At 36.3% G+C, this 72,089-nt stretch overlaps 2 protein-coding genes and 1 pseudogene across 3 annotated transcripts in view; 1 reads left to right on the top strand and 2 right to left on the bottom strand.

The window, feature by feature from the left end:
* Positions 1 to 9,443: 9,443 nt before the first annotated feature.
* LOC132284598 (auxin response factor 9-like) lies at positions 9,444 to 14,193 on the top strand. Its single transcript, XM_059786710.1, has 14 exons — positions 9,444 to 9,930; positions 10,036 to 10,151; positions 10,315 to 10,410; positions 10,731 to 10,787; positions 10,888 to 11,040; positions 11,148 to 11,232; positions 11,434 to 11,524; positions 11,666 to 11,830; positions 11,943 to 12,056; positions 12,142 to 12,214; positions 12,292 to 12,445; positions 12,586 to 13,226; positions 13,361 to 13,548; positions 13,658 to 14,193. Exons 1-14 carry the CDS (start codon positions 9,888 to 9,890, stop codon positions 13,794 to 13,796), a joined length of 2,115 nt encoding a protein of 704 aa, XP_059642693.1. The 5' UTR covers positions 9,444 to 9,887; the 3' UTR covers positions 13,797 to 14,193.
* A 462-nt stretch (positions 14,194 to 14,655) lies between these two features.
* Positions 14,656 to 33,915, bottom strand: LOC132281242 (cellulose synthase-like protein G3; annotated as a pseudogene).
* Positions 33,916 to 62,846: 28,931 nt separating this feature from the next.
* The window catches only part of LOC132285313 (cellulose synthase-like protein G3), a 10,158-nt gene continuing 915 nt past the window's right edge, over positions 62,847 to 72,089 (bottom strand). Inside the window, exons 2-6 of one of the 2 annotated variants that reach the window (XM_059787480.1) lie at positions 70,499 to 70,648; positions 65,409 to 65,534; positions 64,874 to 65,323; positions 64,148 to 64,495; positions 62,847 to 63,475 (exon numbers count right to left, since the gene is read on the bottom strand). In XM_059787480.1, coding sequence (XP_059643463.1) covers positions 62,924 to 63,475; positions 64,148 to 64,495; positions 64,874 to 65,323; positions 65,409 to 65,534; positions 70,499 to 70,648 — 1,626 coding nt within the window. In that variant the 3' untranslated portion in view covers positions 62,847 to 62,923. The remainder of the gene's footprint in view (positions 63,476 to 64,147; positions 64,496 to 64,873; positions 65,324 to 65,408; positions 65,535 to 70,498; positions 70,649 to 72,089) is intronic. The other variant, XM_059787481.1, reaches the window with a different exon arrangement.

Raw genomic sequence — 72,089 nt, forward strand, 5'->3', positions numbered from 1 at the left:
GCACCTTGAGGACTAGTAACCCGAGATCACTTGCTTTGTCATTGAGACCGTATATCCTTATCTTTCCGTAACTACTTGATTTCGCATTCAATTTCAAGTTGTTTAATATGGATTATTTATAACTTGTGATGTTGTGTTTGACATTTCAATTAGGTGTAGTATACATGTGCTTAGTATACTTGCGTGCCTTGCTTTTCAATACAAGTTAATAGCACTAAATTGTCATAACTTGTTGTTTCCGTAGTTTAGATTTCAAGTTGTTAACTTTGATAATCTGTGCCTTGATGCGTTATATTATAAGTTCTAATGTTAGTTAAAATTGTATTGATATTGTAATTTAGGTATTAATTGTTTAATGTAGCTTACGATGATTCCTTAAACTCATTTGGAACATAGACGTTAGATGGCATGAATTGCTTTGGTTGTTTGCGCATTTTAGGTTACAAGTTGATAACTTTGAATACCTATGTCTTATTGCGTTACACTATATGCTTCTATGTTGTTAAATTGCATGAATGATGTGGTTTGTGCTAGAAATGCTCTAAGGTAGCTTAGGATGCTCCCTGAGTCTCACCTTTGACATAGACGTTAGGTGGCATGACCGTATGAATTAATTTATAGCAACTTAATAAGTTTGTAAAATGCTAGATCTATGCATACTCATCTCCTACGAGTAGCTTTATGTTACTTACCCACGTAGTAGGAATATTTTTCAAGTACATGATTCAAGATTTGGGGCTTTACATTTGCTTTGGGATGTCTTGTAGACTTAAAGTATCTATTTCATGAAAATGTTAGCATGAAATGTTATTTTTGATTCAAAATGTCAAAACTTGTATATTTGGTTCTAAATATGTAATGAACACCTAAGTGCGCCATTTGGATTGTTTTTGACATGTATGTAATGAGGCCATAGGCCAAGGACATTATATTTGTATTCTAAGTACTTTTATTTCTAAGTGACTTTATTGAAAAATAAAAAAATGGCATGTCTTACCTTCACTACATTTGCATGGGTGGTGGGAAGTGGACTTTAGAGTCTCTTCATTTATGTATGAAGTGTGGACAAGGGTCAAACGGTCCTTTAAAACCATTTGATAATTTTTAGTTTCAAATTTCTTTTCTAAAAGCCATTTTAAGCAAAATTTGAGGTTTAATAGGCGATATTCTGTATTTAACGACCATTGTGGCCGTAGGGCATTGAAACGCGTGTAAATATGTATATTACGTTTGCGTGAATGCTCACCTTGCACAAAATATCACATTTGTAGGAAATGGATGCTTGTTGGTCTCAAGTGTTTCATTTAAGGCATTTTCTTTGCATTTTGAGGTTCGGATAGGTCGTATTTTGCATCAGGCATTTTCAGGAGCCGCGGATCATTCCTGCGCGCTTAAAATCACTAAATACGTTTGCGTGCATGATTGTTTTAGCACACAATACCATTTAGGGTCAAATGAATACTTGGTGCAAAGTTTTTTTGTTTTTTTTTGACCTAATCTGATATTGGGGCATTTTGGGAATTTCTTTTGAAAAATAAATTCCGGTCTTGACATGATCACATAAAAAATGTGATTTTAGGGGGTTTTTTTCACAACATTTTTTCAAAAAATGTCGTCTCGGTCTCGAAAACCCCGCGTCAAATCTAATTTTCTGTGTGCACATGCATTTTTTGAAAAAGTCTGTTATAAGGGCATTTTGGAAAATTCACGTCAAAAATAAAATTTTCTTTTGATATGGTCAGCTTGGAAAAATTATTTTGAGGGGGGTTTCTTCTTTGTATTTTTCTAAAAAACGTCATTTAGTGTCTCAAAACGGCACACGATTTCAGCATTTTGCCCAGGTCACTATTTATTACTATTAAAATACTATTCACGGCCGCGGCGACGTCAAAACTTTGTTTTGACTTTTCTCTTCCATTGGGACTCCGAATCAAGTGATTCTTGAGTCTAACTTTATTAATTTTTTGCTGTCTTTACAATGGTGAGCTCGGTAGCACCCATATCTTGCTGAAAATTACTATTTTGCCTTTAGGGCTAAACTTGTTCGGTTTTCTTTCTTCTTCTTTTTTTTTTTTTTTTTTTTTTTTTTTTTAAATTGTTTCCGCTATACTTTCTTATGAGTTCCGTGACTTCATGGAAAGTCACGGATGTGTCTTGGGAATGATGTACATTTTCAGATACGCTGCTCTATGTAAAAAGACTATTTTTCTCTTGGGGGCTTCTTTTAATTTTTTTCTGATCTTTTATTCCGCGTCGATTCTCGTGGGGTTCCGTGGCCTTATAAAAGGTCACTTTGGCATCCTAAGGATGTTATATATCTCTAGAGACCTTATTTCTATTTTCACTCCCACATTTTAAATCCGTTATTAGGTCAAATTTCAGTTTATCACAGGACGTACAGGCTTGAAAAATCAGGACCGTTACATTTTCACTCCTGCCCTCGCAAGTAAAGAAAAGAGGATTCATGATTATATCATGTAATGAATGTATGAGAAAGGGAAAAGTGAAAACTTTTATTTTTATTAACTCACAAACACATTTTTAACATTTAACATCTCAAGAAGTTATTTTTAAAGTTTGGAAATTGATTTGATCTGCACAAGCTGAATTTTAACTCATTGTTCAAGTTCACTGAATACGGAGAGTCCATCAACATTTAACATCTCTCAAAAAGCTATTTTTAAAGTTTGGGAATTGATTTGCTGAATATGGAGAGTTCATCATCACTATTAAAAAATAATAATATAAAAAAGTGAAGCAGAATAACAAAGAGCTTGCACTATATATAAAATTGTGCAAGTACATAATATTTTGCTACCATCCAAAGATGGAGAACTTGGAGAATTACGTGTTTGTATAAAATACTTTCAATATTTGTACATAATGCAATAATGAAATTTTAATTTCATAAGCATGAGGAAATGATTTTGAACTGTTATGAGATCCATAATATTAATAATAACTTTAAATACAGAAATTTGTATTATATTTTCTATTTTAAAAGAAATACAAGCCACTAAATTGATATATTTAGTTTAAGTTCTTAAAGATTTAGTGAAAATTGTTTTTTACATGAAAGAATTATATAAAGATTTTAAAATAGTAAGTTTTTTAAAACTAAATAGGTATTTTAGTTCTTTATGTATAATAAATGTTATATGCGGTTGTCTATTATTTAAGAAATAAGAAATCAACTAAGAAAAAAAAGACATAAGAAATCATTGTGAACTTGATAATTTGCAAATTGAGTTTGAAGATTTGAAAGATTAAAATGCGAATTAGGGGAGGATTTGTCCTTGTAACACTAATTCGAGTGTTGACGCGAAAGTAGCACCCTTGTATGTAAGAGAATTATGCGACTTATATCCTAACTCGTATTGAATGACTTAATAGTGTTGCTACATTCGAGAGTGAAAACTTTCACATAGTATTTGTGTCTTTTCTTGATTGTATTTTGATGCAATTTCATCATACTTATTTTAAAATTAAGTAATGATATTTACACCGATGAGTTAGACAGAATTGTTACGCCTACTAAATTTGATTAGTCATTTAATGATTAAATAAGAAAGTAAAGATTCCATTTTCTTATATTTAATAGCTATTAACGAATTAAATATAATAGGCCTACTAATTATACACTTTAAAATTTAATTACTTTAATGGTAAAATGTCGCCGCTACAATAGTATAAATTTTATCAATTAAAGTGGTGAAATATAAAGTACAAAATGACCTGTCTTGATAAGTGATTGACATGACATTTTTGTGATTCGTTGAATTCATGTTCAGTAGAATTTTCGATTTAAACAGAGAATTTAGTGCTTTGTTTGATAAAAATGAAGAAAAATAGGTGGAGAAAAAATAAAATGGAAGAATCATACTTTCCTCGTTTGGTATAAAGAAGACGGTGAAAGAAAAAGGAAAAAAAAGAATAAATGAATAATCATTCTTTATAAATTTTTATCTCTATGAATATGAAGGGAAGATGTAAAAAAAAAAGACAAAAGTATTATTATAAAAGTTTTTAAATTACAAATTTTTCCTAAATTTTTTCTTATATTTTATCTTGACAAACAAAATAAGTAATATCTCATTCTCTTCTTTTTTATTCAAAGAAGCAAAAGGCTTTCTTTTGGTCCAACCCGTATTTTTTAATTTTTTATTTAGGATGACAGTGAGGTTTGAACTTGAAATTTTTGACTCTAATATCATGTTAATAACCATTTATTTTAAAGATTTAAGTTATTAGAGATGGTGTAACTTTAATAATTAAATCCTTTAATAATATTTCTTCTCTCATTTTCATCTAATTTTCTTCTTTTCTGCCAAACAAAACGTAAGTCCGAAATTAATTTAATAGATGAAAACCAAATCAATAAACAACTAACACTAGGATCGAATTGTGTATTTTGTTTGTTTTGTATTAGTCAACATTCATTTACATTGCTCTAAACTAATAATATTTGATTAATAGGAAGCAATTGACAACACGAAAGCTAGGGTAGACTCCACTAGCAACTTATAAATTTCCTTTTAGCCCATGACTGTCTTCACATGGACTCCAACCCACAGTCCTTGAGTTTCTTTAATGGTTATATGGTACTCGATCACCTCACATTAACTAATCTTTAATTGCTTTTGTTTATGGAGTATTATTAGTACTAGTATATATATTAATAGGGGTACCCCACATTAGCAATACCACAAACTAGGTGGGTAGATAGGAATTAAGGAGAGTGGCTCAACTTCAATTTATGGGGTCCTTCATTTTTGGTGCTGGGCAAGGCAGCCAGGCAGCACCAGCCAAATTGGTCTCCACATGGGGGTGTGCATTCAAAATCATTAGTCCTACCGATACTACTCTCTCTCTTTAAAACTCCCGGATCCCATGTAGTACTGTATTGAATGGTTCACAATACAGACCCGTTTACACGATCATACATGTATGTGCTGTGAGACATTGAATGCGATATCCGACACGAAAAAAATCCCGTCCATACTATTTCTATTCAGACATGTATTATTATGTGGGCTTAAAGGGTAGAAGCATCCCCTGTTTCAGGGGGCTGGTGGGGGAGCCAATGACATGTTCTATGGAGACTCTGTAGATTGATTTAAAGAGTTCTTGTCTTGGGACCTGAGGTTTGGACCAGCCCATTCATTTCCTTACTTCAACATGTCAATTTTGATGCAACACATATTTGGTGATTGATCCTATTATGTATGTATAGGATAATGTCACAGATCAATTTTAAAAGAAGTAATTTTGTTACACTTTTTTTTTTAAGGTAATTAAGTAATTTTGTTACTATTTTCAAATTATTATTAATTAGTTATAATAAAGTAAATATGTTCTTTCATTGATTCCGATGCCATTTTTTCACTAAATAAAGAAATAGTTTAACAAATCTTTCTATTATAAAGTCTAAAAAGGATTTAACACCTACTTGTAGAATGCTTATCCATAATATTAAAGGTAATTATTAAGAAATGGAATGATGCTATAAAGAAAATACGTGAAAATCGCGTAAACTCACCTCATATAACCCTTTTTCTCTCAAAGAAAAGATAAATGATTCGAGTTGTACGAGTCAGCATAATGTTATCCTATAAATGTTTATTGGTTAGCCAATTTAATATTTTTGTTTTAAAAACTAAAAAGTGTTTATCCAGTAAATATAGATTATATATGATCACTTTGACAAGCTCGTTAACTAAAGAATATAGTATGTTATTCATCGAAAAAAGATAAGAAAAAATGTAGTGTATTCTGGGATTGTTGTGGTTGTATTAATCAATTGTTATTAATATGATCATTATGTTAATTAATGGATAAATTAAATCATCAACCTCTCTACTATGACGATTTCTGATTTCTGTCAGCAGTTAGTATTTAAATAACTTTATTTTGGTGAGTTTTTTAGTTAACCCATGGGAACATGAAGTTGTTAAGTGAGGGAGGTGAGGCTTGAAAGAGAGAGAGAGAGAGTGCATATAAGTTGTTAGGTTTTGTCATTCATCCCTGTGAAATGTTGGGTGTGGAAGATACATGTACGTTTATAGAGGACGAGAGGTTTTTTTTTTTTTCTTAGGTTAATCCAGTTGTCTGAAGCTTTGTCCCCTTTAGGTTTTTTACCACATAAACGTAATACTAATAAATTATTTACACTTAATCTCATATTTAACGAGGCAGAATTGTTAAATGTGTAGGAGACGCAAAATTCCACATTCGTCGACTCAAATAAGATTAGAAATCAAACAAATCCACTCTTGTTCTTCCTAAAGAAACCTAAAATACTCTGAGGTATGCATCGATTCCACATTTTACTCAATCTAACTTGTTTCCCTATACTCAACAGACCTCCTTTAAACTTGTGACCGGTGGGTAGGTAAATTTTGGATTGCTTAAATTAGAATTTAAACTTGTAATTTTAATGCAGTAATTTCAAAATAAAAATCATTGAAGTAATTCTCGTGTGTTAAAAATATTCTTACAAATTAAGAAAAGAATATTGTAGAATTTGGTGAATATCCAATACACATAGTTTTATCACGACACGTGAAGAGTTTGTTTTTTCAATTTACCCGGGAAATTTTTTTTTTTTGGTTAGATGAAGAAGTTGATCTAGGAAATCCAATGAGCTAAGTTTGGTGCATATGAATAATGAAATGAAAAAAATAAAAAAAATGAAATGAATCAGTGTGAGACACATTGATCTAGGTTAGGTTAGGTATGTGAACGGAAGGACCAGTCCCTTTACTTACCTGAATTGGGCAGGTACCCGAGTGTCCAACCCTGTCAGTTAAGGACATGGCAATGGATGGCTATCCATACAAATTTATATATACATTGTCGATGTGGACGTGTCATCATTATTGTGTCAGTCGACTTGTACTGAGATCTGAGCTGCACAACGTGATACGACAGCGTTTTCTCACGGGCTTGCCCTTCAGAATGTTGCCCGGCCAACATCAACTGATTTTATAGTCCGTGGATAAAACAGACAGTGACTCACCTTACACGTGGTTTTGTATCATCACCATCTCGCCCTTTTGTATTATCACCCTCCAATGATGTTACGTATGTGTGTCAAATTTCTATCCAGTTACATTTTTATCTAAAAAAAAATATTAGAAAAAATTATAAAAAAATAAACTTTAAGGAGATTTTATTACTTAGAGAATACTTTTTAAATTAATAAATTTTGATTAAAATTTGATATGAATATGAAAAAATACTTTTTATTTGTTTAAATTATTCTTGATTAAATCTCCATGTTCCTGCACTTTTGTTGCCCACAACAAAGTGGTATCAAAATTAAAGGTTTTTGTTGGAAAGTTTGGTGTTTATTCGAAGGAAATTCACAAACACAAGAGTTTTAACGTGTTACAATGATTTTAGTTGCAGATAAAGTTAAGCAGTCTTGGAGGTTTGACAATCGAGTAAAATACAATGGGGACAATTAGAGTTGTGCAATATGAAAGCTGCACTTTTGGATTGAATCTCTGCAGTGTTCCAACAAATGGACTTAATGTTTGATCTTTGTTAGAAGTAGTATTACGGGTGTGTGCAAGTTTGCTTCAACTTTCAAATAAAAAAAATAATATAGTCCTTTATCTTTATAATACACCATTACACCAAGAATGTAACATTATTACTTCAAGTGAGCATTGTATTCTTAAAGTAATGTTTTTATGTATTACTAACGTGATATTATTTTTGGGACAAAGTGAGTATATATTTTTATATAATAAATGTAATATGTGTTGGATTCCCAATGTAATACGTGTTGCATGTAGTGCGGAGTCTTAACATTCATCAATGATATTAGGAAGAGAGAGAGAGAGAGAGGTCGAAGAAGGGAGTATAGTGAGAAAGAAAGACACCGTGAAGAGAAAAGAGAAGAATAGAGTGGAGGGTGAGTAGAAGGAAGAGAGGGAGCTGTGAAATATAGGTTGAATGGCCATTACAGTCGTGTATTTTAAAAATATAATAAAATAATAATTTAACTGAGAACATGATGAAACGAAATTTATGCAATAGTCAAATAAGCGTAAATACTTTAAATTGAGTTCGTAAGATATTAATTTGTTTGTATTTTTATTTATTTTTACTAAATTAAGTTAAGCTCAAATAACATTAATTTAAGGTTTGTTAAGAAATCCAAATCAAAACTAAAAGAAAAATAACGAGAAACAATTTTAAGAAATTGAATGTGACAGTGGGCATGACAGAAGAAAATGGAAAAAACGAAAAAAACGAAAAAAATGTAACCAATAAAGATCCAAACACGTCCTGTCATGTGGAACCCACCATACTACAGTGGCAGTCTTCGCAATTACGACGTCAACTTTGGCCATAAAAAAAACACCATAAAATTCCACAAAAATAGACTTAAAAAACCAACAAGAAGAAAAATTTTAAAAAGGAAAATTCTCTGCCGGGTTTACTCGAGCCAACCTGTTGCCTGCCGCGGAGCAGACAACCAATGGGACGGCAACTAACGGTAACGGCAATTTGCCCCAATCAAGACGCCGTCCGTCACTCTTTGCTCCCAATAAATATTAGTAACTTTTTAAAATTTAAAGAATAATTTAATGGTAAAGACCTTTTACTTCACAAGGAAAGATTTTAAGGAGGGATTGTAAGGAGATGTCAATGGATTCCATTCGAATCGACTCGACTAAATTTATATTTAATTTGTTTAATTTGTAATTTTTTTTTGAATTGGATGAATTATTATATTAAATGTTTCAATTTATATCATAATTAGTTCGAATTCGAATAAAATTTAGAATCAGATTAAAATTATATACTAACATGTATAAAGTTTGACGGGTGAAACATTAGCATAATTGAATTTTTTTTTGGCATATGAAACTAAATGAATTTAATGATAAATAATTAATATATATAAATTTAATAGTAAATAACTAATATATATATATATATATATATATATATATATATATATATAATCGAATTACTATAATTTATAGTCAATTTGTTAAAATGTTGGATTAAGATCATTATCAAATTCATTATTAAATTTTTTTATCTAATTTATATTCGGCTAATCAAATTACATTATGATCGAATTCGGATCAAAATATGATTTTGTAAGGGACTATAAATTATGTGGTGCTTTAAGATATCCACAAGGCCCTTTTCAATAAATACTTTTTTTTATCAATATATGCTTCATCTTTGGAGAAAAAAAATAAACACCTATAATATATAATATTAATTTTCGAAATTCAGACTCCTATTTCCTGGGAAAAAATTCCGTCCATCGTTAGGTGACGCCCGTTCCATCACAACCTTTTCCTTCGAGACGCCGTCAGCACAAACCATCTATCTCTGGTTAAGAAATTTAACCATGGTTAATTAGGTAAGTGTTATGGGACTGCACACTATACTACAGAGAAAGGAGACAAGTAGAGAGAGACCATAGTTAAAAAGGGAGCTGTTTTCGGGATTCTGTAACGGCGTTCTCTCATTTCCCGGACTTTAGAGAGAGAAACAAGAGAGAGAGAGTGGGAGGGACTCATTGCGTGTTTAGAGAGAGAGAGAGTGGGAGGCAAAAGACTGGTTTTCCGACCTTGAAGTGGGTATTGTAACGCTTGCGTAGCGGTTTCGCGGTTTCCGATTCCGTTGGTGTGAAATTGAAGAGTCCGGAGGTTTTTTTTTTTTTTTTTTTTTTTTTCTTGTGAATCGTTTCAACGGTTAATTGGGTGGATATTCATTGTTTGTATCATTAATATCATTGTGAATATGCAAGTTTATGTATATAAATGCGGTGAAATTGGTGTGCTGAAAGAGGAATCTGAGCTTTGATTGATGATTTAAAGGTTGTGTTTCTTTCAAATTCAACGTGTGCTTTAATGATGCTGAACCAAGGGTCAATTTCGCAGTCTAATTTATCAGGTCAACACAAAGTGACCCATTTAATTTCACTCCATTTTTGTTATGATTTACATGTTTTTTTTAGCTGTTTTATGGAATTTGTGACGTGGGTTTGCTGAGAAACAGGTAATGGAGGGGATGATCTGTATATGGAGCTATGGAAGGCATGTGCTGGTCCATTGGTGGACATGCCAAGGAATGGAGAGAAAGTTTTGTATTTTCCACAAGGTCACATGGAACAAGTAAGTTGACTGTTTCTCCAAATTTAGATCGCTCTTTTATGATAATCACACCTTCTATAAATGGTGATCTTTTTTTCTTTTTCTTTTTCTTTTATTTTTATTATTATTATTTTTTAAATTATAGTTTTGGGTTTGAAATTTTACTTCTTTTGGGGCACTGTAGTTAGAGGCATCAACAAATCAGGAACTGGGTCAGAGGATTCCACTGTTCAATCTTCCCTCCAAGATCCTTTGTCGTGTTGTGAACATTCTGCTTCTGGTATGCTCTACTTAGTCATTTCCTGATTTAGTTTCCATTTGGTAGCTAAGAAAGTTCAAGAAATTGTATATTTTTTTTATGGGTTTTGTTTGTTTGGCTAAATGTTCCTTTTAGGCTCCCTTTTAGGTAATTTTTTGGTCCTAAATCCCTAATTTATGACAATCTCATAAAATTGAATTGTGATAATTGTTAAGATTAATTTTCTTTTATTTTTTATTTTCCATCAGTAGTTACCAGTATTTATGATGAGATTATATTGTAGAATTATGGAGTGATTGATGTTGCAAGAGTTTCTTATCACGATGTTCTTCTGTTTGTAGGCTGAACAAGACACTGATGAAGTTTATGCTCAAATTACATTATTGCCTGAGTCAGATGTATGAATTCATTGATTATCTTTCTCGTTTTCACATCTATTGCCCAGCAATCTTAATTTTATTTTGTTTAATTTTTAATCATGTGAAACTATATATGTAGCAATCTGAACCAACAAGTCCTGATTCATGTCATCCTGAACCTCCAAGACCGAAGGTTCACTCATTCTACAAGGTTTTGACTGCCTCCGATACAAGCACCCATGGTGGGTTTTCCGTCCTCAGGAAGCATGCTAATGAATGCCTCCCTCAGCTGGTAATTTGTCTGTCTTGATGGACGGGTGTTGACAATTTTAAACTTGATTACAATATGTCCATTTTATTGATTGAGTCTTTGTTCGGAACATGTAATTCTTTGTTCAGGATATGACTCAACCGATACCTACTCAGGAATTGATAGCCAAAGATCTTCATGGTTTTGAATGGCGATTTAAGCATATCTTTCGAGGTACTGTTTTAAAATTTTTACTATTTTTCTAGTCCTTGTGCTGCAGCTATGATTTAGGAAGTGATGATGCATGTCTCTTTCTCCAAAATTTTAAGACCACAAACACGAAGTACTCCTTGCAGAATCAGATATTTTGTTGCTTGAGGATTAAATTTAAACTCTTTTATACCTGAGGCGTCATTTTTCTGATTGAATGAACAGGCCAACCACGGAGGCATTTGCTTACCACAGGATGGAGTACATTTGTTACTTCTAAAAGATTAGTTGCTGGGGATTCTTTTGTATTTCTGAGGTGATTGTATTCTTTATTGTTTGTCTAAATTTATCATGTTTTCAGATGTACAATCTCATATGCTCTGTCAATTACAAGTTACAACTACGATAAAATTTCAATTTTTACGTACACCATAGCTTATAAGAATTGGTTGCCTAGGGGGGAAAATGGAGAATTACGTGTTGGAGTCAGACGGGTCTCTCAGCACCAGAGCTCCATGCCATCGTCAGTGATTTCAAGTCAGAGCATGCACCTAGGAGTGCTTGCAACTGCCTCTCATGCCGTTGCGACCCAAACTCTATTTGTTGTCTGCTACAAGCCAAGGTATGAGACATAACTTCTGTCTAATGAAGCGGAGATGATGCTTGTGTTGAAGAGACCACATTGAATTACTTAACTTGTGTTTGCATTTATTTGTTATGATAATATTCATCAGGACGACTCAGTTCATCATCGGTTTGAACAAATATCTGGAAGCTGTTAATAATGAGATTTCAATTGGCATGAGATTCAAGATGAGATTTGAGGGGGAGGATCCTCCCGAGAGAAGGTTGTAGAATTTCCACTTACAGGTTAGATTACTCATTTGCTGTAGAATTACTAATATAGATTAGCATTCTGTTTTGATTGATCAGGTTTTCAGGCACAATAGTTGGGGCTGAAGGTATTTCCCCCCAGTGGAAAGATTCCAAATGGAGATCACTGAAGGTTTCATTTGACTTGCCTAATTCCTATAAATTTACAATTCTAGATTCAAAATTTTGACATTTTCATCTTTTGTCTAGGTTCAATGGGACGAACCTGCATCCATCATGAGACCCGAGTGGGTTTCCCCTTGGGAGATAGAACCTTCTGTTGCGTCAGTCCCTGCAAGCTTAGTTCAACCAGTGATTGTAAAGAATAAAAGGCCCCGACCACCAAGTGAAATCCCACTTCATGGTGAGTGACTTTTGCTAGTTCATTCTTCATTACGTCTGTACAGGATGTAAAATGTTCATTGTACTGTAAATTTTCTTTTATCCTTTTTTTTCCACCCTAAATAATTTTTCTCCCCCATCTTCTGGCATTGTGCGTCATAGAAACTGCATCAGCTGTCTGGAATCCTTCTCATGATGCTACCCTATTAAGGGTTACTCCTGAAGGGCAAATGAGTGAAAATAATCTCACTTGGCATCCTATGCAAACAGAAATCTGTGGCACTCCTAAAAATAGTAGCAGCAACCGTATATCAAGGACACATTTGGAGGGAAGCTGGCTATCATCGCCCTGTGCAAATGTTTCTCAGAATCTCTTTGTGGATGAATCAGAAGAAAGGAAAAGTTCTGCAGCTTGGTTGGTTCTTTCAGGTTGTACAACATCTCGCTCTGCAGAGCAGAGCAATGACCCCACACCAGCCCCAATTGATGGGAAGAATTCCGAGACTGTTGCAAGTTGTAGATTGTTTGGTGTTGATCTGAAAATTCCCTCAATGAGTGCCCTTCTTGATGAGAAGGCACCTGTACAACCAGTCGTGTACAGACATGCGTCCAATGGCACCATTGACAGACGTGCGTCCAATGGCACCATTGACAGACATGTACAGAGTGCAAGGCTGGCTGCTGATTCAGACCAGAATTCTGACCTTTCAAAGGCTTCCAGAGAACCGAAGCAAAGACAGTTGCAGGTATCACCGAAGGAGGTTCAAAGCAAACAGAGTTGCTCTACCAGAAGTTGTACTAAGGTAGTATATGATAAATTGGGCAGCTGAAGTTAAATTTGCTTTTCTTAACAATAAATTTTACTTCATTGAGACTTTATTTCCTTTTCACACAGTTTCGAAGTACTAAGTTTGTGTTTGGTGTGCATGTCGAGAAGGTTCAAATGCAGGGGGTTGCAGTGGGCCGAGCGGTGGACTTGACCACATTGAAGGGGTACGACGAGCTTATAGATGAATTGGAAGATATGTTCGAAATCAAAGGGCAGCTTTGGCCTCGGAATATATGGGAAATTGTTTTCACAGACGATGAAGGGGATAGGATGCTCATGGGTGATGATCCATGGCAGTAAGTATTCTCACACAATCTGTCATCTAAAACAAATTAATCCAATTTTTACTTTGAGAAGCATTTTGAACATCCCAGTACACTAGGTCATTAAGTTGCACTCTCACAGGGAATTCTGTAACATGGTGAGAAGAATCTTCATTTGTTCAAGCCAAGATGTGAAGAAAATGAGTGCAGGAAGCAAACTTCCTACATCTTCGGCAGACGTGGATGGGATTGTTGTTAACCTGGACTCTGCTGAAACCTGAACAAAAAAGATTTCCCATTTCTTCTGTTTTCCTTTTCTGTTGTTGTTGTTATTCTTTGGAAGGGATTAGGGGGTTTGGGTAGTTGGATTAGGGTTTTTGAATTGGGTTGTGATCTCATCTAGGATGTTTGCCTTGGGATGTAGTAGGCAAGGACACAGAGTTGGATTGGCAGCTCAGTTTTGAGAGCTTATTAACTGGTGTTTGAATAACGGATAGACTAGTAGTAGTAGTGTTAAGGAAATTAGTGAATGGGTAGAATTAGAATCTGTGTATATTAAAAAGGTATTTCTGGTGGCTGTGGTTGGAGTAGTTTTTGTTTCCTGTGTATGTATTTGTGCTTTGGAAATTTAGACTTTCTTTAGTCTGTAATGAGTGGAAATTTGTGAGCCTTGCTTTAGTTACATGTACTTGAATGCCTCAATGCTATTGTAATACTTGTTTTGGACAACTGCTGCTCTTTACACAAAAACAAAGAAGTACGAAAGAAAAGTTTAGAAAAATTATTAGTTTGGGGCTTGGACCAGCACAACGAAGACATCCCAAAGGATATGCAAGAGTTGGGCTCATATAGTTTTTTGTCCCACGTGCACTGAGAAAAACTTTTTTACGTTTGTTGCACCGTGTAACAGATACATCCAAATGTTTATTGTCATGCCTGTATTACATAGACGGTCTGAATGCGCTCGTTGTACGGTGCAGGTGTTTATCCACATGAACTCGATTATGGAGATAATTTCATGGGGTCCAATTCCTTACTCCAAAAGGTGAGATGAGAGTTTTTGCCATTAGGCTATAGGGCACGGACTATACTTTATATGTATTTTATACATGTAGAAAAATACAAACCAAAGCCTCTTGACATCATATCCTTGGAGTGATAGAAAATGTTTTGCAAAGAAGCCATGACAGAAATATTGAAATGATGGTAATCTTGGTAGGCATCCTTCCTTCATCAAACCTGAAGACCATGGCTTCATAAACTGGCCAGCAATTCAACACCACAAAACCAGCTATAAACATTTGCACAAACAATCCATCCAACTCTCCTCCCCTCATGAAAACTTCCGAAAACCCCATTAGGAATGCCACTAAATTGATTGTTGCTGCCATTGCCAACGGCACGAACATCGGCGACGAGACCCCGAACTCAAATCTCCCTTCATCATACCTCTTGCTTTGTTGGTCGTCGACTACTTTGCTGGTCACATTGAATCCATGTGTGACAATACCCAAGGTCTTTGTTAAGTATTCGATTGTTCCAAATAAGAAAGATGAGAGTCCCCTTATCATCCACATCCTCTGATCACTCCACCACCTTAGTGTGCTACTTTGTGCTAGAATAAACTCCAGGTAGTCTTGTCCATAAGCCCCCAAAAATAGAAACAAATACAAGAAAAACCATTGGTCTGAGACCTGTGATACATTTAATTTCATAGTTTTTAATCAAAAGAAAATTATAACACACACTGTCAATGTGATTTATTGGATAATCATTTTTTTCCCCTCTTAGGTTCATTTAGGTGTGCCTAATTTTTGGGCTATTAGTGATCGAACTCGGATCTTCTTCTGTGTGCCATTTAGACCACTTATGCAAAAAATTCACATTGTTTATGCGACAATTTTACACCGTTTATGTAACAACTATATTACATTATTTATGTGATCAAAACAACTTTTTGATGTACATGTTGCACTGCGACGTAGTGCGTTGCACTAGTAATCTACACCAGCAGAGGACCATGGCACAAGATCCCCTCCGAATTATTCTGGTTAGGTTTAGTCGTACTTTACTATTGATGCCTTTGTTTTGAGCTTCACCAAACATACATATATATATATATATATGTATGTAAGTAAATTTCATTACACACAACAATTCAATTAGTGAGTGCAGTTACATACCTTGGGGAAGATGACGAGTCCATTGAGGAGAGCTAGCTGAGGGAGGAAAGCATATATAGTGATTGGAATGCACCAAATGGGCGAGAGAACATAGTGTGTATAACAAAGACTCATTAGAGGTCCCATAGCATGAGCACCAAAGATCATAGGACTGTATTTGGAGAAGGCCACCTCAAGGAGGCCAAATTTCCACCTCTTGTTCTGGTTCAGTGCATCATTGAGGGAAATCGGTGCATCGCCCCAAAATGCTGCTCTTTCAGGTTGACAGAACACTGCCTTCCATCCCTCACACATTAGCCGATACCCCGTATAGAAGTCCTCCACTAGAGAGCCATACCTAAAGCCCATCTGCACATTCTACAACCAGTTATATATGTTTTCATCAACAAAGCGTGTGCCTTTCTGACCTAGAGGTCACTAGGTTCAAAATCGAAAACAACCTCTTCATGCAAAGGTAAGACTGCATACATTGATGTACCCTCTGCATACACGTGGACTAGCCTATATATATATATATACCCTCCCTAGTATCTTTGATTTATACAATTGACATTGGGTAATGATGCTCTTATTGTATATGTGTACACATACTACGTACAGGCACATCTGACCCTCCACAGATTTTGCAATAGAGGAGTCTAGTGCACTTTAGACTAGCCCTATATATATATGTACCCTTCCTAGCATTTTTTATTAACGTGACCAACGACACCTGGTAATGACGCCTTTTCTATATATGTACACATTTGAAACATTAGAACAATAACGAGCTAGCTAAATTACCTTGGAACCCCAATTGGTGTGGTTCTCATAACTGCAATCTGCTACATGGTGTGCCAATGCCAAGATTTCATGGGCATGAATGGGCTTGTTGACAATATGGTCCGGGAACAATTCCGGGATTTCTGGAGTGACAAGTGAGGTAGATGTAGGGCCTCCAAAGAAAGCTCCGCGAGAGAAGAAGCATCCTGTTCCAGCATAATCCGGGCCTGCCAGCCCATCCATCCCGGGCGGATTGATGTGCATTGCACGCTTATACTCACAGGCATAGATGTCAGCCTTGTTCAGTCCATGAAACCTCTGAGGAAACTGCATGTACCCTAATGTGGTCCGAATCGTAGGGTCACAGAAGTAACACAGCACCCTATGAGGCGTTAGGGGGTCGTTGGAGTACATATCACAATCCTAATTCAGTATAATAGGTGCATTGGTCATGATTCCCGATACCCGAAGCTTCAAATTAATTATAAAACACAATAATTATACAAGACATTCAAAAAATAAAATAAAAAAAAAAAAAAATTTGAGGTGTGACATTGAGTTTGCTTACCAGGACATTAAGGGCACCAGCCTTAAAATTATGTGGAGACATCTGGTTTTTCTCTCTTGATATGTATACAAGATTTGGCATCAAATGGCTTGTGATGTCTCTGTCTTTGCCATTTTCCAACAGAACCTACTTGCATAGTAGTCATTAGTTGCAACAACCAAATTGTGTCTTGTTACAAAATTTGTGTCTGAAAAGACAACTTTATGCAGGTTAGATGTGTTTTTAGTGATTTGCATGCTAAAAGGCTTGTTTTGGAACATTTGACAAGAAGGGATATAGGAAAAATTGGATTGGATTGGAGTTGTGAACCTGAATTACAGTGGGATGATGTTGACGAGTGAAACCCTCGGACCATTTCTTGAAAGATTCGTGTTCCTGTTCGCCATTGATGTGCTCATCCCCAACCTTTCCTCTGTCAACAACATTCTGTACTTTTACCTTCATGCTTTCATACATCATCTGTAATATGATCAAGATATATCCGTAGTTGATTAACGTGGGATATATCAAAAGCATAATAGGATCAGAATCTTAGGTAAATTATGTGAAACTGATCGAGTTTGGGCATTTGATCTGGTGGAGTACGTGAGTGTCATAAGCAAGTTTGTGTTTCTGTTCATTTTGACTCAGATAATATCACTTGCAAGACCAAGTTATCTTATTGACTAAATATCTATTGTAGTGCATATGTTTCATCTTGGTGAATAAAGTCCAAAATCTATTATTATTATTATTATATTTATTTCTCTTCTGTGGACACGTGTATCACACGCACCATTTAAGATAGGAGTGTGGTTCAGAAGTGATAGGACTTACTTTATGAATCTTTATACTTACGCCCCTATGCCCTTGGGGCATGCAAACTAATAACTTACGGCACTAAAATTTCATTGTATTCTACGTATAACTAATTAGTCTTGCTCTTTATCCCTTGCAACCTTTCTCATTTCTCTTCTCAATCTCTACTTTCTGTCTCACAAACCATTCTCTCTTGATTGCTCGATTTTCTTGTTTGCTGATTTACGCAACGAAAAAAAATTAAGAAAGAGATCGTTGTGTAGATTAATGATAAGAACTGAGAGAAAATCTTCTATCTCTAGTCTTCTTCTAAAATTCTCTTAATTATGGACAAATTCGGGAGTCGAGTGGAAGTACAAGAGTTACTACCTACTCCAACTCATGTAGAATGCATCTACACAGTTGAGAGGTTGGACGTCACTAGCTTTTTCAGAACTCAAAGGCCTAATTCTACAAGTGCTTCTAAAACGCGCTTGTAAATGACAGACCAATGGATTGTTGATTTGGAGTTTTCAAAATTTCACTTTGATGGTGAAGAATATGATATATTTATACATATATTTATGGGCCTATGGCAGCGATTGAAAAGGAAAAAGAGAAACATGCCGAACACTAAAGGTACCTATTAATTATTTACCCAAAAAAAAAAATAAAAGGTACCTATCAGTGGCATATGGACCTGTGGAGGGAAAAAAACTCTCTCCAATAAAAAGCGCACACATCATCACTACACATATCTACATTCGAAGGACATATAAGGCCCATCATCCTCAAACCCAAATTGAGGGTATTTATAACCCAAGACCGTTGTTATTTGTCCTCCAACCTCCATCAAGGCCGAATCAAGAGGTCATCAGCCCAACTTGTTAATATTTAACATCCGGTCCGTTACTCAAGCCCAGCCGGATCAAAATATGTTCAGCCCAGTTATTCAAGAATGCACAAGTCCTACCAGTTGAAGGATTTACCGTAGAAGGAAAATTCTGAGATAGGAAGTTCTGTACAAGGCAAGTTCTATGTATGGAAAATTAGACAATGGAAAGAACTCTATTAGTAAAGAATGTTTATATAGAAAGAATTGGAGGGCAAGCAACGCGAGTCTTACCATAATTTTACAATCTTTTGTATATAAATAGAGGCTAAGTCCTCCAATAAAGGGATCAAGTAATTCTATGCTTCGAGATATATTGTTCTTGTTTATTTTACTATTGATTGAGTGAGTTGTTTTATTTTTCTTAATCATTATTGGTTGAGCGAAATTTTGCACCTACACTTTGGCGCCGTCTGTGGGAATCGTATAAAAATATACTCCCACTTGTTCTTCAAATCAAATCCTTAGTCGTATCTGGAATGTCAAACGGAGAGTCAGCAATGAATCAACAGATATAATTGATGCAAAAGATGCGAGAGGAGTTCTTGCACCAATTTGAGACACTCCGGCAAGCAAACGATACAAGTTTCGCCCAGATAGCTGCGCTTCAGTAGCAGACTCATACGCTGCACACGGTAATGGCCAGGCTAACGCCACAACCACCACCAGGTGATACTACAGCACCACCCCCCACCCAGAATTTACCTCCAGTTCACTAGCCTTCGGCCAACGGGACACCACCCAACGGGGCTCGACCTAATGAGGTTCAGCAAAAGCAAGGGACGAGGTCCGAGGCGGTTGCTTCGGATAATCTCCCGTGTCGCACACAGGACGAATAGGCCGAGTCCAGCCATAGGCTTACGGTATGGTCCAATGGCGTTCCAGATGGCGCACGCGTATAAGATGCCTTTGACGAAAAGAAGCTATTAAGAGTTCAGACACCAGCCGAGATGGCTAGAGAGCACAAGAACTCCTTGGTCAAGACCCCCTTTACTGACGATGTGTAACTTGTGGAGAGATCAAAGAAGTTCACTATGCCATCCTTCACCCAGTTCGATGGGGTAGGAGACCCCTCTCGGCATCTCGATCATTATGCGCAAAAAATGGCACTGGACGATCATAACGATCCGTGGATGTGTAAGGTTTTTCCTACCAGTTTAACCGGAGCAGCGTTAGAATGGTTCAGGAATAGGCCACACAAGTCCATCCCTGATTATGAGACCTTGTGCACTATGTTCTTAGCCCAGTATTGCGGAAATAAGAAGCAGAAGAAAAGTATCGCCAGCCTTTTCACCATAAGGCAAAGGAAGGGAGAAACTCTGCAAGATTTTTTATCCAGGTTTAACATGGAGGCCTCGGAGATAGCAGATTGCCACCCTGCCACGGCAATCGAAACATTTAAGTTGGCAATGATCCAGGGAACCAAGTTTCACACATCCTTGGTCAAATATTCCCCCCCGGATATGCAGACTTTGAACGCTAGGGCACAAATCTACATTCGGTTGGAGGAAAACGTAGCCCACCGTGAACAGCACGCTACCCTTGTCACAGTGGAAAACAAGTCTCGAGAGAAAGCTGCGAGCACAAGGATGCAGAAGGTTCCTCATACCGCCACACAAGTCACCCAAGCGTCTGAGAAAAGGCGAAGGATAGAGGACAGGCTTACCCCTCTCCGTACTACCTTAGCGCGCCTATTCCAAGAGAATAAGACGAGGTTCGCAACTCCTCAGCCCATGAAACAACCCTTGGAGCAGAGGGACAAAAGCAAACATTGTGCCTACCATAGAGACTATGGGCATACCACCAATGACTGCAGGTCCCTTCAGCGACAGGTAGAAAGCATGATAGCGAGAGGAGAGTTGGTGGAGTATCTCGCTATGAAGGAGTACGTAAAACCTCGGGAGGTTAACCCTCGACGGGTGGAGGGCGGTCAGGTAAAGGTTATCCATGCTATACACGGAAGGTCAGAGGATGATGAAGAGTCTGAAGAGTTGTACAGATCCAGGCTGAGAGAGGCTCATAAGTTACGAAGATTGTCTTCGGTAAACACGGTTGCACCAGGCAGCATCAACATTGGATTCGGTAACAATGATCTGTCTAGAGTCCAGCGCCCGCATGAGGACCCCTTGGTCATTAGCCTCCTGGTAGCGAATTATATGATCAGGAGGGTGCTGATAGATCCGGGAAGTAGCGCCAACATCATTACAAAAACAGCTTTTGATCAGTTGGGGGTTTCACCATCGTCCATCAGGCCAATTTCCATCCCCCTAATGGGATTTGATGGTGCTAAGGTGAATCCGCTTGGGGTGATCGATCTATCCGTTACTGCAGCAAAGAGGACTCTGAAGGAGAACTTTGTCGTGACGGAGATTCATCCATCTTATAACCTCATTATGGGGAGAGGTTGGATCCATCGTATGAACGGAGTCCCTTCTATCCTTCATCAAGTAATGAGGTGTTTATCCCCAGATGGCAGGGAAGTCATCGACCTCTGGGGAGACCAGGTGGCTGCAAAAGAATGTTACATGCTAACGCTACATGAAGCAAAGAAGACGTCGAAATCACCTCCGTTAGAGGCGAATCCCGAAGACGCAATCAAATAGCAGTTACAGTATCCTCTGCCCAAGTATCTCAAGGCAGAGGAAGAAGCCGAGGCTGAAGCACCTACCGAGGAATCCCTCGAAGCTATAGAGGTAGTCCTCGGAGACCCTCAGAAAGTCACCTACATTGGCTCATCTTGCATAGCCGAAGAGAAGGAAGCATTGATCAGGGTCATTCGGTGCAATTCGGATATCTTTGCTTGGGATCACTCGGACATGGTAGGGATCGATCCTACTGTCTCGTGCCATAGTTTGAGGGTTAACCCAGAATTCAGGCCGGTCAAGCAGAGGCACCGACGGTTTGCACCTGAACGGAATCGCATAATAGCCGAGGAAGTAAATAAACTATTACAAGCAGGATTCATTCGAGAGGTACAATACCCACAATGGCTCTCAAATGAGTAGTCATTCCAAAGAAGAATGGGAAATGGATGGTATGTGTAGATTATACCAACCTTAACAAGGCTTGCCCAAAAGATAGCTTCCCTCTGCCCAAGATTGATCAAATGGTGGATGCTACGACAGGTTATGAGAGGCTCACATTCCTCGATGCATACTCCGGCTATAATCAGATTCCCATGAATCCTGAAGATGAGGAGAAAACCGCTTTCATCACAGAGACGGGCACTTACTGCTACAGAGTGATGCCCTTCGGTCTAAAGAATTCCGGAGCCACCTACCAGTGACTTGTCAATAAAATCTTCAATAATCTACTGGGGAATACAGTTGAAGCCTATATCGATGACATGGTGGTCAAAAGTATACGGACAGAGGACCACCCGAAGCACCTCCAGGAGGTCTTTGATACTCTCAAAAGGTACAATATGAAGCTGAACCCCACCAAGTGCTCTTTCGCCGTCTCGTCAGGACAGTTCCTCGGACACATTGTAAATAAAAGAGGAATAGAAGTAAGCCCAGCTCAGGCAAAGGCACTCATACAGAACCAAGAGCCAAAAACTCGCAGGGAAGTGCAGGTTTTAACTGGTCGAATTGCGGCTCTCAGCCGGTTCATATCCCGATTATCTGATAAGTATAAACCTTTCTTTGATGCTATTCGATCCAAAAACAAAGATATATGGGGACCTCAGCAGCAGGAAGCTCTCAATCAATTGAAAAGCTACATGACAAAACCCCCAATCCTTTTTGCTCCAACGCCCGGAGACACTCTCATCCTGTACTTGGCAGTATCAGCTGTAGCAATAAGCGCAGTGTTGATTAAAGAAGGAGGCAAGGTTCAACACCCAATCTTTTACACAAGCAAAACGATGACGGATGCCGAGACACGGTATAGCAAGACGGAAAAGGTAATCCTGGCGTTAATTTATGCCAAGAGGAAACTTCGACATTACTTCGAATCTCACAGCATAGTGGTACTTACAAATCACCCTATACGAGCTATCCTAGCTAAACCAGATTTGTCTGGTCGAATTACAAAATGGGCTATTGAACTTAGCTCTTTTGACATCACCTATGCACCGAAGGTATCTCACAAGGGGTAGTCAGTAGCGGATTTCCTACTAGAGTATGAAGATCAACCTGAGGAACTGACACTTCAAGAGCCGTACTGGGAGTTACGGGTTGATGGTTGTGATACCCCCGGATTTCCGGATGCGGGTTGGCCAGGCCCACACCCGATTACCCGAGGATATCAAAACAATTAGCAATTTAATGAACACAGAATACAATATAGAAAACAAGAATGAATAAAATTTTGCTGAAAAGAACCTAGAATGATAATCCAATAATTGAAAACCTCAGAATAAATAATTTCATTGATAATTAAAACTATTTTGATACAACTGATCCACCACGAATGGAAATCGTTCTCCAATTTATACAACTCGGGAATCCATCTAGTGGACCCCTAAAATATCCAATGGTACTCAAAAGACTGGAACAAAACCCAAGTCTTAACATGAAATAAAATCCTACGCCATCAGTAGAGTGAATAACTGTATCTGCTCAGCACGATCAAGCTCTACAGCCCAGAACTGACGAACACCTGAAAAAAATAATAAAAGAGTGGGTCAGGCCCACTAGCAAGTTCTAATCTAACTGCAATCCATACAGTGACCCGATACGCAGATACACCATAGATACCTCACAATATCTATCTAGTCCATATATATATATATATCCACACTATGGGACATTCACTGAACTACAGTAGGGATCTCAACCTGAATAGAAGGCAACATGTGAATACGCACCCAAAGGTGGGCATGAGTACCTAGACCTAACAGGGTACACCCAACCTACTATAACCAGCTACACATCCACTGCATATACGCACCCTAACCAACAAGTTTGAGACTCAAGCTCAACTCGTGGTACCATAAACATATATATCTAAACTCCGTTCCTAACCATTCACAAGAAATCCAATAAGTCATTCGGCGTATTCAACCGTACCGACTTATATATATATAAGGAGGATTTATTTAACAACCCGTTCCCTTATTCCAAAATAGGTAGGACTGAGTATTTTAAATCAGTCTGTCCCTAGTATGCCACCGTCCCATACCGGTGCATACAATCCACAAAGTCCATATAATTGATAGAACCAGTCATACTGTTCACCAATTAAAATCTATAAGGTAGGAATTAGCATTTTGAGCTAAACCATACCTAGTATGCCACCGTCCCATACCGGTACATACCATCCTCCATATCCATGTAAATTACAACATTCAAATGATAAGCAAGTAATTTACAATGCAAAACCAAACCCAGATAATTGACAGAATTTTAATGTGAGAATTCAGCAATTATAATCCAATATATGATTCCAAATAATTGACCGAATTAAGTATAAGAATTCAGCAATTATGTTCCAATACATAATTCCAGGTAAATTACAAGGCATAAATAATAAGCACGTAATTTATAGTCCAAAACCAACCATCCACATCGTTGCAGAATAGTATTTAGTATTTCAACAACTTAAAACCAAAACCATGTAAATTACAGACTACGAATGATAGTACAACAATTTAAAATCCAAAACCAATATCCAATTAATTACAGAAGATTTTTAAATGTTTCAGCAATTTAAATCCAAACAATTAACCATATAGTTGCAGGGGATGATTTAATAAATCAACAACTAACATCCAGAGCCTGCATAGATTACATCTAACACATCAATGACCCTATAATATATTTAAGACTATTTTATAAATATATTACATCCCACTGGAATGCCTAAAAATAAGCTTAAGCATTTAAAATTTCATCCATCCACCAACCGTATACAATTGTACATAAGTGTTATACAGTTTGATCCGTTAATTTAGAATTAACCTTAAATTAATTTAGGGTCTCAATAACACCAAAAATTAACTATTTAATCCCCCGTGAAGTCTTATTAAATTTCTAAAATTTAATCAAGCCATTTAGTTCCTTTCTCTGTTAGTAGCATACACCGTGGTATATTTTTACACTGCTTCATCCTTTGTCTTAAAGACTTAAACCATGCAACATTAAGTTTAATAACACTTAAAATTAACTACTTAGATCCTCTGTTAAGTCCCTACAGTTCATTAGCATCACTCAGAAGCTCAAACAGTGTTCAAAACACCAAACAGAGCCCTAAAACCACTTTCTGGACGTAAAAACAAATTGGAGCCGGCTCTTGGAATGGAAGAGCCGGCTCTTCCCCTATTGGAGCCGGCTCCAATCCCCTAGGAGCCGACTCTTGCTGAAGGGGAGCCGGCTCTTGACTTTCTAGAGCCGGCTCTCTCCCTCTTGAGAGCCTCCAGTTCATTTCTGCTCCGTTTTTTACCTATCTGCTCGTTCTCTGGTCAGTCCCTACCCTTCTGTTTATTTCTTAAACTGATCTTAAGGGTTTATTATCACTCTATTAACATCTCCAAGGTTTGATTACAGTAATTTAAAACAATTACAAAGCTTAAGGTTGCTATTGAACTTACCAAGCTTTTAGTATCAAAACTGAAACTATATGCAGAAACAGAAACGGAACAGATTGCACACGTATTTAAAATAGAATAGTAACATCCCTATGAGTTCTGTATAACCCTAGTAGAGTTCCTATATTGTGTCTACAAGAGTTGCAGTCAAATACAGAAACTAAGGCTACGATGGAAACCATATGCTTAAAGTATAGAAAACTGAAACACCACTTGCATACACTGTAATAGATATTGATTTCAACACATACAGACCAACAATATAACACGTAATAAACATATCAATTCCAGTTTCTGCTTGATTATACCCTAGAGATTATCTAGGTGCACAGAACACGGCCCAAAGGGAAAGAGGAAGATAGAACTTGCCTGAATAGGTTTGCAAACAAACCCTTGTTGCCGTTGGTCTCAGTTTTTCCGACATCCACTGAAACTTGTCTAACCTCCTAGAACCTCTGCTCCTTCCTTCTCCTTGGTTAAACCTTGGAACCCCAGTCGAAATTCTCACAAACTGCTCTGTTTTCACCAAAACTCCCTCTGTAACTCTCTCTATTTGGCAGACTTTTCCGTGTAAAAGCTACGACCATATGTAACCCTAGGTTTAACATATACTGAGGTATTTATAATTGCAAAATTAAAACCCTAATCCACAGAGCCCTAACTTCGTCGGCCCACAAAGTAACCCAGTTTAGTTACATATCAGATGCTTATGAGACGGCTCCAAAAACCCTAACTAAAACGTATCTAAAACCCTAGTTAATGGGAATTACATAATTACCCTGTTCAAAAATTAAATACTTAATAAATAATTAATTTTATAAAACCCATTAATTAAATCAAATAAGCAAGCAACGAATCACCTAAAACACATAAAATAAATAAAACAATTAATTAAAATAAACCAACAAATAAAGAATTACACCCTTAATTAAAATAAACAAACAATTAAAAAAAAACACAATGAATTAAAATAAACAAACAATTGGACACATAAGCATATAGATACAAAATCAATTTAATATGCACAAAAATAAAATTTAAATTCCATTCTTTTCCCTTTTGAAATTAGGGGTATTACAATGGCTCTTCCAACCAGAAAAGGGCAGGGGCCGGGATTGACATCACAACACCCGAGGGTACCAAGCTACAGCAGTCAATCTTGCTAGATTTCCCAGCTACTAATAACGAGGCCGAGTATGAGGCGTTGCTCGCCGGACTTCGGCTAGCTAAACAGCTACAGGTACGGTGTTTAAAAGTTTTTAGTGACTCACAGCTTGTGATCAATCAAGTGACAGGGCACTATTCTCCCAAGGAGGAACGTATGAAGTCATACAAGGATGCTGTAGAGAGTGCTATCCGGGAGTTCGATCAAATCGAGTTCCATCAGGTACCACGAGATGAAAATGCCGAAGCAGATCGATTGGCCGCAGCCGCATCATCTTCAGACGAAGAGTTGATTCGGCTTGTTCCAATTGATGTTCTCGAAGAACCCAGCATTAATCCCCGGCAAGAGGTGATGGTGATCCCGGAAGTTCCACGCGAGCCCTGCTGGATTGATCCAATCGAGGCCTACCTCAAGGAAGGAGTTCTCCCAAATCAAAAAGCTGAGGCAAGGAAGCTTAGGCTTACCGCGGCTAAGTACTCAATCATCAATAACCAGTTGTACCGAAGGTCATTCTCCGGTCCTTATCTCAAGTGTTTAACCCCTACTGAGGCTCTCACAATTCTAAAACAAGTTCATGAAGGAGATTGTGGAAACCACTCGGGAGGAAGATCCCTTGCACACAAAATTCTAACCCAAGGTTATTTTTGGCCATACTTGGCTCGGAATGCCGAGGAATACTCAAGAAGATGTGACAAGTGTCAGCGCCATGGTCTAATAAAGCATCAACCTGCCGAAGGTTTGCACGCCATGGCTAATCCATGGCCGTTCGCCCAATGGGGGATTGATATAGTAGGACCGTTACCCAAAACCATGGAAAAAAAGTAGCATGTGCTTCTGGCTACGGATTACTTCACCAAGTGGGTGGAAGCTGAAGCCTTCTCTAGCGTCACCCACGAAGAAGTAAAGCATTTCATTTGGAGCAACATTATTTGCCGGTTTGGGGTACCAAAAGTCATCGTAATGGACAATCGTAAGAACCTCGATAACAGAAGTACAAGAAAGTTCTTTAGTGAACATGGAATCCTGCAAAAATTGGCTGCAGTTAGTCATCCACAAGGCAATGGGCAAGCTGAAATAACTAATCGCACGATATTCGGGTGCTTAAAGAAAAAATTGGAGAAATTAAAGACAAAGTGGTACGAGAATCTCTCTCAAGTGCTCTGGGCCTATCGAACCACTCCAAGACGACCCACGGGAGAAAGCCCATTTGCTATGGCATATGGATCCGAAGCTGTCATTCCCACCGAGTCCATAATCCCAACCCTTCGGACATCCTTGGTACTGGAAGGGAACAATGAGCAACAACTCGAACATAACCTTGATCTTGTGGACGAAAGGAGAGATGCAGCAGCAATTCGGCTCGCGGCATACCAACAGCAAGTGTGTAACAGTTATAACAAACGCGTCAGATTCAGGAGCTTTGTGGTAGGCGATTGGGTTTTGAAGCAGGAGACAGCTCATGTAAAGAAACTGGAACCTAATTGGACCGGACCCTACAGGGTTACCGAAGTAGTGGGGAAAGGAGCATATCGTTTGGCCGAAGCTGGCGGACGTCCCATTGCGCGTCCTTGGAACGCAATACACCTGAAAAGGTATTTCCATTAGTTAACTTTGTCAATTTTGCTACAAATTCTTCACAAATAAGGCTGAGTATGTCCACAGTCAGCCAAACTTTTCTTTATTTTGCTTCTATATTCAGTACAACTCTCCTCTATTTTTGTTTCTTTTTATAAAAATGGGGGGCCATACTACTCTACGATTATGCAACTTTTATGCATGCATCGCATTAGGCAATTTTTATGCATGCCAAGTCGCACTATGCAATTAGAAGCAAGCTGCTAAAAAGCATTCGTCACAATGATTTTTTCAAAAAAAAAAAAAAAAAAAAAAAAAAAAAACACAAAAAACATGAGTTATGGCCTGTGCTTAAAACTTTCTATCTCACATCGACAAAAAAGTATGTGCTACATTCTGTTATATATGGGAACATTCAAATAGTTAATTACGGTGTAAGGAGGGCCCACTGGTATTTAAGGCTGTCAAGCTCAATACCAGAGGCATTCCTTACACCGACCTTTTTGACAAAATTTAGTCTATGTCCCACATCGGATAGAAATAGAAAAGAAATATGGTTCATATATGCGTGGTTCATAACATTTGGTTGCCAAGAAGGAAGTATCAGTGGAGGAGGAAAGTCTCCAAAGTCAAAAAATAGGAAACTTCACAGCCATTGTTACTTACTTTCTTGGCCTCTTATCATTTTTGAATCCTCGGCCTCATGATAAGTTGTTTGAGAAAAGATATAAACAAACTTCCCCTCAGGCTCAGCGCCGGGGAGTAGTTCATTCACTTCGGACCCTAAGTGTCCGGTTCGGCAAAACCTCCCCTCAGGCTCAGCGCCGGGGAGTAATTCATTTAACCTCCCCTCAGGCTCAGCGCCGGGGAGTAGTTCATTCGCCTCGGACCCTAAGTGTCCGGTTCGGCAAAACCTCCCCTCAGGCTCAGCGCTAGGGAATAATTCATTTAAACCTCCCCTCAGGCTCAGCGCCGGGGAGTAATTCATTTAACCTTCCCTCAGGCTCAGCGCCGGGAAGTAATTCATTCGCTTCGGACCCTAAGTGTCCGGTTCGGCAAAACCTCCCCTCAGGCTCAGCGCCGGGAAATAATTCATTTAAACCTCCCCTCAGGCTCAGCGCCGGGGAATAGATCATTCGCCTCGGACCCTAGGTGTTCGGCTCGGCAAAAATCTCGCCTCAGATCCTAAGTGTTCGGCTCGGCAAAAATCTCGCCTCAGACCCTAAGTGTTCGGCTCGGCAAAAATCTCGCTCCGGACCCTAAGTGTCCGGCTCGGCAAAACCTCCCCTCCAGCTCCGCGCCAGGGAGTGTTTAATTCGCCTCGGATCCTAAGTGTCCGGGACAGCTTCGGACCCTAAGTGTCCTATTCAGCACTATTCCTCCACGACTCAGTGCCGAGGAACAATCCGCCAACAATCCTAAGTATCCGAGACAGCTTCGGACCCTAAGTGTCCTATTCAACAATATTCCTCCACACTCAGTGCCGAGGAATAATTCGCTTCAGACCTCTGGTGCCCGGATCAGAACTCTTTCCTCCGGAATCCAAGTGTTTAATACCCTGTGGATGTGGATATATCATAAGTTCATCATGATCCACCCCACATCAGGAACACACGAGAAGGAAAGAGTATGTATACGTCTACTGTAGGCAAGTAAAAGGCAAGGAGAGTTCACTTAACAGTGAAATCATTGTCCATATGAATCATCCTAAGATATCAACTAAACTGTTAAAAGGATCTCCTTCTTCCCACCATTCTTGTTTTTTCTAGGATAGCATAAATCCGAAGCATAAAGACAATGTGTTTTGTTTAAACACATTACCAGTCAGAAAAATATGAACAGTATCAAAAGCATACAGCAAAAACAAATCAGGTATTGAAAGCCTAAAACAAAAAATTATATTCATTATCCCAAACATGCTGTCCATAAAAACAAAATACATGGTTCTACTTCCTCTTCGGATCGAAGGGAGTAGATTCAAAGGCATCCACTACAGTAGGACTTGGGGTAGGAGGAATTGAAGCTGCAGGGGCAGAAGAGCTAGGAGTACCTTTCAGGTGCGCCTTCACCATCTCGGCAAAACGGATTTCAGCTTCCAAAGCCTCTGGCCCTTCATCATATGGGAAGTGCACCCCCACCTGCTTGTCAAAAGCGTCCGGATCCATCGTCCTAGGGCCTGAGCCCTGATTATAGCCAGACCGGAACGCTTTAGCACTAGCCAGGTGTGCCAGACAGGAGTAGCGCCCCTGCATTTGCTTCCCCGCCTTGAAGCAAGTAGTAAGAGCCTCAGTCAGGCGTTGAACTTCAGCCTGAAGAGAATCCACCTTAGCCTCAGAGGCTGCCAACTGCCTCTTATACGCATCCTTAGCTTCAGAAGCTATCTTCAGATTGGTAGAGGCAGTGGTGGCTCTCTTCTCTGCATTGTCAAGATCCATTTCCAGCTTCTTGATGGAGAGGGATTGGGCTTCAGCAGTGGCGCAGAGGGCCATGGTGTGGTATAGACTCTGTAAAACAGAGGAACAAATATGAGCATAAATGGAAACATAAGCAAGCAAGAGTAACATAATTTTGAAGGAGCAATGCGAACCTCTATGGCCCGGACCGGGGCAGAGGGGAGTAGTTGTTCCAACCCCATTTGGCTGATGGCTTCCTCGTCCTTTGGGAGCCACATCCCTCGAGCCACCGCCAGTGCAGCTGACGGGTCTGTAATCACAGAATCCCCTGAGTGCAGGACTGACTTATCAGCCCTGAAGAAGGAAGGAGTCCAAGGAGCCCCAGTCTCAGCCAGAACAAAGGCCCTGACTTCATCTTCAGGTTCGGCCTCTCCAGTTTTTTTCCCTCTGCTTTTAGAAGGGACCTTGCCCTTGCCAAAGGATGGGGGGTTGAGGCGAGATTTCTTCATTGGTGGTTTCTTAGCCTCCACCTCATCCTCAGTAGATCTAATAACGACCAAGGGTTGGGCATTTTCTGCTTTCTTTTTTAAAGCCTCAGCCCTCCGTATCTCTTCCTCAGTCATGGGGAAACTGTCAAAGGATGGTAGAGACAGATCCATGAGGTCTACAGCAACAGCACTGGAGGCAATATCCCTGAGGTTTGAAGAAGTTAACAGGTCCTCGATAGGCGAGGGGTCACTCCAGACTCGTTCCTCAAGAAAAGAAAGTCTGTTCCTTGCTGCGGAGGATGGGAATGTAGCTGAAAAAACACCAAGAAACTCATAAGTACGGCGAAACATTAAGACTTGGCAGGGAAAACAGCCAGAACACTTGGTATGAAGGGAGGTTAAGTATTCTATACCTAATTTCCCGAACTTGCGCGGGATGGGGAGCGTAATTGATTGGGGCACGAACCATTTTCCTTTAACTATAACCATCATTTTTTTCCACTTCTTTTCGGATGAAGGAAGGTTCATGCATATCATCTGATGAAGGGGAGAGGTAAAAAAGAAGTGACCAGGCTCGGTCCCATGCTTAGATATATTGTAAGTAAGCAGAAGGTCGGCAAGGGTCAAATCCAAAGCCTCTAATTTTCGGCCCACCAACAGTGCCGAAAGGATGCGAAAGAAATTAGGATTTATCTGAAGGGGGGCAAGACCTAACTTGTTGAAAACTAAATGATAGAAGGGATGAAGAGGGAATCGGAGGGCGTTAAGATGCCCTACCGAAAGAAGCAATTCACTCTCTTCAATTCCCTCGCCGGAGGTAAAATCGGCACCCTCGGGATATTCTGCAATTTCTACTCCCTCAGCAATATCAAATTCTTCCATTACCGAAGCAATAGAGAACTTGATGCGGCGAATAGAGATGATTGCTTTCCTCTCTTCATGAGTAAGAACATAATCAGAGCCTGAGGTGGATGTCTCGGCTGGAAGGGGGGAAGTGCCTAATGGATTCGACGAAACACGATCTGGAGAAACCCTAGGAGAGGGAGCCCTAATGCGAACGGGGGAAGATGAAGGTGTGGATTCAGAATCCCCAATGTCTATACGTTCGGGAGTAGATGAAGTACTCATAATGAAAGATTGAAGAGAAAGATGCGAAAAAAAAAACTAACCTGACAAAGCGATGGAATGAAGAGTGCAGCAAGGGCGAATGTAACTCTTGCAAAATCTTGTATGACGGAGTAATAAAGAAAGACCTCGAACCGTTTCTGAAGCAAAGTTAAAAACCGGTTTCAATTCCCTCTTTAATAGGAGCCGTCACTCAATTAAAAATGAAATTTGGGGTAAAGTGTGGAGGGAAAAAAACTCCCTCCAATAAAAAGCGCACACATCATCACTGCACATATCTACATTCCAAGGACATATAAGGCCCATCATGCTCAAGCCCAAATTGAGGGTATTTATAGCCCAAGACCGTTGTTATTTGTCCTCCAACCTCCATCAAGGCCGAATCAAGAGGTCATCAGCCCAACTTGTTAATATTTAACATCCGGTCCGTTACTCAAGCCCAGCCGGATCAAAATATGTTCAGCCCAGTTATTCAAGAATGCACAAGTCCTACCAGTTGAAGGATTTACCGTAGAAGGAAAATTCTGAGATAGGAAGTTCTGTACAAGGCAAGTTCTATGTATGGAAAATTAGACAATGGAAAGAACTCTATTAGTAAAGAATGTTTATATAGAAAGAATTGGAGGGCAAGCAACGCAAGTCTTACCATAATTTTACAATCTTTTGTATATAAATAGAGGTTAAGACCTCCAATAAGGGGATCAAGCAATTCTACGCTTCGAGATATATTGTTCTTGTTTATTTTACTATTGATTGAGTGAGTTGTTTTATTTTTCTTAATCATTATTGGTTGAGCGAAATTTTGCACCTACAGCACCCTTGGATTTTTGTTGGGTGTGACAACTACAGACGGTGTTGGACCCAATATATAAATTATATTATAGCTAAGGATGCATACAAAACACACACAAGAACCCACGCCACTACTTTATTCAAACGCAGGGAAGAAAATGGAGTGCCTCCATTTCTGACTTTTCCATTTTATATCTTCTTCCCACATAAAATGCAAATCCAACTAAAAGTGTGCATAGATTTTCCTCTTTTGTTTATTTATTTGTGTGTAAATTATGATTTTTTTTTTTTTCGAACAAAAAATAAAAAATATTAGAACCTAGTAGATAAGGAATCTCTTGAATAAATTCGAACGTTCACATTTAAAAACACTCAAATTAAAATAACATGTGTCATTAGTTGAAAATGATAAACTCTTTTACGTGACCGAGAGGAATGGCTTCATTATGATTGATGAATCATCGTCCTCTATTACGCGTCTTTCAAACATTGTATTGCAACTTAATAACGAAGATACATAGAAAAACAATTAATTAAACACACCAAACTAGTAAGCCCATTACCTTCATATTTTCAGTGTTAGAGTAGTTGGATCTGAAATAAGCATCTGGAGACCTCTCTATGATGTTGTTTTCCCTACAGAAAGGTAACCAGTGTCTTCCAAACTTAGCAGCCTCCATCAAAGCAAAGAGAGTCAACTGAGAGCCTCCATCGTCCGAGACATAGACCGAAAGCTTCTCTGCCGGATAATCATAAGCCATCACCGATAACGCCGTGTTCACTGCACTCATGGGTGGCTCTTTGTATGGATCTGCAGTGCATATAAACACATCCAACCCCAGAAAATCTTTCTTGCTCGTGAGTACTCTGTCCAGGTTTTCAGGGTACTCCTGACGGTGGATTGGACGCATGCGAAAAGACTGCGTTGTAAACCACATCAACCCTAGGAGAAGATCGGAGAAGAAAAGGGAGATGGAGATGAATGATGAGAGTAAGGTAGTGGAGTGGAGGATTTTGAGTACATGGTGATAGAAGAGTGTGAAGATGGCACATGTCTAAACTGCTGCAAACACACGGTTCACTGCCGTGGCACGTGCGACCCTAAGCCTGTGAAGAGGAACTTTGGTGGTGGTTGTGGTTATACCCTCCATTTCTCTGCTGCTTAGCCTGCTACTACGATCACACCATATATGATATATATATCCAAGCTAGCTAGGGTTAATCAGTGAGTGTGTGTGTGTGTGTGTATATATATATATATAGGGAAAAAGGCAAATTAGTATCAAAATACTAGTTTGAGACTTTAGACGTAGATATATTAAATAAATACATGTTACAAGGAAGTGGATGGGCAAGAAATATGTATATTTATTGAGGGGTCAAGTGCAAGAAACACCTTGAAGTATGCATATAGTGCATATCACACCCCTCCCGTGCAAAAAATACCCCTTAAGTTTCAATTTAGTGCAATTAGGTCCCCCTCACACATTTAAAACATAAATTGACCAAAATACCCTTACTAAAGCATTTTATTAAATATATAAAAAAAAAATTAAAAAGACCAAAAAGGACACACTAAATAAGTGACGTCGTTTTGTTTTGCCAGACACCCATTTTCATTAAAACTGTAAATCGTTCCATTTTTCATTCATTTGCATCATCACTGCCTTGCGTTCTTGAGAGAACGACCACAAGCCCTAGCCGGTTGCAATCAAAACCTCACGTTCTTGTTCTCATCATCACAAGGAGGGGTCACGTTCTATAGAGAGAAACCAGAACCTTAGCCTTAGGTTGCGATCGCGATCACGATTTTCCATTGCAAACCAAAAACCCTCGCTTTAAGTTCCATTAATCCTAAACGTATAAATCGTATAAAGATCGAAGGTTGGTTCATGTCTTTCTGCGAAACCTGAATGTAAGTTCTTGGTAACCTTTATTTATCTTTCTATTTTTTTTTATGTCCATGTGATTTTTCTCTTGGTAAGGATTTTAATTTCCTTCTCTGTTAGGGTTTCTTTTCTTATTTATTAGGGTTTTATTTCCTTCTCTGTTAGGGGTTTTTTCCTTCTTTATTAGGTTTTTTTTTCCCCTCTGTATTAGAGTTTAGATGGGTATTTTTTTCGCTCTCTGTTAAATCACTGCACTGCATTTCCTTTATTAAGGTTTTTTTTTTTTTCCTTCTGTATTAGGATAATTTTCCTTCTTTGTTAAGGTATTTTTTTTTCCTTCTTTGTTAAGGTATTTTTTTTTTCCTTCTTTGTTATGGTGTTTTTTTTTTTTTTTTTTTTTTTTTTTTTTTTTTTTTTTTTTCTCTGTATTAGAGTTTTAATATATGTAATTTATTGATGGGTATTTTTTTTTTCTCTCTGTTAAATCACCGCACTACATTTCCTTCTCTATTAGGGTTTTTTTCCTTCTCTGTTAGGGTAATTTTCTTTCTTTGTTAAGGTTTTTTTTTCCTTCTTTGTGATATATGTTAGGATTTCTATATATCTATTTCTCTCTCTCCAATATGCCTATAAAGTTAAGTTTTGATGTTTTTATTTTGTAATTGACATGCTATGACTCTGTTTATTTTTATTTATTATTTTTTTTTTTTTTGACTTTGTGACAAATGATTGATTTTGTGATCCATATTACAGTGGTTTGTCCAAAAGGCTAAATTTGTATTCATTTGATACACTAGTTTTTTTTTTTTTTTTTTCCCTTCTTTGTAAGGGTTTTTGTTTCAATTTTTTTTTCTGATTGCTTTTGTGGTCCCTAGCATAACATATTGATTGTTTTTGTGGTCCCTAGCATAACAAATTATTCTTTTATATATATTTTTACTATAAGTTGTCAAATTGGCTATTTCTATAAGTTGTTTTTTTTTTTCCTTTTTTGTTGTTTGTTGGCTGCAGGGAACCTTGAATAAGATAAATTAAATATAATGAACTTGATAATATTTGTAAATGAGCCAAAAGAATGGTAGATCTGTTTCTTTTCACAACTAACGCAGGAGTTGAATTTACATGACACACACACACACACACACACACACACACACACACACGACTACAAAAGGACTGATAACATTTGTAATTTTTTTTCTGATTGCTTTTGTGGTCCCTGGCATAACATATTGATTGTTTTTGTGGTCCCTAGCATAACTGTGATACCCCTCGATTCTAGAGCCACAGGTGATCAAGCCCGAGCACAGATCCGAGGGATACCAAACAATTAATATGTAAACAAGTAGAAAAAAAAACTGAATAAAGAATAAACTAATAATACGCTGAATGAAATCTAAAATAAGAAACCTCAAACTTGTAATAATAAATTAAGTATAATTTAAAACCGTACAACTTGGGAATCCACCTAGTGGACCCCTAATTCCAAATCCTTGAACAAATTTACAAAATTTAAATCCAAAATTAAAATAGAAAGGAAGTTCTATGTAACCGGAAGAGTGAGTGTCTGTATCTGCATTAACATGATCAAGCTCTTAGCCTGGTACTGTCGAACACCTGCAAAATAAAGGAGTGGGTCAGGCCCACATGTAAGTTTTGATCTACTATGATCCAAACAGGAATTCGATGCGCAGATACATCTTAGATAGACTCAACAATATCTAGAGTAGTCCATATATGTATATATTACACACTATAGGGCGCTCACTAGTCCAATAGGTATGTCTCAGCCTGAGTAGAGATACCATGCAAATCGCACGTAATGTGGTCATGTGTATCTAGACCTACCAGGGAATAAAACCACTGTCCAGTTATCCATCCTAGGCGATATACGCACCCTAACCATGGTCCTGAGACTCAAGCTCATACCATGGCACCATAACATAAATATATAAAGTCCGTTAAAAGTGTGTCATTCAAAAAGTTTATTGACCTGACACATAGTTATAAGTAGGACTTAACTTTTGTAGTTAATCCATCTTATTTCAGAATAGGTAGGTCTTAGTGTTTGAACTAAGCCATCCCTAATATGCCACCGTCCCATACCGGTGCATATACATCCATATAAGTAGGACTTAACTTTTATAGTTAATCCAACTTATTCCAAAATAGGTAGGAGTTAGTATTTTCACTAATCCGTCCCTAGTATGCCATCGTCCCATACCGGTGCATACAATCCTCCCAAGAGCACAGTTTATAAAATAACATTATGCATTCAACAACCATTTTCCAAAATATGCATCAATATAATTTAACATATATATATGAATATTAGGCATTCACTATAGGTTCTAAAAATAACCTTCCAATAATATAAATTGCTAAAATAATCTAAGCATTTACATTCTTCAACTTGTCCATAAATCGATGCAGTTCCGTAGCAAGGTGTATATAAATTTGGTCTAACATAAATATAGTTAAACATGGGTGTAACTAAGTCATGCCTCCACTGAAAGACTTAGAATCCAAGCTTCAGTCCATTAGATTGACATAACAGGTTTATGCAACTTCCTCCTCCAAATAGTATTAAAATTGTGCATTTATGTATTGAATTAAGCATCAGACTATTCCAAACACACATACACATAATTGAATAACAACCTGCTTATAACAGAGCTGCCAAACATGCTTCAAAACCTAAGAACATGTAAAGAAATCAAATCTCTTCCAGATAGTGTTGTAGCAAATGAGATATATAATAAATTTAAGTTATCAGTCAATCCCAACCAAGCATACATGTATTTAAATAATATAATGTTCATAACTCAACTACAGATCATGATTCAAAACTTAAGATCATGCAAAGAAAACAAATTGCACATCAGTCTGTAACACAAGCCAGTTGCTCCCTTAACCACATATAGACCTTTGATCAAACTGATGTTAATTTTGTCCTAGACTCTAAATGTAAGCTTAGTTCTTAATTATTTCATACATCATAAGCAGTGTATTACCTCACTCAACAGCCTTTAAACCATTTCAAAAACCCAGACTCAGCCAAACGGAACATAAAATTTTAGTTTTACGCACCATTAAGAGAAAGAGAAGGCTTTAAGTTTCACAGAGCCTTCTCCACTTTAGGAGAGCCGGCTCCCCTTCCTTGGGAGCCGGCTCTAGATGGGTGGGAGCCGGCTCTCACCCCTAGAGAGCCGGCTCTAGTGTTTTGGGAGCAGGCTCCCCCTATTTTTGGAGCCTGCTCTCACCCCTAAGAGCCCTGGCTTGTTCTACATCTGTTATCTTCGACTCCGGCGGTTACAGTCTTTAAAAATAGTTTTATTACAGATTTTAAAGTCCTATCCTCATCCTGGATAAATCACCAGATAGAGTTATACCCCTTTTAGTTGAATAACAGATCAAAGTTTGAAACAACGGTAACCATACAAAAGACTGAACTTGTAGTCGACTGAGAAACAGATTCAATTCCATCATGCTAGAAACTTATTTAACATGTTTAATTTCAGTTTTTAAGATTCCACTCACATCCCAGAGTAACCACAAGACAGAGTTATACAAACAAGAACGGAACTAAACATCAATTTGTAAAGCATCGACAATAAAATTTTAAGTTGAACGTGTAAAACTATGAAAACAGATTATACTCAATGATGTTTAATACTGTTACAACATGTATAAACGATGTCATTAAGTCTTACTTTAATTCCTGGAGTGTAACTAAGCATGCACAGAACACAAATTCCTGGAAAAGAGAAGATCAGAAACTTGCCTTTGAATTTCAGATTTGAAATTCCAATTCACTGTCTCTGTAATATGTTTGTTCCTAAACTGCAAGTCTGCTCCTCCAGTGCCTTGGTTCAACCCAAAAACACCTCTCATTCCTCCTTCTTGGTCCAAACTTAATCCAGACCAAAACCAAGACCTCCTCTCTTTATCTTCCTCTGTGTCTCTCAATATCTCACTGTATCTTTGTTCTACAGAAAACCTACGTTCTGTTTTGTATTATTTTAAACCCTAATCCACTGTAATATACATATATATAGGTTTAGACATTAAACCCTAATCCATATATAACCCGGCTCATATGTAAACCTAGGTTACAAATCAATGACGGCTGCCTATGAAAATTATAAACCCAATGAAAGCTATATAACAGTCACGTTGAGAACAAACTAAATCAACTATCACAAAATTAATCCAATTAAAATAATTAAATAAAATAATCAAATCCATAATTACGACAATTAATTCATCAAATCCATAATTACAACAATTAATTAATTAACTTAAACAATTGACAAATAAATTATATAAACTAACCAACAATACACGTCAATTAAATCCAACAAATAAAATAATCAATTCAAACAACTAAGTCATATAATCAAATAAAAATGAAATAAAAACCAAAATGCAAAATTAAATTTCCATTTTGTCCTTTTGAAAACTAGGGGTATTACAATAACAGATTATTTATATATATATATTTTTACTATAAGTTGTCAAATTGGCTATTTCTATCTTCAATCAATACATTTTTGCCATTTTATATGTTTTTGTTGTTTATTTATGTGGTTAAGAGTTGGTGGTTCTCATAATGGTGGACCACATAGCCTAAAAAGTTAGGTATTTATTTATTTATTTTTGTCTTTGAATAATTATTCCAAACACACTGCAATTTTATTATTTATTGCTACACATTATTCTTTATTGTACATGTATACTGACTTTTATATTGCATATCTATAATAACTTTATTATTTTTTTATTTTCACATTATTCTTTATTGTACAGGTATACTAACCATGTTTGTTAGTGTTCATGCCATGCATATTGTATGACGGATCTATAGATCCCACTCTGATATGCATGGATAGTTTCAGACTTTTACTCATTGTTAATGCTATAGTGTACTTTGTAACTATTTAAAAGATGGAGACAAGTCATTTAATTTATTTTTTTATTTTCACGTTATTCTTTATTGTACATGTATACTAACCATGTTTTTTAGTGTCCATGCCATGCATATTGTATGACGAATCTATAGATCCCACTCTGATATGCATGGATAGTTTCAGAGTTTTAGTCATTGTTAATGCTGTTGTGTACTTTGTAACTATTTAGAAGATGGAAACAAGTCATTTAATTCATCTGTATCATTCGGGCAATTTCGACAAGCGTAACAAGTATGTTGGAGGTGAGTTGGAGCTGTTTGATAATGTGGACAGTGATACAATGTCATACATTGAACTTCAAGGCATGCTCAAAAGCCTTCATTTGAATGCACACAGCAAGATTTTCTACAAGGATCCCATCCATGGGCATTTATTACAAGTTTTTAATGACCTAAGTGTGATGGCTATGTTTGAGACATACAAAAATATTCCACAGATCCACATTTATGTCAGCAAGCCAAATGAAGAGGATAATGAAGCTGTTAGATCAGTGGAAGAAGAAGTTGACACTGATAATGACAGTGGTTTCAGTGTTGAAAATCAGAATGCTGGCAGTGATGGCAATGCTGAAAATCAAAATGCTGAGAATGAGAATGCTGACAGTGATGGTAATGCTGAAAATCAGAATGTTGAGAATGATGAGTTTGGTAATATTGAAGTGGATGATAAGGAATTGGATGATGTGTCCCTATATGCACCAAGTGATGAGTTATGGAGTATTCACAGTGAATCTGATGATGAAGAGATAAATAGTGCACCTAAACAACTAAAAACCAAAATTGCAAGGGATGAGAGGAACAAAGAATTGGTTATAGGCATGAAGTTTGTGAATGCTAAAGAATTTAAAGCTGTCTTGAGAGAGCATGCTATTGCTAACAAGTATGATATAAGGTTTAAGAAGAATGAAAGAACAAGGGTCACTGCTACATGTGTGAATGGATGTGGATGGAGGATACATGCTTCTTTGAGAGAAAATGGCAGCTTTGAGCTAAGTACAATTAAACCTCATGATCCTGATTGCCCTGAAACTGAGATAAATAGGCAAGCAACTTCTACCTACATTGCAAAGAAGTATGTGCATAAATTTAGGAAGCTACCTGAATGAAAAAATGATGGTATCCAACACCATGTTGCTGATAACTTGGATATTGAAGTGTCTAGGTTCAAAGTGATGAGGGCAAAGAGGAAGGCCTTGCAGATTATTGAAGGTCACCATGAGGACCAGTTTTCAAAATTAGAGAATATTTTGCCCTTGTAATGAAGACAAATCCTGGTAGTGTTTGTAAAGTAAAGGCAAAGTTGGAGCTTGATGGGATGTCAACAAGATTTGAGAGTCTTTTTCTCTTTAAATGCAATGTGGAGGGGGTTTAAGGAGGGTTGTAGGCCTTTTATTGGACTGGATAGGTGTTTCTTGAAGACTCTTTATAATCAGATTCTGCTTAGTGTTGTTGGTAGAGATGGAGACAGCAGTTTTTATCCCATTGCACTTGCTGTTGTTGAAGCAGAGACTAAAGACAGCTGTGATTGGTTCATAGAGGAGTTGATGGCTGTTATTAGTCCCCACAAAGCAATAACTTGGATTTCAGACAGACAGAAGGTAAATTTGTTTTATTTATTTTTTATTTTTTTATTTTTAAGTAATTCAGTTTTGAAGTAATTCAGTTATTCAGTTTTTTTTTTTTTTTTTTTTTTTTTTTTAAGTAATTCAGTTATTATTATTATTTTAAGTAATTCAATTATTTGAAGTTATTTAGTAATTCAGTTTTTTATTTTATTTTATTTTATTTTTTTTTCAATGTAGTTTAAATGTAAAGCTAACTGAGAAATTGTTTTATATGTTACCTTTAGGGCTTGGTGGACACACTTGCATCTTTGGATGGTGGTCAAGATCACAGGTTTTGTGTTAGGCACTTGCATGAGAACTTTATGAAGAATATCCAGGCATGGAGTTGAAGCAAATGGTGTGGAATGCTGAAAATGTATTCAATAAACCTGTGTTTGAGAAACATATGCAGAATATAAGGGAACTCAATGGTGAGGCATATGACTGGTTGTGCAGAATCCCATTTAGGTTTTGGACCAAGTCTAAGTTGACAGATTCTTCCAAGTGTTGTCTTAATAGTAATAATATGTGTGAATCATGGAATTCACACATATTAAAGGCAAGAGACAAACCTATCATTACAATGTTTGAGATGATTAGAAGGGGTTTAATGTCAAGGTTTCATGAGAGGAGGGAATACATGGAACAACAAAAGGGGCTCTTGTGTCCAGCTGTAAAGGCTAAAGTATTGGCAAATAAGAAGGAATCAAAGAATTGTGTAGTATATTTTTCTTCACTATCTTGTTATGATGTCCAAGATAAGATTGACAATGAGTCCGTAAATCTACAAGAGAGAAGTTGTACATGCGGGGAATGGAATGTCACAGGTATCCCATGCAAGCATGCCATTGCTGTTATGACTAAGAAAAAACTACCTATTGAAGAATATGTTGATGCTTACCACCATAGGTCAACATTTTTGAAGGCATATGCATTTAAGATCAATCCATTGGTCCTTAGGCACATGAAGAAACTGCCACTTGTGCCTTTAATCTCTCCAATAGCTAGGAAACCTCCTGAAAGGCCAAAGAAAGCAAGAATGAAAAATCATGGTGAAGGTACATCTAAATCAAAAAATATATTTAGACAAAGACCATACCTTATGTGTGGAAAATATAAAGCTCATGGTCACAATGCAAGGACTTGCAAAAATCAACCAGAAGAGTCTAGACCACCAAAAAGCAAGGGAGGCAGGCCTTCAAACCCTCAACTTGGAATATTGCATATTTCTAGTGGTGACATTCAAGATGTTGAGAATCGAGTTGGTGATGGGACTGTTAGAGGGACTGGGAGAGGAAGAGTAGCAGGGATAGCACAAGGAAGAGGTGATGGGACTGTTAGAGGGACTGAGAGAGGAAGAGCAGCAGGGACAACACAAGGAAGAGGTGATGTGTGATGCCCCCTAATTTTGGAACACGGATTGATCAAGTCCGCGCACAAAATCAAGGGATATCAAAACAATTTAAGTATTTAACAAGCACATAATACAAAGATGAATAATAAAGAATAAATAAACCGCTGAAGAAAACTAATAAATAAATATTACTTAATGATTCTCCAACAATTACAATTCGGAAATCCCATAACTCAAGGACCCCTTAAAATATTATCCAATAATCCAATACTATTTAAAAGTACACAAGATGAATAGACGAATGACAGTCTCCCAACTGCGGATCCTCAACCTCGAGACTGGAACCTCTAATAACCTGAAAAATAAATCGTGGGTTAAACCCTACGAGCAAGTTCACTCTACCAGGCCTCTGAAAACCAATAAGCAGATCATCTCTGATCAAAACCAAACCTAATAAAGTTTTAACTTTAATAAAGCACGATATACATGTCTATATATAATTATATATACTATACTAATCACATCCATTAATAGGTTTATTAAATTTCCATACCTATTAAATAATTATTAAAATAATATTTATACCTAGACCAATCTACCATTTCATTTTATAAAAACTCCTTTGACCTTAATCCCATCCTAGTCAGTTGTCTAATCATTTAAACAACAAATTATAATAAAAGAAATACTCTATTTAATCCCAACCCGATAATGATTTAAATTGTTTAAATCACATATCCAAAATCCAAGTTTTGACAAATCATCCACGTCTTCCCCAATATTATTTTATTAATGGAAAATAATACACTAACCAGTAAGTACTAAACTATTCTCATTTAAGAATATCTAACCCTAATCCAATCCATACATACAACAACCATAGATGATATTTTAATCATCTAACACATAACAACGTAATTATGCTTTGGCAAATCAACCATGCCATTGTAAATATTTTTATTTATATATTGGCAATTCAACCATGCCTCCATAAGTATATTTATTTATACATTGGCAATTCAACCATGCCTCCGTGTATGTATATTTATACATTGGCAATTCAACCATGCCTCCACAGGTATATTTATTCATACATTTAATTAGCAATTCATCCATGCTTTCCATATATGTATTCTATTCATACAAATATTTAGGTAATATATTTAATCATTTGACAATTCATCCATGCCCACACTTTAACCATGAATTAACTTTAAAATTAACAATACGCTAAATCATACATAGCCATCACATGCATATTATACGCATATCATTAATTTAACAACCAGCCTATTAAGATATGCCAAATAAGAATGATAATATTAATCATCTTAAATGATTTATATATATATCTACCTACACATATGTTATTTATATGTGTTTAACACCTTCTTTAATAATCCTTGATTATTTAAAATCAATATACATACATACATACATATATATATATATATATTCATCCTTCCATACAACTCATAGACAAATTAAACTATATATACACATATATAAATAATTATATATATATATATATATATATATATATATATATATATATATATATATATACACTTCCTTCCATAACAAATTATTAATTTATTATATTTACCCAAATTAGTGCAACTAAATATGTCAGAAATAGTTTCCTTTAAATACTCCATACCGGTTTAAATAGTTTTCCGACACCGTCTCACTAAAACGTAAATATCTCTTATTAGGATAAGAATCTGATAATGAAATTGGTACCATTGGAAAGAGGACGAAAAATCCTTGAATTTGAGCTCAAGAATGACCCAATTTCGATTTAAAATGACTAAATTATGACCGTTTTAATTTCTAGTGTCGAATTAGGCCAACATAGTTTCCCACGCGCCCCCACGTGCTTACTATGCACTTGCACGCGCTGGATTCAAGCCTCCTTGTGTGCTGGTATTGGCTAAGCTCTTTCAGCTACCGTGAGTTCACCACACCGAATCCATCACTTCCTTTATGCCGCATCCAATGGTCATAAATGAGTGCGCAAATGAACACGCTCACACTAGATTATTTTCTATTAACTATAATAGATCTAAGGTCCAGATCAGCGAGTGCACCATCTTCTCATGGTCTGCAATACACCAAATAATCCCATAGTTGACCAGACCACTTCTATGGTCCAGATACACATGCGCACCAAAGTTTTATGCGCCGCGATGCACCATATCAATTCACATAAGTTTAATTAATCAAATGGCCCTAATTGGCGTATACACCCTATTATCCTACACCGCGCCGCACTGGATCAATTCTTTATTGTGCCGCTGCTCCACATGCGCCAGTTACCTAGTGTATATATATATATATATATATATATATATATATATATATATATAAAATTATTTTCCTAACAAATAATAGGAAAATAAATCCTAATAAATTCCTAAAAATATCAGAAAAATTCCAAAAAATTACAGAACAATTCTAGAAAATAAAGAAACCATAATTAACTCTCTTGGGTCACAAATCCACCTATAGATTGATTTTAAAATATACATAACACCTATATATATCAATTAAAATCCAATAATCTAAAAATCAAATATAATAGTTTATACTTTTTAATTATTCCGATCTAACCATAATTTTTAAACAAATAAATTTAATTAAAACCTTGATACTCAAGGTGAAATCCTTATGAGTTCTAAGAGGAAAGTTAGAGAAAACTCGCCTGAAGGTTTCGAAACGAAACCGACGCTTCAAGTTTTAATTATCTCTTCCAATTCCGACGTCCTCCTTTTCAGATCCGACCTCCTCCTTGTCAGCCATTCTTCTTCCTCTCTCTCTGTCTGTTTTATTTTTCTAACGTGTAAAACCTTTAACCCTAAAGTTTTATGTGTATTTTTATACACCTTAAAGTCCAAATCCTATTCCAACTAGTATTATGAATTAAAATAATAACCTTTAAATAATTTATATCTATAAACATATATTATATATAAATATATATTCCTTCCATAATTAACTCATTAGTTAATTAAATCATATATACTTATAAATATCAATAAATATATATCTATATATATATCTTTCCATAACAATTATTAATTAATTATATTTATATATAATTATATATATATATATATATATAAATATAATTGATACAAAAGTGATCATTTAAATAATTAAATAACCACGGACCTTCATTAATTAACCCAATAAGGTTTCATACAAGCCCAAGACCACATCTTTTGGTCCAACTTTCCTTAAGCCCAATCCAATCAATTTAAATAAATAAGATAATTAATTAAATACAGAAATTAAAATAACTAATTACATGAAGCAAATAACAAACAAGAATTTACAACTAAGTCATATAATACCAATAAAATCAACACACCAATAATTCAATCAATAATCAACCACACAAACAATCAATCATCATACATAATCACGAAATATAACTTAATTAAAATAAGATAATTAATCTAGCACTCAATAAAATAAAATAAATCATTGAAAAATAAAATAAAATAATTAATCCTAATTAATAAATCTTTTAAAATTATCGGGGTATTACATGATGGGATTGTTAGAGGGACTGAGAGAGGAAAAGCAGCAGGGACAACACAAGGAAGAGGTGATGGGACTGTTAGAGGGACTGGGAGAGAGGAAGAGCCAGTAGGGACAACACAGGGAAGGGGTGCATTGGGCAGTGGTAGCAGTGAAGTGACAACATAAGGAAGGGGTACATTTGGCAGTGGTTGGGGCAGTAGTAACAGTGGACTGACAACACAAGGAAGGGGTGCATTGGGCAGTGTTGACATTGGGACTTCCAACTTTGTAGATGTTCCAATCACAACTAGTGAGGTATATTGTGCTTAACACCCTATTTGCATTAACATAATACTTATTTGTGCCTTTGATATGACATAATTAATTGTTCAAAACTATATAAACAGGTTATTAATGTTACACAATCTCAAATTGTTGACATGCCTACTCTCCTATCACAAGCAACCCAAGACAGCCAAGACTGGTGGTATTAGGTATTTGCATTAACATAATACTTATTTGTGCCTTTTATTGCCTTGCATGTTTGATTTTATTATAAATTGTAGAAACTCATATAAACTTTATTTTAGTGTTTGTGGGGATATGTTCACATGTCAGCACATGATGCTTGTAGACAAGTCATATAAACCTGATTTGAAATTAAAAATTTAATCATTCTCATAATATTTCTCTTTATAACACTCAAAAAGCATAATTGAGAAATATGTTGACATGTCAGCATATGATGCTTGTAGACAAGTCATATAAACCTAATTTTCCTTTTAAATTTTATCTATTTTTATCCCCCCTCGTTTTCTGTTTCTATTTTTGTACAAGTTTATTTTCAATTTCTTTTTCTTTCTTACCAGGTTAGTTTGTTGGGGCATGTTATATTAACCATCAATTCACTCATGTGTCTACATACTCCTTCCTTTTACTTGTCATTGTCCCAAAATTCTGGATCAAGCCTATTATGTTAAACTACTTTTTTTATTGTGCATCTCCAGAATAAGGATATCAATAGAACATATTTGCGAAGGGGAATCCTCTTCCCACGAACACCTTGGAAAAGGAAAACAATTTTCAAAATCATCCCAAAGTCAAGGGTGGGGCAACATACAATGGAAATTTTTTTTTTTTTTTTCGTGGGACAGTTGGAAATACCACCAGGTTGCAAATCTTTCACAATTTTGAGTATACACTGTGACATACAAAAGCAAAGGAATGATATATTGTTATCAGTCCAAACAGTGAAATCTATCGCAACTATGATATTTATTTTTTATTTTTAATGTTAACTGTAATCCATAGCATTTGATGCTAAAAGGATTTGTTCATGTGGAACGTTATGTTTACTATTAATGATCATGCAATTTAAGGACCTCATACTATCTTATATTTTGTCCCATAAACCCACCCCTACCATGATGTAGAGCCATTCAGGCGGGCAGGTTGCTCAGTTCAAATGAAAATACTAATGCATTTGTTAAATATGTATTCAATTTGCATTCATTCAATCCCATGTTACAGTAAATGGGATCTCCTACCTCTCTTATAGAACGGAACAAATAATATTGAACAGCCTGTAAGAATATAACCCATAATGTGCAATCAAATAGTGAAGTACAGAATTAGATGCTTATACACATTGAATTGCATTGAATTGACATTTATATAAACTGGTGGCATTTATTTGTTTTTACTTTTAGGACAGTTTGCATTTAGTTTTAGGATAGTTTACATTGGGTTCTTATTCATGCTTTGTTTAATGTTCCAGGTCATTACTTGTTGGCCAGTTTGCAGGGACTATTAATGGAGTTTGGTATCTCAGCAACATATGCAGGACTGTGTAGGGTATGACTTAAATTACTACAACAATTACTTTTGTGTAGATGGTGAAAATAGTACTACTTTTGGAGTTGTGGAGTTGCAGGGACTAGTATTACTTTTTGTATAGGCCTGCTTACTTTTTGACTAGGATGACTTGTATAGGCCTGCTTACTTTTTAACTAAGATGACTTGATGAAAATGGTTCTACATGGGTTTTTTTTTTTTTTTTTTTTTTGTGTGTGTGTTGAAAGTGGTACATTTACTGAAGGTGAAACTGGGTTTTGTTTAGGATGATTATTTTGGTAAATTAATTATTCCAGTTCCTACAAGTTTATGAATGTGCATTGCATGTTTTTTTTTTTTTTTTGAATGGTTTGAAAAATTTGGCATTAGTATAGTTGAATGGTTTGATATATATGGTTTGCACTAATTGAATGGTTATGATTAATGACAGGTTAGATGAATGAATTGATTTGGTTGAATGTTTAGTGATGACAGTTTTTTATTCGTATGGTTGAAGTATTAAAGTTAAATGCAATATTTCACACAGTACAAGAACCACAATACAAGCATTAAAATACAACAGAAACTAAAATACAAGCATGCAATACAGGAAGTCAAATAAGAAATTCACATTACTATCTTAAGAAATACAATACAGGTAAAAAAGCCAAAGAGAAAGATGCCAAACGAACCACAACATATTCCGCCAACAGTAGGAGCAGTTTTTTTCACTTCTTTTCTCAAGTCTACTATCATATTTTCTAGCTCCAATAACCTTTCATCCTTCACATTCATTGGTGCCTCTGAAATTCTTGTTGATGCTTTAGCTTGTTGCAACTCTTGCACCTCTATCATAAGATCCCAAACTAATTTACGGCAGTACTCGGGCAATTATTCATCTTTTCACCTTAAAAAACCACATGAACCAGTTCTATAGTTTGCACAACCATAAAACCTTCTACCCGGATTTCTCTTTGTATTTGAAATCTTTAAAGGACTTCTAACTTTACAATGGCAGTAGCATTCTTTCGCCCTTCCATATGAGTAAGAATGACTTCTTGAGGTTGAAGATTCCATGTAATATTATTGTATGTAAGCATAAAGGAAAGATGAAGGGGGTTTGAGAAGTAAAAAAAAAGCTCAACTGACGGAATGAGGCTCCCGGATTAGAACTAGAAGAATACTCACAGACAAGCAAGCATACCAAGCATTCTCACCACCAGCAAAGCTGGATCAATATTCCCACTATCCCTCCAGCCAGATAACAAGCTAACTCTAGCTAAAAAAAAATAGACAGAGAGAGAGAGAGAGGGAAATGCAATGCTAGAGAGAGAAATGCTAAAAGAAGTATAGAGAGAGAAAACACTAAAGGGGTATATATAGAGAAAAATATATATATATATATAAATTTATATATATATATATATATATATATATATATATAAGGTAATGTGCACAAAACACCCCTATACTATGAGATTCGTATCATATATACCCCCTTGGGCATTTTGGGAAGAGTAAAAGGGCAAAATAGGTATTACAGCTGTAATTTATGTCAGATTTCTAACGGAGGGGTAATTTTGCACAATTTCAAAAGATTAAGGGTGTTTATTGCACACTTTTTCAAATAGGGGGTAAAAGTGCTACGAAAAGTATACTTCAAGGGTGTTTTCTGCACTTCCCTGAGTGCTAGAACTTAAAAGCCTAGAACATATATAAGATAGAGGCACAACTAAGTAATCATGAACACACAATACTGGTGTGTATTTAGATGGTGTAACATTTGTGTGTGTCACTATGTCTAATTAATACTTCTAAAATAAGTTAAGAAACAACAATTAATCTTAAAATTAATAGCATATATATTCGTCTTGTTTTCTAAAATCAACCATATTACGACGACATAATGTTACAGTTTAGTACACGATTTGTGACAAAGCATCAATCCAATAAACAGCCAACACAAAATCAAGCAAAATTTAATTGATAACGGATTAGTTTGGAATTAGAATACTTCTAAGCATAAAAATTTTAAAAACTTAATATATAAAGAAACCCTTTTGTTATAGCAAATCCCTCTATTCGATATGAGTATATAACTTCTTAAAAAATATGTGCAAATTATCCACCCCTCTGGTCATAAGATCATTAGAAGTCACAAAGGGGCATTGTAATCCGATTTCACTCTCACTTGCTCTCTCTTCAATCTTATTCTAAGTATATTACGTATATAGAAGTCACTAAGGGACATTGTGATCATTTTACCAAGGGTTATTTTCTAATGGTCATAAGATGGAGGGGATAATTGTATACATATATTTTAACGGGTGAAGTGCAAAAAACATCCAGTAGTTTCAAAAGTATGTAAATAACACCCTTGTTTTCAAACGCCACCCTTGTACGTAGGTTTAAAATTGTGCAAATAAGGACTTTTGACCAAGTAAATTGGCATGTGACTAAAAATTGGCCTTTAATATCCAAATTATCCTTTTGCACTACCTAAAATACCCCTTTGAAAACACAGAGGGGTTTTTTGCACACTTTTGAAAATACAGGGTTTTTTTTTTATTTTATTTTTTCCACACTTTTGAAAATAATTTTTAATACCAACACGCCTGTCGCCTAGCGGTATAAGGCTCCTACTTCCCAAAGGGAGGTCAGGGGTTCAAACCTTAGTGGAGGCAGTGTGTGTGAGTCCCAACTAGGAAACAAAAAAAAAAAAAAAAAAAAAAATTTAAATTTTTTATTCTCTCCTCTCTAACGGTGCTCTCTCTCTCTCTAAATAATTTTTTTTTTTTTTTTTTTTTTTTTCTAAGGGCTCTTTCTCTATATATATAATGTTTACTCTCTCATTTTAGAGCGCACGCGCACACACACACACACACTCTCTCTAACTTCTCTCCTTTTACCATTATATTTCCATTTTATATTTTGTTCTCTATTTTAATCATTTCCTATTTTTGTCTTTGTGTTTCTTTCACTCTTTTTTTAGGTTAATGGAAAATGGCTTCATCTTCAAGCTCATGTAGCAAGAAAAGTATGCAAGCATCAAGTCCAACAAAAAATTTGTATTGTGATTATGGAGTTTTGACTCTATTGAAGACTTCTTGGACTGAAAGAAATCGAGGCAGAAGATTCTATGGTTGTCCAAATTACAAAATAAAGTCATGCAAGTTTTATAGGTGGGAGGATGAAGAATTATCAGAATGTTACAAAAGGTTTGTTTTTGATCTCATGTGTGAAGTGAAGAAGTTGAGAAATAATATAAATGAAAACTACCATGGAAAAAGGAATGATTTTGTGGGTCTGAGCCGCATAAATGGTGGTAATGGTAGGAATGGTGTTTGTGTAGGTTTTCTTTTGGGATTTTATTTTATTTTTTTTATTTTTTTATTTTTTACTTGTATTGCAATAGTAGTAATGTTTGCAGCTGTAAAATGAACTAATTCTCCATTCAAGAGAGAGTGAATAAATAGGCAACCATGCAAAACACTAACTTATCAACTGTCATGCAAAACAATCATGCATCATTGTCCATAAGTCATTCAAAATAACCATTAATATTATGCATTCACATCACAAACTATTAAAGTCTTAGAACTACTACCAAAGTTTTACAACTCTGTAACGATCCAAACCTGAGGGTCCGAATCGCTAGCCGGGTCCTTACCCGAACCCGAGGTCGTCTAAGGGCATTATGGTAAGTTCCAAGGTCGATACATAATATACGTGCCATCCCAAGGCTTATACAAAATAAATGAGATCACAAATATAAAAGATGATAAAATAGTCCTGTAATGTTTCCTATTTTCGCCATTTTTCATTTTTTGGATTTTTTTAATTTTTCGAGGGTATTTTCGCCTTTTCTCGTTTTATGCGCCAAACACTGTAGCGTGTGCTGGGTGTGTCTGAGAGCTGATTGAGGTATTTCGTTGAGTTCAGGACTCTTTGAAATACAAGGGTTGTCAATTCGACATTTTTCAGTTTTTTAGACCAGACAGTCCCGGGTGAGACCAGCTACCGGAACTGTTGCGTGCGGGGACTTTAGTTGGGTTGTGATACCCCTCGATTCTAGAGCCATGGGTGATCAAGTCCGAGTACAGATCCGAGTGATATCAGATAATTAATATGTAAACAAGCAGGAATACAAAAGAATTAAGAAACAAATTTAAAGCTGAAAGAATTCTAAATTAAAAATCCTAAAAAAGATTATACATTAATATAATTTAAACTTTTCAAATCCGTACAACTCGGGAATCCATCTAGTGGACCCCTAATAATCCTAATCGAAAATAAAAATACAGAACCATAATTCAAAACTAAATTACGAAAGCAAATCCTGTGTAGTTGGAGGAGTGAGTGACTGTATCTGCTCAGCACGATCAATCTCTAAGCCTGGAATTGATGAACACCTAAAAAATAAGAGTGGGCAGGCCCACATGCAAGTTCAATCCTACTACAATCCATACAGAAACCCGATACGCAGATGCATCCTAGATAGCTCGGCAATATCTATCTAGTCTAGACATATATATATCCACACTAAAGGACTCTTACTGGACTACAAAGGGGGTCTCAACCTGAATAGAAGACAACATGCAAAACGCACCTGAGTGGGCATGAGTACCTAAGCCTAACAGGGTATAACTCAACCTATCATAATCAGCTACGCATCTACTGCATAAACGCCCCTAACCATCGAATCTGAGACTCAAGCTCATATTGCGGTATCATAAATTATATATATAAATTCCCATCCAAAACTAATGTAGTGCCGCTTAACTGTTCGTTGCCAAGACATGACGTATAATTAGGATTTAAATGTTTTAATTAAATCCATTCCCTTCCTAATACAGAATATAAACAAACATCCAATATGTTGTTCAACTGTTTTAGTTCACAAGACATAAAACCATGTAGGATTTAACTGTTTTAGTTAATCCATTCTGTATGTATGAATAGGTAGGAATTAGTATTTTGATCTAATTCACCCCTAATATGGCACCGTCCCATACCGGTACATATAATGCATATGATCCATAAATGATGCACACTCATTTGAATATCAAATACATCTAGAGACAAACATAATAGAAATTAGTTATAGACAAGATCCTATTATGCATCCAGTATGTGATTATAATCACAGAACCTTCGTTTAAATTGCTAAAGTAATGACAACAATTTAAACTATCCATATCCATCAAATTGACAAAACAGAATAAGCACTTAACCAATTATAATCCAGAACAATATAATGATAATCAGAATCATTACTGAGCACATTATAATGAAATTCTTAAACATAAATTTCATATCAATCCATAAATCCAATAATTGATGGAATCTAACTAGTTAAAACATCAATTAACTCCATATAAGCATACTACAGGTTCAGATAGTCAATTATGCTTATCAAGTGCTTAAACATGATTAATATTATTTAATCAAATATAAACAAATTGCTAGAATTATAGTAAGCAATTAAATCCTTTATTCCATATTCAACATGCCAGTTTACTGTTAGAACTCATGTTGTTCCACTCCTAAACATACTAATATAACCTTGCTTCTAAGTATTTTTAAATGTCTAAAACAATTATTTAGACCCTTTACTGCAATTTACAACAGCTTAAAAAAATACCCCAGACGGCTAAACAGTACCCCAAAAACCAATTTCTACAAGTTCCGGGGCGAGAGCAGGCTCCCAAACATTGAGAGCCGCCTCTGCCCTCTTGGGAGCCGGCTCTGGAGTGTTGGGAGCCAGCTCCCTTTATGTGGGAGTCGGCTCTCTCTTTGTGGGAGTTGGCTCTCTCTTTTAGAGAGCTCTTCCTCCGAGAGCCGTATTCTTCAAATTCTTAAAACTGCTCATCTTCTTCGCCTTCGGCGAAGTTTAGAGCCTCCGTATTGTTTTATTTAACTACCTAGGATTCAATTTATGTCCCAGAATTAATTATATGCAGGTATCATACATCATCGACATGAATTAAAACCAGTTTAAAATCAACTAAATCATGATTTAAGCAAGAACATGCATAAACCATTAAACCTTTTTAATTCAATGCATTTAAATTCAATGCAACCATGCTTATAAGATCTGTTTTAACGTTAATTTAAAACCCTGGAGACCACCTAAGCATGCACAGAACACAGGTTTAAGGGAAAGAGTTAGAATACAGACTTGCCTTCAGTTTCAATTTTAAAACCTTAAACCACCGTCTCTGAGTTTTCCAACAGATTTTAGACTGCCATTCAACACCTCCATTGCTCTTAGTTCGATCCAGAAGCAATCCCTTCTTGGTTCAGCCCTTGTCTCTAGCCAAACCCTAACTTTCCTCTATCTGTTTTCCTCTCAAACTCTCTGTATTTCGTCGCCTCCACTGCTACTTGACTTGGGTTCTAAAAACCCTTAGCACACTTATACAAGTATTTATATAGGCTTATATAAACACAACCCTAACTCTAATTATATTAAGAGATTGAGAAAGAAAAATAATTACTTATATAGCTAAGTCGGCTATTATATAAAAATATAAAACCCTATAATAATTATTAATAAAACAGTATAAATGTAATTATTAATAAATCCTAATAGTTAACTTAATCCTATACACACACATATATATACATGTATATCCATCCATGGGTAATAACTGTGTCACGCCCCGAAAATTCTAATAAAATCCTCAATTTATTCAAATACAAATACATCAAAATACACCCAGGATCCCAAAAATAATACCGTCTTTTATACAAAGTCAATTTCCTTAAATATACAAAAAAAATCTCCAAGTAAATAAATAAAATCCTGCAACGCTGACTCTTCATCCTAAACCCGTCTCTTGCGATCCCCGTTCATCTTTGGTACCTGAAACTGGAGGGTGGTGAGACAAAAGTCCCAGTAGGAAAAACCATAACAAGAATTTCATGGAGGTTTAATAAAACAGCTTTACAACATAAACATAAATATTTAATACATATGCATTTAATTAAAAACATTTAATAAAAACATTAAAGCAAAACCTCCCCATGCCATTCAAGGTATAGAGAACCCTACACTGTAAAGTAATTTCCTCACTGGATTATCAAGTCCTTAAGCTCCGGCCACCTCTGCAACTCTCGGCTCCTCCTCTATTCTCGAACACTCTCTTTCTCTCGGCTTACTCTTATCCTTATTTCTTTCTTCCTTTCGTATCACCAAAGCTACAAACCTTATACAAATATACAGGCAAAGCCATTCACCGACTCTATACACATGTCAAGATTGCTCACCACACCCTCAAAAAAGATGTCAGACAAAATATTATTTCATTTGAACCAAAGAAATTTGCTAGTTCCGCCACCTTTTCTGTCTATCCTTACTAACCCTTGTCATCTCATCTCATGTCTTTCAGCCCACTTGAATAGACCAAACCAAGTTCCTTGAACTTGGCTCAAAATTTCCATTAGTGGGTCCCGCTGAAAATAATTACAACTTCCTTTCTCATTACGTTTGCTCTGCTGCTACCTTTGCTTCAACAAACAATATATATATATATACATAAAACATGTGACCAAAAAAAAAAAAAAAAAAAAAAACAAAAAAACAAAACCCATTACACTATTTCCTATGGGCCCCGCAACAAGCCACCATACAAAAAAACAATTTTCTTTCTCTCACCTCAACTGTCGACCAAGCTTCCATCATCACACACACACACACACACACACATATATATATATATATAAAGTAATCACCACACCACACCTCCTCTATCTATAAATAAATAATTTATTAAAAACAATGCAAAAGAAAAAAAATATTAATAACTCAAATCATTAATAAAATTAAATAATCAATCGCTAATAATTAAAAATCATGAAATAAATATAAATTAAAATCACAAAAATTCAGGTTATCACAATCTCCACCACTTAAAAAAATTTCGTCCCCGAAATTCAAGTCCAACTGTCCGTATACCCGAAAACACCAATAACCACGCTTCCGCTGCGCTACTCTGATTCCAATAATCACAAAACCAATCCATAAATCCTTACCCCAGGCAATGTGAGATACAATAATATGTAGTACGTTGTGGTAGCTGACAGTGCTAGTCACCCGCCCACACACTCCGTAACTGTTGTGGTAGCTCGTCGATGCGTCAGCCGCCCACCCACTAAAAAAAATAACAAATCTGGGCTACCTGCCCAACCACACTAACCAACCATCGCAGTAGCTGCCGGTGAACGCCATCCTCCCACACACACCCGGCTACGAGTGGTAGCTCACCAGTGCTACACACTCGCCTACTCACACCCGTCTACATCATCACTACACTCACACTTCTGGCTGGATTCAGGCTCTGATACCATTTTTGTCACGCCCCAAAAATTTCAATAAAATCCTCAATTTATTCAAATACAAATACATCAAAATACACCCAGGATCCCAAAAATAATACCGTCTTTTATACAAAGTCAATTTCCTTAAATATACAAAAAAAAATCTCCAAGTAAATAAATAAAACCTTGCAATGCCGACTCTTTATCCTAAGCCCATCTCTAGCGATCCCCGTTTATCTTCGGTACCTGAAACTGGAGGGTGGTGAGACAAAAGTCCCAGTAGGAAAAACCATAACAAGAATTTCATGGACATTTAATAAAACAGCTTCACAACATAAACATATATATTTAATACATATGCATTTAATTAAAAACATTTAATAAAAACATTAAAGCAAAACCTCCCTATGCCATTCAAGGTATAGAGAACCCTACACTGTAAAATAATTTCCTCACTGGATTATCAAGTCCTCAAGCTCCGGCCACCTCTACAACTCTCGGCTCCTCCTCTATTCTCGAACACTTTCTTTCTCTCGGCTTACTCTTATCCTTATTTTTTTTCTTTCTTTCGTATCACCAAAGTTACAAACCTTATACAAATATATAGGCAAAGCCATTCACCGACTCCATACACATGTCAAGATTGCTCACCACACCCTCAAAAAAGATGTTAGACAAAACATTATTTCATTTAAACCAAAAAAATTTGCTGGTTCCGCCACCTTTTCTATTTATCCTTACTAACCCTTGTCATCTCATCTCGTGTCTTTCAGCCCACATGAATAGACCAGACCAAGTTCCTTGAACTTGGCTCAAAATTTCCATTAGTGGGTCCCGCTGAAAATAATTACAACTTCCTTTCTCATTACGTTTGCTCTGCTGCCACCCTTGCTTCAACAAACAATATATATATATATATATATATATATATATATATATATATATACATAAAACATGTGACCAAAAAACAAAACAAAAAAAAAAAACAAAACCCATTACACTATTTCCTATGGGCCCCGCAACAAGCCACTATACAAAAAAAACAATTTTCTTTCTCTCATCATCAACTGTCGACCAAGCTTCCATCATCACATATATATATATAAATATAAAGTAATCACCACACCACACCTCCTCTATCTATAAATAAATAATTTATTAAAAACAATGCAAAAGAAAAAAAATATTAATAACTCAAATCATTAATAAAATTAAATAATCAATCGCTAATAATTAAAAATCATGAAATAAATATAAATTAAAATCACAAAAATTCAGGTTATCATAAACTGTACCCATAAAATCCCATATCCAAGCCCAACTCCATTTTAAAACATTTAATTTAACCATTCAATGTAAGTCCACCTAAGCACAAAATTCAATTAAAACAAATAAATCAGTTAAATAAATAGAGCAAATAAATCAGTTAAATAAATAGAACAAATAAAATAATTTATGGCATTCCACATAAGCATATAATTCAAGTAAACAAAAAAATCAATTAAACAAATAAATCAATTAAGCAAATAATCCAAATAATTCAAATAATTCAATAAAAATGCAATAAACACATTAATTAAACTACTGAAACTATCAATTTAAAATTAGGAGTATTACATGGGTCCATTTACATCTTATGCATTTTATTTAATGTAATTTATGTGGATTTTATATAGTTGTGTGTGTGTGTGTATATATATATATATATTTTTGTGTGGTGCAAAAAAGGAAAATGAAAATAAATCAAAAAAGATATTAAATTTTGGTGGTGGGACCCACCACCACTTTAAAAGGCCAATAGACCATTTGAGCCTCACAATTCTCTCTTTCCCGTAAGTTCACTGTCTTTCCCTCTCCCTCTCATTCTCCATTTTTTGTTTATCTTTTTCTACAAACTTCAACCTTTGATTTTTCTCTCATCTTTAGGAGTTTTTGGATGTCGTTTGCGACAAAACGGAGAGCACGTCGAGATCTATTCATTGATCTAAGCAATTCATCATTTGGTGCATCCTAGGAATTTCGAAAATTTGGTCCCATTTGAGGGTTTTCTACAAAATTGAGGTAGAGGTGTTCTAATTATATTTTCTTTGGCTTTAGTGAAATTTCCTTCTTGATTTGCCCCTAAGCATGTTTAATTCGGTTATTCAATTCATGTATTTAAGGTTCTATGTGATTATGTCGATTATATGAATATTGGTTCAATTACATATTTCTTATGATGATGTGATGAAAAGTATATTAAACTCGTGCCATGGTATATTCTATATGATGAATTGTTTATTTGAGAGCATGATGTATAAGTATGTGGTTAATAGTTGGTAACTTATGCAAAATTTCATTGTTGGCACAATAATTATGAAGTATGAGGCATTCATGTATTCATTGGGAAAGGAAAAGGGGGAAAAACGTTTTAAAACAAGTGAAATTGTTTTGGAAAAAAGTTTTCTAAAAGTGTTTCCAAAAACCGGACACCTAGGAGGCGCCTAGTGGTCTGCGATGTTAGTGTAATTAAGTTAACTAGGCCAGATGCGACGCCATGGAGGTGCTTTGTGGTCGTGGATAGTTAGTTAATCCTCCTTTCGTGACGCCTTAGAGGTGCCTTCGGTCGGATTATACTAACGGTTTGGAAGTTAAAACAGAATTGTTTTGGAAATTGGGGGGTGGGGGGGGGGGGGGGGGGGTGACATTGGCATGCATTCTATACATGTGGTTAGATGACCTGTTTTGTGGATTTGATGATATTGTTGTCATTGTTGTATTTTTTTTATTTTTTATTTTTTTTTCTGATTGATATGATCCCGTTTACTTTTACCCTATGCTTTGCGTGGATTCACGGGGTTGTAAGAGGTGTGTTTAAGACACTTCCTACCGAACTTTATGCTCATCCTATTATTTTAATATTTTTCAGGTTTGGGAAAAGAAGGGGCGGGTGACGACCCATCGTAAATTAAGACTGGACTAGAACTCTTATTTTGTTGTCTTTTGTATAGAAACATGTTCATATACCTTTTATAAAAATTAAGTGTAACTTGTATAATGTTGTAATGCTAAAATTTGTGTAAATAAATATATTTTATGGACTGTAACTTAATTAAAGTGATTCCTTGTTTGGATGAGATGGAGGAACGGGATATTTTATATGTAAGTGTTAATTTTAGGGATGTTGTATATTATTACATTGTGCGTTGGGACATGATAGATTAGTTTTGAGGCCCAGTGAGACCATTGCATTCTTATGCATTTCAATAAGTTGTAGAGTGACTTTTTCTACGGAGGTCATGCCGAAATTATATATATATTTTTATTATTATTATTATAAACTCTGGGATGACACGAATATTATGTATTGAAATAGGAAAAGACGGTAACGTCTTTAGTTGATTTCGAGTTCGTGTAAGGACCCGGTTAGCGATTCAAACCCTTGGGTTCGGGTTGTTACAAATTTGGTATCAGGGTTTTATGTTCGAAAACCTAAGGATGACGAGTAGGGTTGACCTAAGTAGGACTTGAGTTGATTTAGATACATTGCATGTTAAAGTGTTCAATGTTATTTGAGAAGAATGCTTATTTGTTTAATTGTTTATGTGTTTGTAGTTTTGAAAAGCATGCTTACTTACTTACTTGCTTATGTGATCACATGTTTATGTGTTTAAAATAATGATTGAAAACATATTGATTTTGATATGATGATAAGTATGAGGAGTATGTCAAGGGCAAGCTGTGAGTGCGGATTGTGCAAGTGTGTATTATATAAAATGATGATGAGGATGGAAGGAATATTTAATTTTACATAATAATTTAATGGACTTATTGTTTAAACGTATGTGATAAGACATGGTCGTGTCAAGGGTTATGCTTTGGTTATCGTGTATATATATATATATATAAATATGTCTTATGTATATACGTATATTCTTATGTGTATGTGCAGTTGAGCATGAGATGGTTGTGTGAGTTTTGACCTGAGTAGGCGAGAAGCTTGGTTGCTCTAGGGTTGTTGGGTGTCAGTTCTTATCGAACAAATGGCTTGGTCTTTTAGCTCATGGATTGAGCTTTCCAGTGTGGAGTCTTCCTGATTTTCTTGTTGCATTTTGTGCAGTGATTAGAGCACAACTTTAGAACGGGTTTGTATTTCATAGCGTGGTGTCTTTATTATGCGTGAGTTTCATGCATTGATGGATGGGTTCCTGTGACCGTGGAGGTCAGGTATGCGAGTAAGGGTTTTGAAGGAGAAAGGTATAACCTTAAAAGGTTAGTGTTTGTGACTTGGGTCACAGTTTGGTGCGAAGGTTCTTTTCGAACCAGTTTATGGTGGGTGTGACAGGAGTTGCTTAAGTCACGAGTGTAGTTTATGGGTTGTATACGTGTATTTAGGGTATTTTGGTACGGTCCAAGGAAATGTATTGGTTCTTATTGTTAAAGGGACTTGTTGGACTCTATGAGTCTAGGGTGGCGTAGGCATTGACTGGAGTCATGCCTGTGCCGAGTAACCGACTGTTAGATGTTGATTGCATGGCTCGGTCAATGAGTGGGGTTTTGGGTTGGCACGGCTGTCTAGAGAGTCTCGAGGTAGTGTATAGTGGTTAGTTTTAGTAGTATAGAGCAGGATTGCACTAAACGGCTGGTTGTGTGAGGTCATTGAAGTGCTCGGTCGTTTACGGATGAAGTGATTGATGGTAGGTACGGTGTTACCAAATAGACTGTATTCTAGGATTTAAAAGCTATGGACTGGAGTTGGATTTTATGTTATGTTTGAGGTATCAGGAGATTGTGCTTGGTGTTTGAGGATTCGAAAAGGTAGACTGATGAATTGGGCAGGTACCCGAGTGTCTACTCGAGTGTCCAACCTTTCAGTTAAGGACAAGGTAATGGATGGCTATCCATACAAATTATATATACATTGTCGATGTGGACGTGTCATCATTATTGTGTCAGTCGACTTGTACTGAGATCTGCACAATGTGATACGACAGCGTATTGTCACGGGCATGCCCTTCAAAATGTTGCCCGGCCAACATCAACTGATTTTATAGCCCGTGGATAACATAGACAGTGACTCACCTTACACGTGGTTTTGTATCATCACCACTCTCCATTTTGTATTATCACCCTCCAATGATGTTACGTATTGTGTGTCAAATTTCTATCCAACTACTACGTACATTTTTATCTAAAAAAAAATATATTAGGAAAAATTATAAAAAAATGAACTTTAGGAGATTTTATTATTTAGAGATAGGAGTCAAATTCAATATTTTTTAAATTCATCGATCTTGATTAAAATTTTATTTGAATATGAAAAATTATTATTCGTTTGTCCAAACTACCTTTAGTATTTTTGGGTATCACTTTTGTACATATATGGACTATTTTTGTGTACAGTAATACCACTTTTGTGCACACAAGTACCATTTTTGTGCAAACCAAGAAATCAAAATGCTATCCACAAAAAAGATACCTTTGTATACAAAAGTGGTACTTACATGCACAAACGTAGTATCTCTATACAAAAGTGTTATTTACCTACATAAAAGTAGTACCTGTGTGTACAAAAGTGGTACCTTTGATCACAAAAGTGGTACTTATACGCACAAAAATGGTACCTCTTTGGCAGACGTGGATGGGACTGTTGTTAACCTGGACTCTGCTGAAACCTGAACAAAAAAGATTTCCCATTTCTTCTGTTTTCCTTTTCTGTTGTTGTGGTTATTCTTTGGAAGGGATTAGGGGGTTTGGGTAGTTGGATTAGGGTTTTTTGAATTGGGTTGTGATCTCATCTAGATGTTTGCCTTGGGATGTAGTCGGCAAGTAAACAGAGGTGGATTGGCAGCTCAGTTTTGAGAGCTTATTAACTCGTGTTTGAATAACGGATACACTAGTAGTAGTAGTAGTGTTAAGGAAATTAGTGAATTGGTAGAATTAGAATCTGTGTATATTGAAGAGTATTTCTGGTGGTTGTGGTTGGAGTAGTTTTTGTTTCCTGTGTTTGCAAGTATGTCTTTGTGCTTTTGAAATTTAGACTTTCTTTAGTCTGTAATGAGTGGAAATCTGTGAGCCTTGCTTTTGTTTCATGTACTTGAATGTCCCAAAGCTATTGGAATACTTGTTTTGGACAACTGCTGCTCTTTACATAAAAACATTATTAGAAAAATTATTAGTGTGGGGCTTGGACAAACACAACGAAGACATCCCAAAGGATATGGAAGAGTTGGGCTCATACAGTTTTCCGTCCCACTTGCACTGAGAAAAACTTTCTTGTGATTGTTGCACTGTGCAACAGGTACATCCAAATATTTATTGTCGTGCATGTATGGGTGCGTATATTACACGGACGGTCTAGATGCACTCGTAATACAGTGCAAGTTTTTATTCACATGAACTCAATTATTGAAATAATTTCATGGGGTCCAATTCCTTACTTCCCAAAGGTGAGATGAGAGTTTTTGCCATTAAGCTACAGGAGTTTGAGATATTATGTCCGGTGCTTTAGAAATCAGAATTTATTCATCGGTAACATTAACTAATATATATATATATATGCAGACACATATTACTATTTCTCTTGATCACAATACAACTAAGATAAAGAATTACATGCATGGACTACACTACATATGTATTTTATACATGTAGAAAAATACAAACCAAAGCCTCTTGACTTCATGTCCTTAGAGTGATAGAAAATGTTTTGCAAAGAAGCCATGACAGAAATATTGAAATGATGGTAATCTTGGTAGGCATCCTTCCTTTATCAAACCTGAAGACCATGGCTTCATAAACTGGCCAGCAATTCAACACCACAAAACCAGCTATAAACATTTGCACAAACAATCCATCCAACTCTCCTCCCCTCATGAAAACTTCCGAAAACCCCATTAGGAATGCCACTAAATTGATTGCTGCTGCCATTGCCAACGGCACGAACATCGGCGACGAGACCCCGAACTCAAATCTCCCTTCATCATACCTCTTGCTTTGTTGGTCGTCGACTACTTTGCTGGTCACATTGAATCCATGTGTGACAATGCCCAAGGTCTTGGTTAAGTATTCGATTGTTCCAAATAAGAAAGATGAGAGTCCCCTTATCATCCACATCCTCTGATCACTCCACCACCTTAGTGTGCTACTTTGTGCTAGAATAAACTCCAGGTAGTCTTGTCCATAAGCCCCCAAAAATAGAAACAAATACAAGAAAAACCATTGTTCTGAGACCTGTGATACATTTTTATAGTTTTTAATCAAAAGAAAATTATAAACACTGTCAATGTGATAAATTGGATAATCATTTTTTCCCCCTCTTGGCATGTTTTTTTGTTTGAGTCAGTTTTTGTTTGGAAAAAACTCTCACATAAAACTTTAACGCGGCTATTTTAAAATTTCAACTCAAATACCGTTTTTTCCATAATGTGACTATTTTAAAATTCTTTTAACTCAAGCACAATTCTTTCTATAACCTTATTATTTATTTTTATCAGAATGCTTTTATAAGAATTCTATAATAAATTAATTTTTACAAAATCTAGAACAAAATTTTCATTTGAAATTTTGAATATAAACAAAGATTGATAATTTTTTTTATCAATTTTGCCCCCACCCCAAGATCCCCTGGGCATGTTGGAGGTTCATTTACATGCCTAATTTTTGGGCTATCAGTGATCGAACCCAGATCTTCCTCCGTGCCATTTAGATCACCTATGCAAAAACTTCATATTGTTTATGCACTGTTTATGCAATCTAAACAACTTTTTCATGTATATATCGCATTGCGACGTAGTGCGTTGCACTAGCAATCTACTATTGACCCCTTTGTTTTGAGCTTCACTATATATATATATATATATTTCATTGCACACAACAATTCAATTAGTGAGTCCAGTTACATACCTTGGGGAAGATGACGAGTCCATTGAGGAGAGCTAGCTGAGGGAGGAAAGCATATATAGTGATTGGAATGCACCAAATGGGCGAGAGAACATAGTGTGTATAACAAAGACTCATTAGAGGTCCCATAGCATGAGCACCAAAGATCATAGGACTGTATTTGGAGAAGGCCACCTCAAGGAGGCCAACATTCCACCTCTTGTTCTGGTTCAGCGCATCATTGAGGGAAATCGGTGCATCGCCCCAAAATGCTGCTCTTTCAGGTTGACAGAACACTGCCTTCCATCCCTCACACATTAGCAGATACCCCGTAAAGAAGTCCTCCACTAGAGAGCCATACCTAAAGCCCATCTGCACATTCTACAACCAGTTATATATGTTTTCATCAACAATGCATGTGCCCGGACGTTATTCTGACCTAGAGGTCACTAGTTTCAAAACCGAAAACAACCTTTTCATATAAAGGTAAGACTGCAAACATTGATGTACCCTCTACATACATCTGGATAATGACGCTCTTACTGTATATGTGTACACATACTACATACAGGCACATCTGACCCTCCACAAATTTTGCAATAGCAGGAGCCTAGTGCACTCTAGACTAGCCCTCTATATATGTACCCTTCCTAGCAGTTTTTGTTAACGTGACCAACACCGGGTAATGACGCCTTTTCTATATATGTACACATTTGAAACATTAGAACAATAACGAGCTAGCTAAATTACCTTGTAACCCCAATTGGTGTGGTTCTCATAACTGCAATCTGCTACATGGTGTGCCAATGCCAAGATTTCATGGGCATGAATGGGCTTGTTGACAATATGGTCCGGGAACAATTCCGGGATTTCTGGAGTGACAAGTGAGGTAGATATAGGGCCTCCAAAGAAAGCTCGGCGAGAGAAGAAGCATCCTGTTCCAGCATAATCCGGGCCTGCCAGCCCATCCATCCCGGGCGGACTGATGTGCATTGCACGCTTATACTCACAGGCATAGATGTCAGCCTTGTTCAGTCCACGAAACCTCTGGGGAAACTGCATGTACCCTAATGTGGTCCGAATTGCAGGGTCACAGAAGTAACACAGCACCCTATGAGGCGTTAGGGGATCGTTGGAGTACATATCACAATCCAAATTCAGTATAATAGGTGCATTGGTCATGATTCCCGATACTCGAAGCTTCAAATTAATTATAAAACACAATAATTATACATGACATTCAAAAAAAAAAAAAAAAAAGAGGTGTGACACTGAGTTTGCTTACCAGGACATTAAGGGCACCAGCCTTAAAATTATGTGAAGACATCCGGTTTTTCTCTCTTGATATGTATACAAGATTTGGCATTGAATGGCTTGTGATGTCTCTGTCTTTGCCATTTTCCGTCAGAACCTACTTGCATAGTAGTCATTAGTTGCAACAAGCAAACTGTGAGTGTCTTGTGTTAAAAATAATTAATGCCATGTTCATTCATGTATATGTTCATTCATGCATCTATTATTGTACATGTATCAAGTGGATACATGTATCAAGAGTGTACATGTATCAAGTGTGTGCATGTATCATGTGTGTGGTTGAGATTGTCTTGAAAAGTTCAAAGGTCTATGGGAGAATAGTATATATAGGGTAATGTATTTATTGTTAAGATATGAACACAACAAAGAATTCAATTCAATAGAATATTTGTTTCTCTCCTCTCTTCACTTAGAAATTATTTAGTTGGTTGAAACTATAACCAACATAAGTGGTATCAGAGCTTAATTTCGATCAAGAGCAAACTGGGCGTGAAGCTTATTGACGGGAAAACAAACCCCGAAGAAGATCTATCGTGATGGCGACTACAGGCAGTCAAAACCAAGGTGCCCATCAATCAGCACTTCCCATTTTTGATGGGGAAAATTATGATTTTTGGTATGTGAAGATGATGACCATTTTTCTCTCATATGATTTATGGGATTATGTTGAAGATGAGTATGATGAACTGGAGGATACAACAACTTTGACGAATGCCCAAAGACAACAATTGAAAGATCATAAGAAGAAAGATGCAAAAGCTTTAGGCTTGATTCAACAAGGAGTTGCTGATACAATCTTTCCTAGAATTATCAATGCTTCTAAAGCAAAGGAGGCATGGGATATTCTCGAGAAGGAGTATAGAGGTAGCACGAAGGTAAGAACTGTAAAACTCCAATCTTTGAGAAGAGATTTTGAAAATATGAAAATGAAAGAAATGGAGTTGTTGAAAGATTATTTTTCTAAACTTATGGAGGTGGTAAATCAAATGAAGACCTATGGGGAAGATATTTCTAATCAAAGAACTGTTGAAAAAATTCTGATTAGTTTGCCGGAAAAATATGACTCTATTGTTGCTGTTATTGAAGAGACTAAAGAGCTTGAAAACTTGAGTGTTGAAGAATTGATGGGTTCCATAAAAGCATTTGAGCAAAGGTTGAGTAGGCGCTCCGAAAAGACAATTGAAAGTGCTTTTCAATCCAAGCTCAATGTTAGTTCCAAAAATCAAGAAAAATACCCATCAAGTTTTGATCGATCCAAAGGTGAATCTTCTAGAGGTGGAAGACACGGAAGAGGAAGAGGAAGAAATTCAAGAGGAAGAGGAAGAAATAATTTTGAGAGAAGTGGAAATATAAAGTCCACTCAACAAAATTGTGGAATTTGCAAGAGAAGTAGCCATGTTGACAAAGATTGTTGGTTTCGGGGACAACCTTAATGTTTCAATTGCAAGAAATTTGGACATGTTCAAAAAGATTGCCAGTTGAAAACAAATCAGCAAGCTAATTTTTCCGAAGAGCAAGAAGGTGAAACGAGCATGTTTTATGCTTGTCACTCGACATCGGAACAAAATGATAATGTGTGGTTTCTTGATATTGGGTGTAGTAACCACATGACCGGAGATAAAAACATATTCTTGGAGATTGATTCTTCATCCAATTCTCAAGTGAGGATGGGAAACGGTGCCTTAGTCCAAGCAAAAGGAAAAGGTACTATTGCCATAGAGACAAAAAAAGGAAGAAAGCATATTCGGGATGTGTTACTTGTTCCGGATTTGGAGCAAAATTTGTTAAATGTTGGACAGCTTGTAGAGCATGGGTACTCCATTCATTTTGATGAGGACTCTTGCAAAATTATGACAAGGGAGGACAAAATCATATTGTAGCAAAAATCAAGATGGGCAAAAATAGAAGCTTTCCTTTCACTTTTTCATGTTAAAAAAACATGGCCTTGAAGATGGATGTTGTTGATGAGTCTTGGCTTTGGCATAGAAGACTTGGCCATTTGAATTTCCAAAGCTTAAAGAATTTACAACAAAATAGCATGGTGTATGGGTTGCCAACAATATAAGAAGTTAAAGAAGTTTGTGAAGGTTGTGCTCTTGGCAAGCATCACCGAGAGTCATTTCCGAAAGAGAAGGCATGGAGGGCTAAAGCACCATTGGAGCTTGTTCATACCGATGTGTGTGGACCGATGACAACACCAACTCAAGCGGGTAACAAGTATTTTATTATTTTCGTTGATGATTTTTCAAGAATGACACGGATTTATTTCACGAGACAAAAATCAGATGTGTTCTCTATTTTCAAAAAATTTCAATAGCTTGTTGAAAGGCAAAATGGCCATCTTATCAAAGTGTTAAGAAGTGATAGAGGTGGAGAATACAACTCAAATGAGTTTAAAAAGTTTTGTGAAGATATTGGCTTGGAGAGACAATTAACGGTTGGGTACACTCCACAACAAAATGGAGTGGCAGAAAGGAAAAATAGAACAATCATTGAGATGGGAAAATCAATGCTTCATGAGAAGGGGCTACTTAAATCATTTTGGGGTGAAGCCGTGTATACGGCTATTTACTTGATGAATAGGAGTCCAACAAAAGCGATGGAAAATAAAACTCCATTTGAAGCATGGAGTGGAAGGAAGCCATCATTGAAACACTTGAAAGTTTTTGGGTGTATTTGTTTTGCTTATGTTCCAAGAGAAGTGAGGCACAAACTTGATGAAGCTAGTGAAAAATACATCTTTGTGGGTTATAGCTCAAAATCAAAGGGCTATAGACTCTTTAATTTGAAGAAGAATAAATTGATTATTTGTAGAGATATTTTCTTTAACGAGAAGGCTGCTTAGGATTGGAAAGAGAAGAAACTTCAAGATTAAATCCCCATTTTCAATGAAGAATCAGGAAATCAAGAAAATGAAAATGAAGATTTTCTTGAAGTTCCACAAGAAATGTCTCCCGTATCTTGCTTACAATCAATCCCAACTTCTCCATCAAACTCAAATTCCTCATCTCCAAGTTCAACTCCAAGAAGAATGAAAAGTCTTAGTGATGTGTATGCAAGTTGCAATTTTTGTGTTGTTGAACCGAAGAACTTTGAAGAAGCAATTAAACAAGAGGCATGGAAGAAAGCTATGTAAGATGAAATTTATGTGATTGAGAAGAACAAGACTTGGGAGTTAGTAGAGAAGCCGGAAGACAAAGATGTGATTGGTGTGAAATGGATTTTTAAAACAAAATTCAATCCGGATGGCTCCATTCAAAAGAATAAAGCAAGACTTGTAACAAAAGGGTATTCACAACAGCCCGGAATTGATTTTCAAGAAACTTTTTCACCCGTGGCTCGTCTTGACACAATTAGAGCACTCATTGCCTTGGCGGCTCAAAATGGTTGGTCCTTGTATCAACTTAATGTAAAATCAGCCTTCTTGAATGGTATTTTGAAAGAGGATGTCTATGTAGAAAAACCTCAAGGCTTTGTTGCAAAAGGAGAAGAAGAGAAAGTTTACAAATTAAAGAAGGCTTTGTATGGCCTAAAACAAGCACCCCGGGTATGGTATAGTGAGATTGATTCTTACTTCATCAAAAAAGGCTTTCAAAGGAGCAAAAGTGAGCCAACCTTGTACTACAAGACACAAGGTAAAACTGGGATTCTTATTGTTTCTCTTTATGTTGATGATTTGGTATTTACCGGAAATGATAAAAAAATGATTGATGATTTTAAAAGAGAGATGATGAAAAAATATGAAATGAGTGATTTAGGTTTGTTGCATTACTTCTTGGGCATTGAAATTTATCAAAAAGAAGGAGGAGTTTTTATTTGTCAAAAGAAGTATGCAAAAACTCTTCTTGAAAAATTCAAAATGTTGAATTGCAAATCCGTTTGCACTCCCTTGGTTGTGAATGAAAAATTGATGAAAGAAGATGAAAGTAAAGAAGCGGATGCATCTCTCTATAGAAGCTTGGTTGGAAGTCTATTATATTTGACATCTTCAAGACCCGACATCATGTATGCTACAAGCTTATTATCTCGGTTTATGCACAATCCAAGTCAAATTCATGTTGGGGCTGCAAAGAGGGTATTGAGATATATACAAGGTACACTTGATTTTGGTATCTTGTATGAGAAAAATGTTGATGCAAAGTTGTTTGGTTTTTGTGATAGTGATTGGGCCGGATTTGTTGATGATATGAGAAGTACTTCCGGTTATGCATTCTCTCTTGGTTCAGGTGTATTTTCATGGGCATCTAAAAAGCAAGAAACGGTTGCGCAATCTTCTACCGAGGCTGAGTATATTTCAGCATCAATGGCAGCGTCACAAGCAATATGGCTAAGGAGAATTTTTGAAGATGTTGGTGAGAAGCAAAGGGAAGCTACTCCAATTTTATGTGACAACAAATCCGCAATTGCTATGACAAAGAATCCTATTTTCCATAGTCGCACAAGACACATTGCAATCAAGCATCACTTCATTAGAGAAGCCGTGGAGAATGAAGAGATTCAACTCAAGTATTGTAAGACAGAAGACCAAGTTGTGGACATTTTTACCAAAGCACTTCCAAAAAATAAGTTTGAATACTTTAGAGAATTGTTGGGTGTCACAACATGGCATTAAGGGGGGTGTGTTAAAAATAATTAATGCCATGTTCATTCATGTATATGTTCATTCATGCATCTATTATTGTACATGTATCAAGTGGATACATGTATCAAGAGTGTACATGTATCAAGTGTGTGCATGTATCATGTGTGTGGTTGAGATTGTCTTGAAAAGTTCAAAGGTCTATGGGAGAATAGTATATATAGGGTAATGTATTTGTTGTTAAGATATGAACACAACAAAGAATTCAATTCAATACAATATTTGTTTCTCTCCTCTCTTCATTTAGAAATTATTTAGTTAGTTGAAACTATAGCCAACATCTTGTGACAAAATTTGTGTGTGAAAAGACAACTTTATGCAGGTTAGATGTGTTTTTAGTGATTTGCATGCTAAAAGGCTTGTTTCGGAACATTTGACAAGAAGGGATATTGGAAAAATTGGATTGGATTGGAGTTGTGAACCTGAATTACAGTGGGATGATGTTGATGAGTGAAACCCTCCGACCATTTCTTGAAAGATTCGTGTTCTTGTTCGCCATTGATGTGCTCATCCTCAACCTTTCCTCTGTCAACAACATTCTGTACTTTTACCTTCATGCTTTCATACATCATCTGTAATATGATCAAGACATATCCGTAGTTGATTAATGTAGGATATGTCATAAGCATAATAGGATCAGATTAATCTTAGATAAATTATGTGAAACTGAGTTTGGCGATTTGATCTGGTGGAGTACGTGAGTGTCATAAGCAAGTTTGTATTTCTGTTCATTTTGTCTCCAGATCATATCCTTGCAAGACCAAGTAATCTTATTGACTAAATATCTATTGCAGTGTATATGTTTCATCTTGGTGAATAAAGTCCAAAATATACAATGCAAAAAAATATATATATACATATATATATATATATATATATATATATATATATATATATATTTCTCAGGGCAGGTGTATCGGTCTCACAACACACACAAAGACAGGAGTGCGATTTGAAAGCAAAACCTCAACGAACTTACCTCCTCAATCCCTATACCAACGCGCCTATGCCCCTAGGGGCATGCAAACTAATAACGGCACTAAAATTTCATTGTGGTGTATAACTAATTAGTCTTGCTCTTTATCCCTTGCAACCTTTCTCATTTCTCTTCTCAATCTCTGCTTCCTGTCTCACAAACCATTCTCTCTTGATTGCTCGATTTTCTTGTTTGCTGATTTATGTAACACAAAAAATTAAGAAAGAGATCATTGTTTAGATTAATGATAAGAACTGAGAAAAAATCTTCTATCTCTAGTCTTCTTCTAAAATTTTCTTAATTATGGACAAATTCGGGAGCCAAGAGTGGAAGTACAAAAGTCACTACCTAATCCAACTGGTGTAGAACGCATCTACACAGTTGAGAGGTTGGACGTCACTAGCTTTTTCAGAACTCAAAGGCCTAATTCTACAAGTGCTTCTAAAACGCGCTTGTAAATTGACAGACCAATGGATTGCTGATTTGGAGTCTTTAAAATTCACTTTGATGGTGAAGAATATGATATATATATATATATATATATATATATATATATATATATATATGGGCCTATGGCAGTGATTGAAAAGGAAAGAGAGAGAAACATACCAAACACTATAGGTACCTATCAATTATTTACTGGAAAAAAAAAAAAAAAAAAAAAAAAAAAGGTACCTATCAGTGGCATATGCACCCTTGGATTTTTGTTGGGTGTGACAACTACAGACAGTGTTGGACCCAATATATAAATTGTATTATAACTAAGGATGCATACAAAACACGCACAAGAACCCACGCCACTACTTTATTCAAACGCAGGGAAGAAAATGGAGTGCCTCCATTTCTGACTTTACCATTTTATATCTTCTTCATACATAGAATGCAAATCCAACTAAACGTGTCGATAGATTTTTCTCTTTTATTTATTTATTTGTGTGTAAATTATGATTTTTTTTTTTCCTCTTTCAAAGATAAAAAAATATTAAAATCTAGTAGATAAGGGATCTCTTGAATAAATTCGGACCTCCAAATTTAAA

The sequence above is a fragment of the Cornus florida genome, unplaced genomic scaffold, assembly GCF_030987335.1.
Source record: "Cornus florida cultivar Cherokee Brave unplaced genomic scaffold, ASM3098733v1 CherokeeBrave_3.0.0_Hap2_Chr11, whole genome shotgun sequence".
NCBI lineage: Eukaryota > Viridiplantae > Streptophyta > Magnoliopsida > Cornales > Cornaceae > Cornus > Cornus florida.

Excerpts from the sequence above, each read along its gene's own strand:
- LOC132284598 (XM_059786710.1), top strand. The coding sequence starts at position 9,888 with ATGATGCTGAACCAAGGGTCAATTTCGCAGTCTAATTTATCAG. Across the intron at positions 11,233-11,433 it reads ATTTAAGCATATCTTTCGAG|GCCAACCACGGAGGCATTTG; the intron begins GTACTGTTTTAA and ends TTGAATGAACAG. Across the intron at positions 12,446-12,585 it reads AAGTGAAATCCCACTTCATG|AAACTGCATCAGCTGTCTGG; the intron begins GTGAGTGACTTT and ends TGTGCGTCATAG.